Source organism: Populus trichocarpa, chromosome 18 (assembly GCF_000002775.5).
Source record: "Populus trichocarpa isolate Nisqually-1 chromosome 18, P.trichocarpa_v4.1, whole genome shotgun sequence".
NCBI lineage: Eukaryota > Viridiplantae > Streptophyta > Magnoliopsida > Malpighiales > Salicaceae > Populus > Populus trichocarpa.
Window position 1 is genome coordinate 8,745,011 of NC_037302.2, and position 72,089 is coordinate 8,817,099.

At 32.8% G+C, this 72,089-nt stretch overlaps 5 protein-coding genes across 6 annotated transcripts in view; 4 read left to right on the forward strand and 1 right to left on the reverse strand.

Moving 5' to 3' along the window:
• Nucleotides 1–31,564: 31,564 nt before the first annotated feature.
• On the forward strand, nucleotides 31,565–36,191 carry LOC18107642 (uncharacterized). Its single transcript, XM_006371872.3, has 8 exons — nucleotides 31,565–32,007; nucleotides 33,273–33,410; nucleotides 33,501–33,569; nucleotides 33,649–33,720; nucleotides 34,138–34,220; nucleotides 34,300–34,431; nucleotides 34,617–34,830; nucleotides 35,877–36,191. The coding sequence occupies exons 1-8, from the start codon at nucleotides 31,618–31,620 to the stop codon at nucleotides 35,919–35,921; spliced, it is 1,143 nt and encodes a 380-aa protein (XP_006371934.3). The 5' UTR covers nucleotides 31,565–31,617; the 3' UTR covers nucleotides 35,922–36,191.
• A 2,073-nt stretch (nucleotides 36,192–38,264) lies between these two features.
• On the forward strand, nucleotides 38,265–39,848 carry LOC112325071 (GDP-fucose transporter 1). The gene is made up of 2 exons (XM_024590556.2): nucleotides 38,265–38,431; nucleotides 38,582–39,848. The coding sequence occupies exon 2, from the start codon at nucleotides 38,615–38,617 to the stop codon at nucleotides 39,650–39,652; it is 1,038 nt and encodes a 345-aa protein (XP_024446324.1). The 5' UTR covers nucleotides 38,265–38,431; nucleotides 38,582–38,614; the 3' UTR covers nucleotides 39,653–39,848.
• A 1,170-nt stretch (nucleotides 39,849–41,018) lies between these two features.
• On the reverse strand, nucleotides 41,019–43,398 carry LOC18107640 (pentatricopeptide repeat-containing protein At1g08070, chloroplastic). The gene has a single exon (XM_006371870.3). The coding sequence runs from the start codon at nucleotides 43,262–43,264 to the stop codon at nucleotides 41,111–41,113; it is 2,154 nt and encodes a 717-aa protein (XP_006371932.2). The 5' UTR covers nucleotides 43,265–43,398; the 3' UTR covers nucleotides 41,019–41,110.
• A 9,259-nt stretch (nucleotides 43,399–52,657) lies between these two features.
• On the forward strand, nucleotides 52,658–54,212 carry LOC112325015 (uncharacterized). The gene has a single exon (XM_024590170.2). The coding sequence runs from the start codon at nucleotides 52,805–52,807 to the stop codon at nucleotides 53,993–53,995; it is 1,191 nt and encodes a 396-aa protein (XP_024445938.1). The 5' UTR covers nucleotides 52,658–52,804; the 3' UTR covers nucleotides 53,996–54,212.
• A 15,632-nt stretch (nucleotides 54,213–69,844) lies between these two features.
• The window catches only part of LOC112325085 (zinc finger CCCH domain-containing protein 25), an 8,848-nt gene continuing 6,603 nt past the window's right edge, over nucleotides 69,845–72,089 (forward strand). The window contains exons 1-4 of one of the 2 annotated variants that reach the window (XM_024590752.2): nucleotides 69,845–70,037; nucleotides 71,553–71,695; nucleotides 71,898–71,996; nucleotides 72,085–72,089. The exon at nucleotides 72,085–72,089 is cut by the window's right edge and continues 438 nt beyond it. In XM_024590752.2, the coding sequence (XP_024446520.2) occupies nucleotides 71,585–71,695; nucleotides 71,898–71,996; nucleotides 72,085–72,089 (215 nt within the window). In that variant the 5' untranslated portion in view covers nucleotides 69,845–70,037; nucleotides 71,553–71,584. The remainder of the gene's footprint in view (nucleotides 70,038–71,552; nucleotides 71,696–71,897; nucleotides 71,997–72,084) is intronic. The other variant, XM_024590751.2, reaches the window with a different exon arrangement.

Genomic DNA, 72,089 nt, shown 5'->3' on the forward strand with positions numbered 1-72,089 from the left:
TGATTGCTCCTAAATATGAATCTTATTATTAGCATATAAACCTTCTAATGTTGATATGAGGACTCTCTAAACAAAAAGTAGAGAATATAGCTAACACAACCTAACCCATCTTATTATCCAAATTACTACAACTTCACCTTTCAATTCTCTTCCTAATCTTGACCCCCCCTAAAATATTTTCATCAAACCTTTTCAGTAACTTGGCATTTCTCCTTTGTAAATCGATTAGCTAAGTGAAATTATATATATATATATATATATATATATATATATATATAAAGTAAAAGAAAATATTACAATGACTTATTTGAGCAACCTTAATGAAAAGGGCTTTAAAAGAACTTTATTAGAATCAACGTCCTTCATTTACTTTTTTTTAATGGAGCCAGAATAAAATAGTTTCTTTTGCGATTTATTTCAATAATGTGGAGTGCATGGATTTTGTTGGTACCATAAATGATCCTTTTTGTGGTAGAAAGATGCATATAATTTGAATTTTATAAGTAAAATAGCCATAATTATGTTCACGTGCAATTGTTGTGGGTTCTTTTGTTTTTATCTATATTAAGAGAACTTTGAAAAAAGATTCAAAAGATAATTGAGTACGAGACTCCAGGGTATACTAATTACTAGGATTTTAGTGTTTTGTGGTAGAAAGATGCATATAATTTGAATTTTATAAGTAAAATAACCATAATTATGTTCCGTGCAATTATTGTGGGTTCTTTTGTTTTTATCTAAATTAAGAGAACTTTGAAAAAAGATTCAGAAGATAATTGAGTACGAGGCTCCAGGGTATATTAATTACTAGGATTTTAGTGCTTTTATGTTCAAAACTATTTTATGTACTATATGCAATTACTTTTATTTATTTTTTGTGATTTTACTCACTATTAACTACATTAGAGTTACTAAAATCTAGCTAGCTTGCACACTTTAACTTGAACACGACTAAACTATACAATATGCTAAGATTGATTAGAAAGTAGGTTGTTAAGTCACTAAACTCGTAGTTTTTATTGTTTTAGCCTACCAATTTCTATTTTTTTAATCTAACTAGAATTAATGAGTATGTTGGTATTGCTTAAACACAAAATTAACAAAAATTTAAATGGTTAAAATAAGTTTGCAAACTCTAACTAAATCATAAAATAGAAACTTGAAAGAGTGCACATAATATTAAAACTATGAAATTACATTCATCGGTTCAATATTTACAAATAAGGGAGATTTTTTATAGTTCTAACCATTATCCTTAGAAGAATTACAATAAGGAAATGATATTTGGAAATATGAACTTAGACAAGAACACATATACTTTCAAGTTATTTACACTCTTGTTTTTAAACCTTACAAAATAAAAATAAAAGTATGAAAAGTTTGCTAAAAAGAAAGCACATGATGATAACTCTTAGCTTTCTAAGGTTAATACACGAATTATAATACAAGGTTTTCCTATGTATAGGACAACATTATTTGCTTGGAATTTGTTACACATGTGTAGTGTCACAACGATCATTCTTTAAAATCGGGATCCTCAAGTATGGGCAAAAAGACCAAGGAATGCATGTTCTTTATCAGTTAAAAAAGGTTTGGAGTTGTCATCTAGTATTTTGGTCACTAGGAACTCTAATTGATCTTCAAAATCTGGATAAGGAGACTAGTTGTGTATAAGAAAGACTGTATCACCCCTAATACACCCTGCCTAAGATAAATTGCATTGTTTATTTGTCTGATTACTAAATCACTTTTGTATTTTCTAATCGTTGGTCTATCTAATAGTTAAAAGTCAGTTCACCCTAGTAAAATGAATCATGACTTGTGGATCAAGCCTAGCAATTCTAGAATCTAAACATATTTTTGCATTTGTTTCTTTTAATACCGTAAATACGTCTTACGTATAAATTTATAATTCTTAATATTAAAATAAAAAAATTTGATGTTTTTAAAATATAGACCAAGTTCTTGTGGATTTAATAAACTTGTTATCAAATCCAAAAATGCAAGCAAATATATAAACATTTTTTCTTGAATTTTGGAATAAAAAAAAGTTAAATCATGCCATGTATTTTTATTTTTATTATTATATATTTTTTTGTAAAATATGATTTTTATTTGAGATACTTGACCATATGCAATTTAAAAATATTTAAATGTATTCTTTAAAGAAAACTTTTTGTTGTTTCTTTTTGTATGTTTTTTTTTTTAAAAAAAACTAGTTTATTCAATGTTAAAAAAGCTTCTCGCTTGTAGGTCACAATCCCAAATATTAAATATAAGAGGGTAAAAATATGTGAGAGACTAAAAAAATGCAAAATGTTCCTTAAAAAAAATATAAATTAAATTAAAAAACTAAAGCTTTTTTTTGACAAAACAAGAAAAATTTAGTAAAGAAAATTGTCAAGAATTTGTTAGGGCGTGTTTGGCAGTGTGTTTGCCAAACACACCCTAAGAAACATAAAAAAATGTATTTTTCCCTTTGTAAAAACAATGACAAGCCAAACACTACCTTAGGTCCGGAATGGGTTCAACCAAACCACGTGGTTTGGGCTTCTTAGCATGGCCCAGACCCAAGAACAGGGTCCAAGAACAAAAACTTAAAAACAAAGATCAAACTGGAAGTTTCATTGGAAACACCAAAAACACGAAGAACACCTTTGATGAACCCAGCAACGTGAATGAAATAATAGACCAGATTTTGTTAAACAAAAAGAATAGAAAGATGCAACATCAAGATCTAATGCATAATCATCCATCAAACAATAACAATAAACTCTGATCTTCACCAAAATAACCCCACAGTGAAGAATCCTGACCTAGACATTCAAGGGTTCTAAGGATTGAGTGATCCAAAACAAGTTATAAAAGAAAAAAAAATGAAACAAAATGATCAAACATGGGTAATAACTTCGACCAAAGCTAATCAGAGAGGCTAAAATGCTAAAACATAAGAAAACCTAAATCTAGGTTCAATGACACCAAGAAAAAAAAAAGCTAGAAATAGGCAACAACAAACCAAACCCAAATAAATAGATCAAAACATAGAAATAAGGTATAAACATGGTAAACCTGACTTCAGCATGCTTATGGCAACCCCAAAAACATCAAAACATTAACAATAAACAACAAAATCAATATAAAAATACCTCTGCTCATGCTTTCCAATAAACACACTTTAAACTCTAACAACTTATTGCACCAATCTATCATATACTTCTAACAATAGTTATATAAACTCAGCTTGTTGTAGCCCACAAACATTACATAATAACAAATTGTAGTCCCAGAATTAAACCTCTTAATGGACATACATAAAACCAAACAAAATCAAATGATCAATCTAAACATAAAACTTGTTAAATCATCTTCTAAACTAACTTTTATCATTATATTAACAATCATAACACATCAACTTATGCATTAACAAAACATGAATATACATATACATGTTAAATCATGGCATAAAGAGATATTTAAACACAAACCGCTATTGCATTTTAAATTAACAATAAAAATAGCAGGTATACAATAAACAATCTAAAAAGGCTAAGTGAAGGGGGGGTGTGCTTATTGAGCTACATCCCCATCAAAGTTTAAGGTATACCTTGTAGGGAAAATGTTGATTCCTTATCTGGGTTATTTGTTTATCTCCTCTTGATTTTTAGCTTATTTTCAATCTAAGATTGGTAAGAATACCAATAATTGATTAAAAAAAAGCTATAAGGATTGTGTGTTAAGAAGGAAGGACTTTTCTCCGTGTAGTTTTCATCTTTAATCAACCCTCTCTACTCAAAAGCACCTTCCATTTTATAAGCAAACCAAAACTAGAAGTTGTAAAACCATGGTGGTTTATAGAAGATTCTTCCTCATCCTCTTCTCTAACCTCCCTGGAAAGGTGAATTCCTGTTCATTTTATCCTTTTATGAGCTCAAACCTATCAATAGAAGGCAACCACGAAGTCTACTCAAACATGAAAATTTTTTTCTTCAGTCATAGCTCACTAAAAGGGTTACTTTAGTGAGATCATCGTGACAAATAAGATATAAACATGTCATAGGTTAACATGAATCATGTAAAGGGGAATCATGTAAAGGGGATGTACATATACCATTAGGAACAAAACCTTATCTGATTTGGAAGTCTAGAACTCTATATTCATTTATAGAAAGATTGATCTTCAATTAGTCTACATATATCAATGCAGGGGAGGTTGACTAGGAACAAGATGTTGTCAATATCATTGAAACAAATGGGATGTAAGAGTTTGATGAAAGTAGTTGATCCCTGTAAAGGATATATTTTTTAGTGAGTGATGGTGATTGGAGCCCCTGCGATAGTCGAAGAAGCCACATTCATTCACCTGAAAGTAACATCTCAATCAGCTTTTGTCCATTGAAAAAGTTGATAAACAGGGATGGGATGACATGTCATTTAGTCTCTTCACTAAAAGCGAATGATATGTCGTTTGTTTAAACCCTAGAAATTAGAGTTTTTAATTGGAATTTTTGAAACTTTCAATATAGTCCCTGTCTTTCTAATTTCAACATATGATCTTCAATCGACCCTGAAACTTTTTAATTTTTGCAATTGCACCCCTGGAAATCTTGATTTAAATTCCTTAATTTGAGCACCTTTTACAAATTAGTCATTGGTTTTCAAATTATATAATTTGACCCCTATCAACCATTAAAATTTTAGTTTATTTCAAATTTACCCTTGATATGATTAATTTGAGTCCCCATACTCACATGTCTTTTGCATTTTGGTTCTTGGTTTTGAAATTCTTTATTTTAACCCTCAATCAGCCTTCAATCTTTAAATTTCTTTCAATTAACCCCATGATTGCACCAATTTATCATTTCAAAGTTTTAATTGTGTCCTTAATCTTATAATCTTTATGAATTAACCTAAATTTAGCCTCCAAACTTTATTTTTCTTCAATTAAGTCCTTGGTTGAATCCAAAAAACCCATTAGAAGTTTAATTAAGTCCTTAAACTTAATTAATTTTTCTAATTTTTGTCCAGTTGACTTTCAAACTTAACTTTTCTTTAATTAAGTTCTTAATTGAATCCATAAAACTCATTAGAAGTTTAATTAAGTATTTAAACTTAATTAATTCTTCTAATTTTTACCCAATTAGCTTTCAAGCTTAATTTTTCAATTAAGTCCTTAAATAAGTCAAATAAATATGTTAAAAGTTTAATTAAGTCCTTTAATTAATTTTTCCAATTTTAATCAAGTTTGGATTTCAACCTCAATTTTCTTTATATTAAGTCTTTCTTCATCCTATCTTGTTAAAATATCTCATTTGGTTATTCTTCTATAATTTTGGTAAGTTGCAGCTCAAAGACTTATTTCCTCATGTCCTGAAAATATTTTTGGATTTTAAATTTCTGATTTTTTTGGATTAAAAATATGTATGTTTTATAAAACAATTTCGGGATATCCAAATTGAGTTATGACAATCGCCCTCCTTTTTATAATACTTATAGTATAAAGTCTTGTAAAGAACATTAAAAGGTAAGTTTGTAAAGAAAAGAAAATGATGTTGGGTATTTGAGCGTCAACCTTTTATGAAAAAGATCTAGGATTTTTAACAAATGTTCTGTTTTCAAGTGACCTACCTGTGGTTCATGATCGAATAACCTGTTCATGGTCTCTGTTCGGGTAACCTACCCATGGTTCGTGATCGAGTAACTTGCCCATTGTGTGAAAAATATCTAGAATTTTTCATAAATGATGGCATCCTGGATTTTCCATGAGATGTTTTTACCTCCTTTCTTTTAGGAAGATATGTCTTTTGATTTTCTTTGTCCATGCACTTTTAGTTATCTCTATAATGGAGTTCTGATGGTTCACATTTGTTGAACCTTTCTAGTTGCTTTAGAGGAAAATTCCCTAAAAAAATATCCTTCTAATGTTTATGCATGCATTTACCTGTTTTTGAAATATAAGACCCTTTTTTTTATGTTCCTGAAATCCTTTTGATTGTTTGGCTTTTAATCTACTTGAGCGAGTATGTAGGGTTTTACATGGTTTTTATGATGCCTTTAGTGACTTATTTAAGAGCTTTTGACCTTCTAGATTTGAGGAAATTATTCCATACTTAAAAAATAATTGCCTGAAAGAGTTTGAAATAAAATTGCCCTTTGCCTTCTTGATTGTCATGGGAAGAACTTTAGACTTCTTTTTAAACTGTCCATCATTGTATCCTTTTAAATGTGCTTATGTCAGTGACAAGTAAATGATACTTTTCAAACATTGATTTTATCTTATTGGTTTATTTTGAAACAAACCCTATTTGTAATGGTTGTGAGACTCTTGAGCTTTTTATAATTTTAAAAACTCAAGTGATTTTGATGTGAGCTTAAAATGTATCTATAAATTATGCAATTATTAACCATCACTCGTTGATACATGGCTCTAACATTTTTCAAAATAAAAGGCATTATTTTATAACAAAATGTCCCTCATGGAGTAACAACGATAGTCTTTTTCTTGTCTTCTTCAGCCATCTTGATCTAATTATAACCTGATAAACCATCCATTAAGGAGTAAGTAGAGCTCTTTACGGAATTGTCTACAAGCATGTCAATGTAAATGAGAGGAAAATCGTGTTTTTAGCTAGCTCTATCCATGTCTCTAAAATCCACGTATACTAATATTTTATTACAGTTCTTAGATACTACCACTGTGTTGGATAGCAAGTGCTATACTCATCCGGTGAACAGACCGAGAAAAATAGATGATAATAAAAAATGTGTTTTTCCTTTCTAAAAAAACTAATTCAAATCTTTGCGAATTTATTCACTGGCGCCAGAGTCAGGAATATCGTACTTTTTAGGTTACACAATATTTACCAACGCCAGAGTTGGAAATATTCGTAGGCAAATATTCATTGACGCCAGAGTCGGGAATATTACAGGATGACCAATAAAAATGGAACACAAACAAACCTTTAGCAATTTAAGACAAAACCAGCAATGCAGCTTGCCTTAGGTAGGACGCTTAAGGGGTGATAGTATCTTCCCTTTCGCGTAACTAGTCCCGTACCATAGAATCTCTGTTGACCAGTTAGGGTTCCTAGTGACCATAATACTAGGTGACGACTCCTTGAATAAGACATTTTCTCCTAAAAGAACAAGATGCCAGATATCTGTTCTTTTTTCCAATCGAGTGATAATTTTTAATCGGTCGCCGCGATGTCCAGATGTGACAGAATGGTGACTCCACTGGGATTTTAGGACTAAGCTTTGTTATTTATCTTTTTTATTGCTAAACTATATTTGTCGTACTATTTTTTTTCTCCTTGTTGTGACTATGTTGAGTTTATCATGTTTTATTTATTTATTTATTTTTGCTCTTTTTACTGTTTTAACATGCATTGTTTTTCATGTTTATCATGCATATATATTGGATATGGATCTAAGGTCTTCACGCATCACTTATCTCATTTTTAAATACGTGTGGTATCAACTTTAAGATAAGTGGAGGAGTAACGACACCCCAATAGCTTTAGCCTGGGTAAGGCTCGCGAAACTATCCAACTCTCACATGATTGTTTGCTCGACAATGGTCGATATGCCGAACTGATATTACTCAGGGGCTTTATCTTCACGCTACTTGTAAACCTCATATCAACCTTTCGAGGGCGATCACTGAGTATGCGAAAGACCGTTGACACTAGATAGCAAAACTACCCTGATGCATTTAATGACTAGAACCTATCCTTTAGGTTAATCCCTGTGTAAATTCACTGAGATAAGCTTAAACATGCTTATCTCAGTGAATTTAATGACTAGAACCTATCCTTTAGGTGACGTAATGACCGTTATTCCTAAGATAACAATTGTTGAGTATGGACTCGAGTCTGAATCTTTGCAAATGATCGAGGGAGACTGCCTTAGACTGGATGTCGGTGAGATACCGATACTCAAAAACATTATATACATAATGAAAGACATCAAGAATGTGGCTGAAAGCTCAGATGACAAAATGTTAAACAGATCTCCTCTCGGTATTGCAATGAATATCGGATTCGGATCTGACCACACATTTAAAGAATAGTGATCGTTATGTCACCCCCAAAAAGGCGAATCCATACCCAATATATTGTATTCATCTTCATGCATGTTTGAACATACAATTATGACATGTCATAATACCACACACCAGGTGAAATATAGGTCCCCTATACCTATAACACTCGACTGTAAAAAAGACAAATGGGAAACGAAGAAAAAAGCTCAGTTGGAAGCCCAACACCGGAAAGAGATGGAAAGTCTTAGAAGAAGTGTAAGGCTTACTAGCCTACTCAAACAGGCATTGAGATCTAAACCTGAAGAAGCAAAATTTAAGCTCAGCCTGAACCTATGCTCACAAATCCACAGAATTTGAGTGCACATGAGGTGTCTCAAACAAGCTATGTAGTCCTAATTTGTCAACCAGCATATCCCATAAGAATGTCATCTACCATTGGCCTTACAAAGAAGGAATCTCAAAAGAACAAGATGGTAAAAGAAGATGGCCTGGACAAATGGGTTGCCCTGGAATAAAGGCTGATGGCATTCGAGGGATCTAACCTATATGACTATATAAAGGTTGTTGAGATGTGTTTGGTACCTAACGTAGTCATTCCTAAGAAGTTTAGGGTGCCGGAGTTTGTCAAATATATAGGAACTTAATACCCTGTAACTCATCTCAAGGGATAATACAACAAAATGACTGAGGTGGTCCATGACAAGAAACTGTTGATTCACTTCTTTCAAAACAGTTTGAGTGACGTTGCCCTTACTTGGTATATGCGGTTGGACAATACCAAGATAAAAAAAAATTGTAAGGACTTAGTTGATGCCTTCATTAGGCAGTATAAGTTCAATATGGATGAGGGCCATGATAGGTCAAACTTGCAAGTTATGGAAAAAGACAACAAGGAGTCCATAAGAGGATATACTCAAAGGTGCCGTGAGACTGCTGTACAAGTTAATCCTCCTTTATTGGAAAAGGAGATGATCAATTTGTTTGTCAACATTTTCAAGGCCCCGTACTTTTAATACCTGGTTGGAAGCTCTACACAATATTTTTCTGACCTAGTCGCTATAGCTGAGAGGATCGAACAAGCTATCCATTTAGGAAGGGTTGCTGACTCGACTGAGAAGAAAATGTTTCACTAGGTGGTTACAAAAATGAGAAAAAGAGCTACCAAAACAAAGACATCTAGAGGTCACTCGTCCTGAAGACGAAGCTACAGTGTCACTAAGCCAAGACTGGTCTATGTGTGACCTTAACTGACTATTGGAAAGGTGCCCCTGTCAAGGAATTCAAAGGAGAGGGATGGTTGGAAGATTCCAGAAATTCCAATCGATGATTACTAAGTGTTTAGCCCTTTTATGTGTCACATTGCTAGTATAAGGTCTTTGTTTTTTTCCTTCAATTGTGTCTTTTCCTTTGATTTCCAACCAAAATATCCTAAAAGGGGTTCCCTCTAAGAACTCATAAATACACTTTTGAAGCCTCGCGTGACCTCATAGACACAATTCATCTCTTTTACCAAAATCAGTTTCCCTACTGGAGTTTTGAAAAATTAAACTTGCATTTTGATTTCAAAAATAATTTGGTGTTTATTTAAAACAATATTTATGACATTCTAGAATGACACATGAATCAAGCAACTCCTTCATTGAGGTGACTAAACTCTGAACCAAAATACACGAATAGAAAATGAATTGTCATCCTCACACCATGACTCTTGAGACATGTTGTTTTAAATGTATGAATAATGGTATATAGTGAACTCATTGCTCATGGACTCACGAAATGCATCTCTTTGCAAAGACCAAACCATCACATTGGACGATGCTAAAGTTTATTAATCTTAACTGCTTGCGTTTGAAATGAAGAAAGGCTATCTTTGTTATTCCTTTCACATTCTAAAAAGTATATCCCTTGCAGTCCTTTTTTAAGCCTGAATAATTTTTCTTTCATGAAAAAACCCGAGTAGGATCACACCCCACACTGGGGGCAAGTGAAAATTTCAAGAAGAAAAGATGAAAAAACCGTGAGAAAGCCAAAAATGCAAAAGAGCCCAAGAAACTCAATGACTAGGGGGCATGCCCAAATCATAAGAAAGAGTGATAACCAAGATAAAATGAGTATGCCCTAATAAAGCAATGAAAAAGCAAATAAAAGAAGAGCGACAAAAGAAAATATGAAAGACACAAAGAGTCAAACTGCTGATAGTGATCCTCAGTCTTTGAAACCCTGAAACACTCTTTGAGCCTTATGAATCCTTTTCTTTCATAGCAAAAAACCACAACCTACATTACATGCCTGTAAAAGTCCTTTCTAATCAAGCAAGCAAACAACCTAGATTAATAAGCAATGCTCTCAAAATGCAAAGACTACTTCTTTATTAGAGTCGTGACATTGAGAACAAGCTATTCATTATTACTCATGCTGATAACATAAGTGTTCAAAAAGAGATAAGTTTTTCTCAAACAAAACCTCGAGCTTTTTCTCGAGCCCTTCACTTTGAAAACCCATAAGAAACAAAAGGTCACCTCATGATGTACTTTCACCAAATACAATATCGCCAAATAAAAGAGCAAATAATCTCTTTTCCAAGAAAAAAACCAAGGAGTTGCAAGATTTCAAAAGGAAATGTTTTTAAACTTACATCAAAACAATTTTCGTTTTCAAAATGCAAGATCAAGATTTCAAGATTCATTCTTAACAAATATTCCTTCACCAAACTAAAAATGGGAGAAATGAGAAAATGGTCGCTTAAAAAACCATTATTTGGCAGAGTTTGTTGACAAAGCACACCTAAGGGCAATGACCAGTACAGGGGGCAACATTATGTTTAGAAGAAAAAAATCGATCCGATCTAGAAAAAAAGATGAACATTTCCTACAACAAGACAAGGGGGCATCTTGGTTTATAAAAGGCAGCTTAATCCTTTCAGCAAGTGACAACAAATGTTTTTAAAAGTGAGACGGGGATTAATGAATGATCCTCTCAAATTATTTGGTGAGACAAAATCTCTATCAAGCAAGTGGGTCATAATGAGCAACATGAAGGCTGAGTTGTGTAAACAAATCTAGGAAGAGACTTACATGGGCCAACTCGAGTAGGCTAGAAGCTAAATGACGAAGATGACCCAAATCAGAGATAGCAAGTCCTCATCAATCAAGCAAATAAGAAGATTAAGAAGAAATTGGGGCCTATATTTCAAATCAGGTAAAGATGCATGCATATCATCTAAACTTTGAGACATTGGACAGCGGGTTTTGCAAACTTCATAAGAGAAATCTCTGACGAGATCCATCAAATGGAAGGCCACCTTGAAATGACCAAGTTTGAAATTGCTTTTGAAAATTTTTCACCTTTGAAAAATTTTAACTTGGGCAGGCTGCCCACGAGAATTAGGCCGCAAAAAAAAAATCTCTTTGTATTTTCCCACCACCTTTGAGGGTATTTGACCACTTCTAGGAAACCAACATCTCATTGCTTTTTCAGCTCCTCTTTCACTTTAATTAAGATATCTAGCCTCATTCTTTTAAGTTTTTCCTTTATGAGTTTCCACCCATCTATCAGAGGCAATCTATGTACCACAATACTGGTATCTAGTCCAGGCATATCGAAGTATGTCCAAGCGAACACATCAGAGAATTCTTTCAACAAAGCTACTAAACCAATCCCCTTTTTGGTAGTAATTTATACTCCAATCTTCAATTCTTTTTTCTTGTGCTTAATGCCCAGATCCACCATTTCTAATTTCTTTTCAACTAGTTCTAAGGCTTTCTCAGACTGTTCAAATATCTCAGTGAATCTGGTTATATCTTTTTCTTCAAACTTTTTCTCATCTATAAAAATTGTGTTTTTATCAACATTTGACCAATTATTCTCAATGCAATGGGTTTTCATATTTATTGAAACTTTGTTTTTAGGTTGCCTAAAAGCATAAAGTATTTTTATATAAGCAAATAAAATTAAGTAAGCAAAGGCAAAAGATGAAAGAAAATGCATGATCTTATTAAAATTGAAAGAGTGGCTTAAACACATATAAAGCCCTCAAACTGATATCTTGAGTTGTGATTATCAGTTGGGTGAACATGTATATACATAAAAAAAAAGAATAGATTTATGAAAAGCATATATAAACTAAGCACATCAAACACAAGCACTATTGGATGAAATTACTTTTTGAGGACAATTAGGACATTTTGAATTTTCTAATTATTTAGTTCTTCTCATTTGAAAAAATTTCTCATGAAACCTTTTATAGGAGCGTTTTTTAGTATATCGATCATTAGCTAGGGCAAGAATAGCTTGAGATAGCTTTCTTCAATTTTCTCAACTTTTTCCAAAAAAATTCATTATGATACTAGAAAAATCTTTATCCAAAACTTTCAGCTTTTGTCCTACTCTCATCATGTATACTAGTCATGGAAAAGTTTATTGGATAAGTGGGATCTCTATTTCATCCTCATCAGGCTCCCTCCCCTCAATCTGGGTCATTCTTTTATCTCTTTTAATTTCAGCTACTCTTGCGTAGTCCTTTTTTATATGTTTAAACGCCAACCCAAACCTTTGGTTAACTGTTTTTAACTTTTTTTATATATTTATCCTCTCATGCATACCGTGATTGGATTATACTGAAAATATAACTTCACGAAGCATTTTGTTGATGAGTGTTTTTAGGCACTTATTCAACATTTACGACTTCAAATGCATGTAGGTTACAATTTATATTGTTTTAGCCTCAATGTACGGGACTGTTATATTTTTCATAATTGTCATAGCCTCTTCAGACATCACAACCACTAATTTTCCATTGATGATAAACTTGATCCTTTGATGTAGGGAGGATGTTACCACACCAACTGCGTGTATCCATAGCTTTCCTAATAACATGTTGTAAGAAAGGTGGATGCCTATAACTTACAAGGTTACTTAGAACCGTTATAAGTTGCTAACTATTTCAATGTCAATGCTATCAATCATATGTTTTGGTAACACATTCAAAGTGAACCCATTGTCCATAAGCACCTTGGCGACAACATAACATTTACATTTCATTGTGATGTATAATGGCTTATTATAACCAGTTCCTTCATGATCATGTTCGTCTTTAGTGAAATACTAGTTGGCATATTGAGTTATTCCTATTACATGCTTCATGGAATATCATGTCATATCTTGAGGGACATAAGCTTCGTTGGGGACTCTTTGGAGTGCATTTTGATGTAATTCTAAGCTTAGGGTTAAACATATTAGGGAAATTTTCGCTAGTGTCTTCTTCAATTGATCAACCACATTGTATTCACTATGCTTCATCAATTTCATAAACTCGATAGCTTTCTCCTCATTCATTGGTTTATTGACATCATAAGTCTTGGTTAGATCTGTCATTTTACTTATTTTGCCACTATCTCAATGTTGGGCAATGCCCCTACTAAATGGTCAAAGAAAGGTGTTTTGAACATATTGGAAAATAAATTAATCATTTTTTTCAATAGTGGGTGATCGACCTGAGCAGCCTTCTCTTGCCATTTCTAAGCATACTCTCAAATTATATTTTTTCCTTCCCCATTATTAAAAGACTATATCTGTCTGGAATGAAATCCATATTAAACTTGTATTGTTTTACAAATTCTCCTATCAAGTCTTTACACCCTCGGATCTTAGTATTATTGAGCCTCATATACCAAGCCAGTGCAACATCGCTGAGGTTTTCTGGGAAAAAGTTGGATAAGTAATTTCTTGTTGTGGACCACTTGATTCATTTTATTGTAGTAAACCTTGAGGTGAGTTAGCAGGCATTGCATTCTCATTTACTTGACAAATTCAGGCACTCAAAATTCTTTTGGAACTATGAGATTTGGTACTAAGCATATTTCAGTTTCTTTCACTAATTCATAGAGATTAGACCCCTCAATCACCTTCATTTTTTCTTTCAATTATATCCATTTGTCATAAAGCCTTATCCATAAGATTCTTTTGAACTTTTTTATTTAGTTAAACCAACCACGACGGGTAGCTTTATAGGGTAAACAAACAGGATATATGAAAGGCCCATGAATTGGTTTTTCAAAAATGTTCTACTGGGGCCCAAATTCTATTGTGGAAAGGGAGTCATAGTTGATTGATGAAGGGTTACTGTTGTTTGAGTAACTGGAGCTTCCACAAACCTCATTCTTAATGCTTGCTCAAGTGGGCTAGTTAGCCTTGCTACATCTCCCTTAAAGCTCTTCATTTCCTTATGATGTTCAACTTCTAAACATGCATGCTTTTTGTTCTTCATTAGCTTAATTTTGGATCTTGTGTGATAAATTCATTTAAAAGGGGGACCTATATTTCACTCTTGCAAATGAATACATGACATGTAAAACTCTAAAATGTTTACATGTTGATGCTTATGTTAGATATGAATTTGCTTCTTTGAACTTGATTCTCAACTTCCATTTTCTTGATTTTAGGCAAGTGACACGACCAAAAGATTGATGTCTTCTCCCAAGTGCAGGAGTGTCGAAGTAATAAATAACCCGGCAAGACCGGGGTCGAACCACAGAGAGGTTAATTGTATAAATTATAGTTAACAGCAACACAATAACAACAACAATAATAGTAATAATAATAATAATAATAATAATAATAATAAAGAAGAAGAAGAAGTTGATGAGAACTTTGAGATGGAAGATTAACGTAAGGATTAAACAATGATAACAACAAATGTCAAGGTTAGAGGATCCACTAATGGTATTTCAAACAAGTATAGTATAAACCTTTTTTATTCAATTGGAAACCACACACAAAGGAGGTTCCAATCAGATTATAAATTGTTAACATGATTACATTAGTTATCTTATTCGAATAATGCTAATACTTGTAAATGTTGTCAGGCATTCATGATTATAACTTATGTTAACAACAAATCAAGTTCCTTTCATAGCTCAGGTGTCGGTTATACCATACAGTATGGGCTATGAAAGTGCCAAGTATTTGTTGTACCAAGTGTTATACAACATAAATCTAGATTAACCATTTAACAAGCAAAGTATTAAAAGTGAACAAGATAACAAATATAAAGCATGTTAGTATCCAACATTAAGGTCCATGTTAAGTTTATATTATACTTATTCTTACACCATTAGTGTACCCTTTTCACCTTGACATAATTAACTTAGTTAAACATAATCAAAGAAAGAAACATAAAGAAACAAGGAAAGGAAATGAAAAGCATAAGCAAGAAATTAATATAAACAAAACTTAAGCATTACAAAATATAAAGAGAGAGCAAGAGCATGATCTTGATCTGAAAACCAAGATGCCTCAATACATGGCAAATGCCTCCTTTTATAGGCCAAAATTCGGAACTATTGATTTGTTGACTAATTGATGAGTGAGTGGCCACATCTTGACTTGGTGACAATCCTTATCTTCTTGTCTGCCAAAAACGTCATTGATGACGTCATAATTTGAACAAACTTAAATCATGAAAGTTCTAGATAATTGTCTCATATTTCCAGGGTAAAAATTTGAGATCATTTGGACTTCTAGAACTCGAGATATGGGCTGAACACTAAACAGTGTCTGGGCTGCAGGACAGATTCGGACTTCTTTGTTGTTGCTGCAATTTGGACTTGAAAACGGCCTTTTTAAATCTTGGGCTTCACATGAAAGTTGTAGGCCTATGTCTTATCTTTCCATCCATATAAAATGGACCTAAATCCAAGATCTACCGCTCCAGATATGACGCAATTACCGAACAGTGTTCCAGTTTGGACTGCACCAGCATCTCTTTTCTAAGTTTGGCCATCTCTTTGTCCTTTCAATTTCAGTACTTCAACTCATCAATCAATTCTTTCATCTATGTGATAGGCCTGCATTTAAGATGAACATTTACCATAAATTAAAGGTATCTTATATTATTAGATATGTTATTATAAAACATGCTTTAGTTAAGGAGTTATTGATACTTCAAGTGCAAAATGATGATATAAAACCTTGATAAAAATGGACTTTTAAGTACTAATCACACCCCCCAACCAGCTTATTACTAGTCCCTAGTAATCAAAGCGTTAAAATAGAAAAACTATTTGCAAATTCCATAAAGCAAGGCATTCATCATTCAACTTCCATTAATCTATCCAGATAAACAAACTCTCATTAAATTTATATATCTGCTCAATACCTCTTAAACAAGATATTAATAAACCTTCCTTTTTATGTGTTCAATGTATGAAAACATAGATGATGGGGCTTTTATTGGAAGAAAACAATATTATGTTCTAATGTTTAAGGTTAACTTCCTTGGGTTGGGATTATTATCTTCTTTTTTTTTTTCTTCTTTTTTTTTTTTAATATATATATATACACAATGCATCTTTAACCCATGTAACGAGCTTTCGGCTAATGACTCCCAGACCAGTTGGTCTTAGGGCATTAGGTGTTGAGACACCCCTACGAGCTTAGTAACTCGGGTTGCAGATACTGATACGTAGATAGTGCAATGTTTGATTCCCTTAAGCTTTTCTCCTTAACCCATGTAACAAGCTTTGGGCCAATAGCTCCCAAGTCAGTTGACTTTAGGGTATTAGGTGTTAAAACACCCCTTCGGGCTTAATTGCTTAGGTTAGGGAGGCTACGAAATCAAACTTATCTACGTTTTTATTATCATCATTTTCTTTTTTTCTTTTTTTTTTCTTTTTTTTTGTTTTTTTGTTTTTTTTGTTTTTGTTTTTTTTTTTTGGAAATTATAGACTATCCCTATCCCTTAGTTGTTACCTTTAACAAAAGAACATAAATAATGTAATAATCCAATGTGCAACCCACAATCATATGTTAAAGTGTGTGTGTGAAAATGAAGGTTTAAGAATACTTGTTAAATGACTATATGAGCAGAATCAAGTGATAATAATGCGAGAGTTTGTAAACCTGAATATTTCAAGAAGTATTCTAATAGGCCTTGTTATGAATATTGCAAATAACCATTGGAAAATGTTTACTAAGATGCGTCTCAAGAGTCACTAAAATTCCCCCTTACTCTGCCATCCTAGTAAGAACAGTTTAGCCAAATGGGTTTTTTTTTTAATTACTACTACCCTCTCCCCCCAACCAAAACGAGACATTGTCCTCAATGTCCTAAGGTAGAAAGATAGAGTATAGAAGACATCACCTGAAACAACGAACACTGACAAACCTGAAACACACTTAAACAAATATAAGAAATAACAAAACAAAATAATATGCTAATAATAAAACCAAAAGACACAAGGATTCACAAACGAAGGCTCAAATCCAATCTAAGCTTTTTACGGCTTTCTGTAGTTGACCAATTTATGCGACTCATGGAAGGATCAATTACAGGGGTGAAAGATTGTAGTTTGTCGATCAATTGTTCAGCAGTAGCAGCAGAGATTATGATTTGTCGTGCCGAAGATGTTAGAAATTCCTGTTCCACAGCTTGATCAAGAAAAGACAACAAATTATCATAAAAACCATTAACATTGAGCAAACCTATAGGTTTATGGTGAATGTGAAGTTGGGCCCAAGAGGAAATATGAAAGATCTCTTCCAATGTGCCCAAACCACCTGGTAAGGCAATGAAGGCATCAGCATGGTTAAACATTGCATTCAATCGATCAGACATTGTGGAGACCTGTAGTTCCTCTCCAATTGTTCTTCCAATGATGTCCCCTTTTGTTAAAGCTTCGGGGACGACCCCCAAAACTTGACTACCTCCTAAAAATGCAGCTATTGCCACACCCCCCATTAACCCAAGGCTGCCTCCTCCATACACTAAATGAATCTTTTTCTCAGCTAGTACCTGACCAAGATGATTTGCTGCTTCCAAAAAAGCTATTTCCTTCCCAGGACTGGATCCACCGAAAACACAAATATTTTTTATGTGATAACTTGAGGGACCTGCCATTTCTACACACTTCTATATCTGTCTAATGTAAGGGTTGAGTAGAAATGAGGGGAAGGAAGAGAAGATTTTATAGATGAGGATTTGAAAATGCAATCATATCACCTAGATATAGGCCAGCTGGAGTCTCACACTCTCTCTCTCTCTTTATGTATTTATTTATTTATTTTGAAAAGCATGTGTATGTACAGGTAGTTGTGATTGTGGCTCACATCTTCCCTTGGTTTTACGTCCAAGAACGGCTTAAACGCCCTCTATGGGTCGGGGATAGGCTTCCCATCCAGTTTTCTTAAAAACTGGCAAACAGGGTCTTTTTTAGTCAGATTCCCAAGACTAAGTCGATCATGTTCTTTATGGAATTGTGGCCATAAATCATGAATAGCACGATGCACATCTCCACTAGGATGCGTCTCAAGGGTTAATAGAAGATTATCTAAAGACCCCTTACTCAGGCCATCCTTAATGAATTGTATTTTATCTTCACGATTTATAGATACCATTCCTAAAGAACGACATGTTGCATTACAAGTCCATCTGGCACATCGGTGACAGACTTTCAGTCGTTTTGCACGACGTTTCTTTGCAAAAGTGCTTTTACCTGTTCCAGGCATGTGTGAAACGAAAGAATTGGAGGACTCACCTGATAATCGGACCTTTGCTTCAATCAGCCAGCGAATATCCTCAGGAATTGCATGATTCATTAACAACCTCAATCTTGCACACCTAGCATGGTAAATTTTTGTAATCGCATTCTGAGGCAAAGCGGGAAAGTACTTTTTCAATTTTTCAAGAGTGGTGTCCATTTTCAAATGAGAATTGGAGAAGAGATTCAAAGAAGAGAGAAAGAGCAAGGAATTGCACAAATATATACAGATATCAGTTATTATGGGAAACTGAAAGAACCGACTGAAATCACGGAGTACCGTTATCCGCCATTTGACCGGGGTGAGAGAGACTAACAAAACAAAATTCACACCAAAAAGAAAACACAAAAACAATGTGAGAAAAACAAAATAATCAACCTTTATCTACAGGATCATTCAAACCAATGGATTCATTTTCACTAGGAAAATTATCAAAGTAAGCTTTCAAACGATGTCCATTTCCCTTATAAACATTGTCATTCTTTGGATTCTCAATATCAAAGGCCCCATAAGGATACACATGTTTCTCAATAAATGGACCGCTCCATCTTGATCTTAGCTTTCCAGGAAATAAATGGAGTCGAGAATTATAAAGCAAAACTTTTTGACCAGTATCAACTTTTTGACAATTTTCACAAGTTTTGCAGAATGCATGTGTGTCCTTGAACATGGTGGGCCAATAAAATCCATTTTGTAAAATTTTCGCAGCTGTCTTTTTTGACGAGAAATGACTCCCACATGCTTCAGAATGACAAAGTTTAATGACATTACTTACCTCATTGTCAGGAATGCATCTTTGAAATATTTGATCAGGACAATATTCGAATAAGTAAGGGTCATCCCAATAAAATTTCTTCACTTCGTTCAAAAACTTACCTTTGTCTTCGGTACTCCAGTGAGTTGGCAAATCTCCTGTAGCAAGAAAATTGATATTTTTAGCAAACAAAGGCATTGAACTAAGAGAAAGTAAGGATTCATCAGGAAAGTAATCATCGATTGTTGTGATGTCGGATGTCGAATCTGTTGTCACTCTTGACAAAAGATCCGCATTAATATTTTCGGTGCCTTTTTCATCCGTGATTTCTTCCTGAGAATACATCATTTGCAAATCTTCAGATTCATCCAATTTAATTTTACTCAAAGTAGATTCAAGTTGATCATAAACTAATTCTTCAATAGAATCTACTTCTTGTAAATCATTATCATCTCCAGGTTGTTTGCAAATGTTGAAAATATTCATCTCCAATGTCATGTTTCCAAATGATAGCTTCATCAATCCATTCCTACAATTAATCAATGCATTAGAAGTTGCAAGAAATGGACGTCCTAAAATAACAGGAAATGAATTACATGCTTCAACAGGTTGTGTGTCCAAGACAATAAAATCCACAGGATAAATGAACTTATCGACTTGTACTAACACATCTTCAACTATTCCTCTAGGCACTTTTACAGATCTATCGGCAAGTAAAAGAGTCACAGAAGTTGGTTTTAACTCACCTAGATTGAGACTTTGAAAAACTGAATATGGAAGTAAATTCACACTAGCTCCAAGATCAAGTAAGGCTCTTTCAATTTTATGTTCTCCAATAAAGCAAGAAATTGTAGGACAACCAGGGTCTTTATATTTCAAAGCATTATTGTTTTGAAGAATAGCACTTACTTGTTCGGCTAAAAAGGCTTTCTTTTTCACATTCAGTTTTCTCTTCACAGTGCATAGATCTTTCAAAAATTTAGCATAAGAAGGAACCTGTTTAATAGCATCCAGCAAAGGTATATTGATCCTTACCTGTTTGAAAGTTTCAAAGATTTCAGAGTTGTGATTAACTTTCCTTTGTTTGGTCATGGCATGAGGAAATGGAAGTGCTGGCGGAGAATCAGTCTTTTCTTTGCAATGATCAGATTCAACCCCTTCCTTACCCTTAGAGATTGACTCATCATCATTCTCACAAGGTTCAAGAATGGGTTTTTCAATAACCTTACCACTGCGAAGAGTGATGACTGATTTTACGTGATCCAAGTGTTGGCTTCCAGAACTACTTGCATTTGCATTGTATTGCCCCTTTGGATTTTGCTGAGGTTGAGATGGAAACTTACCTTTCTCTTGGAAACTGAGAGCAGATGTCAATTTTGCAAGAGTATCTTTAAAATCTGTCATGCTTTGAGCAAGTTGAGTGTTAATTGTCTCTTGCTTTTCAATGAATGCATGCAATGTTTCCTCAAGGTTTCTTCTAGAAGGTGGAGCATAAGGAGGTGCATATCCATGAGAATTTTGGAAATTATGGTGTGCTTGAAACGGTGGCTGTGAAGTTTGAGCATTATTGTTCTCACTCTTCCAATTGAAATTTGGGTGATTTCTCCAACCAGGGTTGTATGTTTGCGAGTATGGGTTATGATTGGGCCTTTGGAAACTGTTTAATGCGTGGGCTTGTTCATGGAGACATTCTTTAAAAGAAGGCAAGGTTGGACAGTCATTGGTTGAATGTTCGTTGGTTTCACAGATTTGACACGCAATGTCTTGAACAGATTTTAATTGACCACTCTTTTTCAATTCTAGTGCCTCGACTTTTCTAGCTAAGGATGCAAACTTGGCTTGGAGGTCATGATCTTCCCTAAGGTTGTACATACCCCCACTAGATGTATGAGGTTGGGTTTTACCTGGTGCCTCATAAGTACCTGTGGTGTCCCAATTTTGTGCATTTTCAGCTAGCAAATCTAAGTACTCCATTGCTTTATTAGGGTCTTTATCTTCAAAAGTTCCATTGCACATCAATTCAACCATTTGCCTATCTCTAGGTGTTAATCCTTCATAGAAATGTGAAACTAATCTCCATGTTTCAAAACCATGATGGGGACAAGTATTAAGCAAGTCTCGATATCTATCCCAACATTGATAAAATGTTTCTCCTGGTTTTTGAGAGAAAGTAATGATTTGTCTTTTGAAAGAGTTTGTTCTGTGAGATGGAAAAAACTTCTTTAAAAATTGTTGTTGTATTTCATCCCAAGCACGAATGGATCCAGGTCTCAAATTTTGTAGCCATGTTTTAGCTTTATCTTTTAATGAAAAAGGAAAAAGCTTCAATCTAATGGTGTTCATGCTACAATTTGAGTCATTATATGTGTTGCAAACCTCCTCAAATTCCCTTAAATGCAAGTATGGATTTTCTAAATCTAAGCCATGAAAATATGGTAAAAGTTGAATAATGCCTGTCTTAAAATTAAAATGAGATGCATCAGGAGGAAAAACTATGCATGAGGGTGCACTTGTTCTTGTGGGATTCATGTGGTCTCTAAGTGTTCTAACCCGAATATTCTCATTATTCTCATTGTGAAGCGATTGGTTATCTTCTTCGGCCATATTTTCTGAAAATGATGAGGATACCCTACAAAGTCTACCACTTAATGTACGTGACCACACTCTCATGCACGTGCAGGAAGAGAATAAAAGAAAGAAAAGAAAAACAATAGAAAAAGAAACAACACAAAAGAAACAAAGTTAAATACAAGAAAAGTAAAAAGAGAAAATAAAATAAACACTATAATTTGTACAAGAATTTACCTCCCCGGCAACGGCGCCAAAAACTTGACACGACCAAAAGATTGATGTCTTCTCCCAAGTGCAGGAGTGTCGAAGTAATAAATAACCCGGCAAGACCGGGGTCGAACCACAGAGAGGTTAATTGTATAAATTATAGTTAACAGCAACACAATAACAACAACAATAATAGTAATAATAATAATAATAATAATAATAATAATAAAGAAGAAGAAGAAGTTGATGAGAACTTTGAGATGGAAGATTAACGTAAGGATTAAACAATGATAACAACAAATGTCAAGGTTAGAGGATCCACTAATGGTATTTCAAACAAGTATAGTATAAACCTTTTTTATTCAATTGGAAACCACACACAAAGGAGGTTCCAATCAGATTATAAATTGTTAACATGATTACATTAGTTATCTTATTCGAATAATGCTAATACTTGTAAATGTTGTCAGGCATTCATGATTATAACTTATGTTAACAACAAATCAAGTTCCTTTCATAGCTCAGGTGTCGGTTATACCATACAGTATGGGCTATGAAAGTGCCAAGTATTTGTTGTACCAAGTGTTATACAATATAAATCTAGATTAACCATTTAACAAGCAAAGTATTAAAAGTGAACAAGATAACAAATATAAAGCATGTTAGTATCCAACATTAAGGTCCATGTTAAGTTTATATTATACTTATTCTTACACCATTAGTGTACCCTTTTCACCTTGACATAATTAACTTAGTTAAACATAATCAAAGAAAGAAACATAAAGAAACAAGGAAAGGAAATGAAAAGCATAAGCAAGAAATTAATATAAACAAAACTTAAGCATTACAAAATATAAAGAGAGAGCAAGAGCATGATCTTGATCTGAAAACCAAGATGCCTCAATACATGGCAAATGCCTCCTTTTATAGGCCAAAATTCGGAACTATTGATTTGTTGACTAATTGATGAGTGAGTGGCCACATCTTGACTTGGTGACAATCCTTATCTTCTTGTCTGCCAAAAACGTCATTGATGACGTCATAATTTGAACAAACTTAAATCATGAAAGTTCTAGATAATTGTCTCATATTTCCAGGGTAAAAATTTGAGATCATTTGGACTTCTAAAACTCGAGATATGGGCTGAACACTAAACAGTGTCTGGGCTGCAGGACAGATTCGGACTTCTTTGTTGTTGCTGCAATTTGGACTTGAAAACGGCCTTTTTAAATCTTGGGCTTCACATGAAAGTTGTAGGCCTATGTCTTATCTTTCCATCCATATAAAATGGACCTAAATCCAAGATCTACCGCTCCAGATATGACGCAATTACCGAACAGTGTTCCAGTTTGGACTGCACCAGCATCTCTTTTCTAAGTTTGACCATCTCTTTGTCCTTTCAATTTCAGTACTTCAACTCATCAATCAATTCTTTCATCTATGTGATAGGCCTGCATTTAAGATGAACATTTACCATAAATTAAAGGTATCTTATATTATTAGATATGTTATTATAAAACATGCTTTAGTTAAGGAGTTATTGATACTTCAAGTGCAAAATGATGATATAAAACCTTGATAAAAATGCACTTTTAAGTACTAATCAGCAAGATTTTTTATTCTAGTTGATTGTTATAAGGAAATACTTCGCCAAGTTCTTATCATGATTAAATTCCAAACACATTAAATAAGAGATAATCCTAGCTGCAACCCTTCCATTACATATAATAAAAAGAGTTTGTACTTTTTTAATAAATCAAAATTGGAAAAGCAAGAAAAACCTTTACATCACTACTTATAGAAAGCATTGCCTCTATTAGCTATATTTCTAATAAAAACGGTGGTTGCATCCAAGTGCTCTCGGTACTTTATTACATCATTTCCAACCTAGGTAGCCTACTACTACAATCTCTCAGCCTGACATGCTACTTGCTCAACCTACCTTATCATTTATATTATCTTGTCATGGAATAAAATGTTATCAGTGACTAGGACACCCTTATTGAAAGTTAAAGCCTCATTGTTTCTTTCAAGCATTCATATTATTTTTTCTAGATATGTTACTATTTTTTAGAAAGATATTATTTTTTCTAGATATGTTACTATTTTTTAGAAAGATGCTAGTAGTAACAAGAGATAGAGATATGAAAGAGTTTAACTAGCTATAATTTTTAAAGATAGTAGGTTAATCATCATTATTATGTAGTTGGTTTATTAAGATATGTTTTAAGTGCATCTCTAAGCTATTTTAGAGTTTTTCTTAAATAGGGGGTGCTATTGATACATGTGTCAGTAAGCTCAAAGTTATTCAATTATACATATGCCTAAAAGCAAAAACTTTGATAGTAATTTTTTATAATGGCTTTAACATGTTAGATAAAATAGAAAAGCAACAAAATGACTACTCCGATAAAAAAGAAAAATATGAAAGCACTATTATACACACCTAAAATAGCCAATCTTTATAACACATGTGCCGTGATTGACGTTTAAAAAAGATCAAAGTTATCAAATCTGGTTGGGTCATAACCTAATTAAAGGCTCAAGTCACAAGTTATTTTGGTTGACTTGGATCAATAAAACAATATCGTTTTATTTTAAAAAAATTCAAAATAATATCATTTTAAAATAAAATCAAACATGATTTTAACTGGATTAACTCCAATATGATTTTTTTTTTCAAACTCTAAGTCTAGATTGACTCGCTGAACCGATTCATATTTTATAACTATGGAAAAAAGTGTCTTAAATAGAAAAACCTTACGTAATTGGCCAAAATATCAAGAGGATATTAAGAAGTCAACCATTCAAACGTGATCAATGCATTTCATGATTTTCATTATGAACTTATGATTTTCTACCATATTCTTTGAAACACCAACATATGCATGACTGATTTGTTTGCAACCTATATTGGAAAATGGTTTTATGCCCTAATTAGTATAGAATTTTGTTTACTTCTTTCAATTGGATTAGTTGTAAATAGTTTTAATTAAGGATTTTTTTTTTTTAGAATTGATTTTAGAGTTCTTTGTTAGTTTAAATAGATTCCTTGTTGAACAAATAGTTTTTGAATTATAAATTAGTTTTAAATTATATATTAATATTTAAAAAGAGCTATATTTATTAATTTTTATTTGTCTCATATCACACAAAATTCAATATCTCTTTAATAAAAAGTTTTCATAAACTCAATACTTTGCAAATTATTCTTTTGTCTTTAACTCTAATTGTTTTCTAGTAATATACATATTTAAGTTTATTGCTTATAATTATTTATCTCTTTCATTATATATTTTGTTTTTTTTCTTTACAAGTTTTAGTTATTGTTTTATTTAATGTTTTTCGTAACATACAACTTATCTGTCTTTTAGTCTTTAATTAGCTATTGTTTTATACAAATATCTTGGTTTATCTACAGTTTTTTCGTGCAACCTATAATGTTTACTTGAACTATTTTGGTCCTAGATATCGTGGAATTTATATCTGGTTTGATTGTGAGGTAGTTGTCACCTCTTCAAAAATTAAAATTTAAGTTCTAATAAGAAGGGGTTTTATTATTTATTTCATTATTTATGCAGACAAAGGTAAATTATGGACAACTATCGTGCACATGATTGGTTCTTTTTTTGTGCTTTGACAATTATTCATTTTGATCACTTATTTTTTTTTTAATTTTATCATTCTATATTATTGTCACGTGATTTAATTCCTGGTCATTCCTTTTATACCATGTTATACATCGTGTTTGTAGTGTTAAGAAATGCTTCGATTTTGAATTGATGCTTGATTTTGCAGAGAAGGATTTAGATTTAATATTTAAAAGAATTGAAACTTAAAAACAAAAAAACGACCTTTTTTTTCTTTGTTGCTCATGAGGCGTAGTAAATCACACTTTGAAAGAAGTCGCTAGAAAATAAAGAAAATGAGAGAGTTATCGTTTGGCAACATTCTAGCAACAACAAAAAAATATTTTGGTGCCGATTGGTTTCTTTTGATGAGAAAAGTGTCATTGGGGTATTTTTAAGCTTTCATTTCATTGAAAAACATAGATTGGGGTTAATGGAGATTTTTTTTCATTTTAATGTTGTGTTTTTGACAAAGTTAGTGGTGTTTTAGGGTTAGAAATTGGTTTATTAAACTTCATATGGTATTTATTAGGTGTTTTAAGTGAAAATAGATTGTAAAGTTCTTTTTTTTAATATAAAAAACCTAGCTTGAATTTCTGACCAACTCTTCAATGGTCGAAAACTGAACCAGTAGATAAAGCATTGTTTTTCTTTTAAAAAAAAAAGTAAAAGAATTCAAGATGTGTTGTCTTCCCTCAAACAAAATAATAATAATAATAATAAAGGAGGCTAAATGCACAAGCCTAACCTTGTAGGCCCACACAAGATAGACCTTTATTTTATAGGCAAACGCACATGCCCGATATTTTTAGGTCTCGGTGTGTGACCTTTTCTATGCTTTTTTTTCTTTTATTTTTATTAAAATACACTATAAATAAAATACCCAACAAGATATTTAAATTAGTGTTCAATTTTGGCATAGTTCTTAAATAATTTTATGGGTTTTTATAGGAATATTAACAATTTCCTTTTCAGTTATTACTAGTACATTAGCATGTACTCCGCAGTGGGTCAATATGAATTTTTTTAAAATATAAAAAAAATATTAAGAGTTTAGAGAATGTTTTAAGCACCCCAAGAACCTTGGGTCTGGCAGCCATGTTGCACCTATGCAACTTGGATCTGACAGTCATGCCGAACCAAGAGCCTTGGGTCTAGCATGAAAGATAGTGGTTGCCAAACCCAAGAAGCTTGGGCCTAAGGCACTTGAGCTTGGCATGGGTGTCAAACCCAAGGTGTTAGACCGAAGGCTCTTGGGCCTAGAATGGTTATCAGACCAAAGTACCTTGGGCCTGACATGTTTCTCAGCCCCAAATAGCGCGGGTCTAGCATGGTTGTCAGACCCAAGTGGCTTGGGTCTGGCAAAAACGTCAGACGCAAGCTATTTTTTAGGCTAAAAACGGTATTATACTGTACATGAAAATTAAAAAAACCTAAAATACCCTTTTTGGTAGCCTATCCTTTTTTGATCTTGGGGGCAAAGAAATATTTTTACTATTATGAATATTGTGAAAAGACAAGAAAGCCCTTGGTCAATAGTTCTAATTTTTGTTGATTTTAGGGATAAAAGAGTACTTTAACTATGTTAGAAATTAGAAAAGACGCATACACCCCCAAATAAGTTTCTAATGACCGCTGAGCCAAATGAAAAGACTCAAATACTCTTAAACCAAAGGATTAAATTTAAGTCAATAAAGGGTAAAGGGATAGGTCTGACAGTCATGCCAGATCCAAGATTCTTGGGTCTGGCAACCATGCTGACCCAAACGACTTAGGTCTGGAAGTCATGTTAGACCCAAATGCTTTAAGTGTAGCAGTCATGCCGAACCAAGTGACTTTGGTCTAAAAGTCATGTCAGACTCAAACAAACAATAAACAATGAGAGGATAATTATGCACTTTAGTTGTTAGGAGAGAGAAAAGAAAGAAAAAATATAACACAATCGATCACTGGCTGCAATCCAACCATGACATGTATACACGCGTCACACCATGTGGAAAAATGATGGTTGTGCATCTAATGAGACGACATATGACTAAATTTGGCCACCGAAAAGCATCTCACGCACCACCTTAATGACACGGCCATCGACCACTTGCTACGGCATGTGGAACATGCGCCAGTAGCTTTTTGATTAAAAAAATACAACGTGAAAAATACAAAAAACCCCCTATGGTCCTCTTAATTACACAATATACCCATGTAATTTCATTGTCGTGATCCATAGTAATCTGTGTTTAGAGCTATAGTGAAATCCACACGCCATTTAGCTTTCTTTATAATATGCCTAGTATGCAAAAAATAAAAAATAAAAAATTGTTCTTCAATATTCAATGACAATAAAATTCATATTTCTTTTATTTTTAATAGATTTTTTACATGGTTTTATCTTTAATTATTATTTTTTGCTTTTGAGATCATGATAATATTTTATTTAAAAAAAACAATGTTTCCAATTAAAAAACATACTTTCAGTGAAATAATAAATAAATTTATTGACAAAAAAATAGAGTTTAGATTTGATAAATATATTTTTCCTTCTTATTTCAAATAATTGAAAATTTTGGCAAATCTTTATTTTAATTGTTGCTGCTTTTTACATTTATTTAAAAATTATGATGCTAATAAAATGTTATGTCGTTGTTTTTAAGAAGATTAGGGTTTTTTTATGATGATATTATCTGTTGTTTTATGGATAATCATGTAACAACCATATGTATAGAATATTTTTAAACAATTTGCTCATTAATATTGAATAAGAATAAAATATTTATTTTCTTAAATTTATTTATTGTAAATTTTTCTATATTTGTTTTCAAGTTTAATACTTTCATATTTTTTCATATAGATACGTAAAAATAATTAATTCATAATTTTTTATTTGAATTTTTCTTTCACAATCTTAATAAGTTTTTCTCTTAAAAAACATGTTTTTATCAAAATATATATATATATATATATATATATATATATATATATGTTAATAATAAAATTAGGTTTATTATTAAAGATATATGTTTATTCCTTTTTATTTCAAGTGTTATAGTTTTTTAAATATTTTTTATGTTTGATTTTGCCTTTTATTCAATAAACGTGAATATATAACAAAAACATTTTGTTGTCAAAACAAAAAAGTTACATTAGTAAAAAAAAACAATTTTGATTAAAAAAATATATTTCTCCATAATTTTATTCGTGTACAAATGTTAATGTTTTATTTTTAATTGGTTTATTTTTAATTTTTCAGTTAATTTACTAATTTTGTTTTATTCCCGAAACTTTATTGATAATTATTAATTAACTTAAAGAATCCTATTAAAATGTAAATGGACTACAACGAATCCTACTGAATTTTAATTTGACTACAACTAATTACTTTCATTGATAATTATTATAATTGTTAGTTAACCTACTACGTTAAGGAATTCGATTAGAATTTAAATTGAAAGTAATCCTATTGGAATTTAAATTGACTACATCTAATTTACTAAGAAATCCTATTAAATTTAAATTAACTTCAACTAATCATTTTCATTGATAATTATAATAATTATTAGTTAACATACTAAGTTAAGTAATTTTATTGAAATTTAATTTGACTACAACTAATTATCTTAATTAATAATTATTATAATTATTAACTAACCTAATAATTAAGGAGTTCTATTAAAATTTAAATGGACTGTTATTCAGAATAAAATGACATCATTAAAATCAATTGTTTTGATTTGTATAGGATAAATATTATTTAAAATTTTAAATTGAATTGAAAAACAAAAACAAATTATATTTCAATAGAATATGTTATTCCCAACAACATAACATATTGAATTGTGCTATATGATACAATGCAATTTATGTGGTAATGTTGTTTCCAACAGCATAACCCATTAAATATGTTATTTTCAGAGGAAAAAAAATCAGAATGTAGTACAAGCAATTGGCTATAACTTTAACTTTATATTAGGTTTCTCTTTGTACAAAATTGACTTAGAAAGAAGCAAATATAGCTTGAAAATACTAGCCTAATGTGAATTGCTATAGTAAAATTGTTTTTTTACTCTTGATGAAAAAATGAAAACCTTGGTTGTGTGGGTAGTTTAGTTTTTTTTTAGAGATTCATTATTGGCCATTAAACAATTATCCAGAGTTATTTTAGTTTTTTTCATATTTTTTACGCATTGAAATAACAAATATACCTCCAAGTTCAACAACATCCAAAACTATTGACTAATGATTATTTGATCTTTTAAAAAAATTTAAAGCAGTAAAATTGCTTATTTATCCCTAAAATAATAATAATAAAAAAAAACAGAGTTGTTGACCTAGAATTGTTTTGATTTTCCATTTCTTAGAATACATTAAAAATATGTTTTTACCCTTAGAAAAGACAAAAAAAAAAAAGGCTCGCCTCTAGGGACATTTGTGTCATTTCACACATTGTTTTTGTAATTCTCGGGCTCATGGAGGGCTTTCTAATATTTTTAACTTGGAATGATATTTTTTTATTCAAAAAGGTTGTTGGCGTGTACTCATGACGTGCCAACGCGTGGGTAGCGTCCATGTCCTCTAAGTAGCACTTGCAACACCATCAGATGGTCAAACTAGCCCTTCTTGATGATGTCGCACGTGGCGGCGAATAATGGGTGATTTGTTACTAGTGATCATTTTTTTTTCTTCTTTTTTTTTATCTCTTCTAGAAAAAGTACATCTTTATCCTCTTTTCTTTTCATTTTTCAATTTCATTTTTTATATTTTTTATTGCTTATTTTTGTCCTTGGCACTTTTATATATTTTTTTTTTGTGTTTTCAATTTAATACTTAAATTACAATTTATCATATATTATTTTTTTAAAAAATTTGTTCATTATTCTTTTGATTTTTGATTTTTTTCTGTGGTTTTTTTATTAAAATTTTATTGTTTTTCAATTTTATCTTTCAATCAAAATTTATGTTGTTTTTTGTTTTTCAATTTAGTCCTCATTCTTTTTATTCCTCTTTTCTTTTGTTAAAGTTCCTTTTATTTTCAATTTAACCCTCCAATATAATTTTCTTTATGTCCTCTAATTTATTTTTTATTTTAATTTTCACCCTCATTCTTTTAATTATAATTTTTTGTGATTGATTTTTTTTAGTTTCATCTTTCAGTGTTTGATTTGTTGAAAATTAGGCTTCGTGATTTTTTCATTTATGGTGCTTCTAATCTAATAACAGGGGTAACAAGTTTTTAATAAAAAAATATTGGTTCGTGGTTATCTTTAATTTCTTCTTTTTTATCGGTATATCTCAGTCTCATGATCTAGGTAACGATTTATGCAAACTTTTTTTTGAATAAAGGTTTTTTTAAATAAATTGTTTTATTTGTATTGAATTTTTGAAGATTTGTTTTATTTTATATTAATGAGCTTTATTTAAAAAAATATTTAATTTGAAATAATATTTCTAATATGTTCGACCTTGCATAATATTTTATTTAGTTAGTTTTATATTTTTTATATTTATATTATTTTTTATTAATTTTAATAAATAAATTCAGTAGATATAAACGAGTAAATATTTTATTTTACAGGTTTAAATATCTTGATTTGCATCAATTTTATAATTTTTTCAGTTTTGTTTAGTATTATTACCAACTTTCTTTTATTTATTTATATAAATAATTATTGATATATTTAATTAGATTCTTGCATAAACTTTTTAATTTATATTTAAAATTTTTTATATAGAAAAACATATTAAAATAGCTTCTATATTCCATTTCTTATTTTTTTAAATTATTATCCAAGACGAAGCATGGATATAGAATATAATAAGTCACAAGTGTATCAAGCCTCAAACCAAGCCACGTATATCCAAGAAGCTCACAAGGAGAGCAACAAATGGCCACCACTCAACTTTCCCTCCAAATCCTCCGCCCTCTACCGGCCGCCAGTCAAACCTGTGGGCGACAGAGCTATGGTTTCCAATCAAGAAATTCAGCCATCAGAACTCGGAAAAACTTGAAATGGGCCCTCAGGCTAAGCCTGGTTGACCAGAACCAGCCACAGTCACAATCAAGAGGCGTGGACGTGAAACAGCTGGTGGACTTCTTGTATGATGATCTTCCACATCTCTTCGATGATCAGGGAATTGACCGGACGGCGTATGATGAGCGTGTGAAATTCAGGGACCCCATCACTAAGCATGATAGTATAAGTGGGTATCTTTTTAACATTGCTCTTTTGAAGAATCTCTTCAGGCCTCAGTTCTTCTTGCATTGGGTCAAACAGGTTTGTAGCTCTAATAATAATAATTGCTTACTGGAATTTTTGTTGTTCGTTATTTTTTTTTTTTGCAAAGCCATACAATGAAAACTGCACTTTGGAATGCTCAAAGGACCCCAAAACTTGCTTCAGCCGTTCTACTTTAGTGCTTTTAAGTCTGATCAACTACCAAGCACTTTTTTGTAGAAAAACCACACATTAGGAGAAGACTGCTAGCTCACACCACTGTCTTTAGTGTCAGTACTTAGAAGCATACCTCCACCAACACATTGCACTTTGCACTTCTACCATCATATCAGTTCTAGAGTGAAGCTGGTTCCAATTGCCATTTTTTGTGACAGTAGAAACTTCAGCATTTGTTAGAAGAATTATTCAAATTTTAGCCTCTGGCCTTGTTTGTTAAATAATACACAATAGGGATGCTGCCAACAGTTCCACCATACGAAAGTGAGCTTGCAATTGCCAATATTTGTAGTGTTCAATTTGATCCCAAACGGATTTTCTCATCTTTCAATCATTATAAATTCTCAAACTTCACAGGCTTTTGTATACACCAGGCTACTCAAAGAGATCCTGACTATAAAACAAGGGCTCCAAATATTTGTAGCCAAGCAGACTGCTTTGCAATCCTTAGTCTTCTTGATACCAATAATCCTTACTGTTTAAATTTAACTTGTCATAAGAGACTTTGATCACCTTAAAGCTGAATCTTCCTCTCTTGACGTAGAAAACTTCTGTACTGTATGGGATGGATTTAGGGATGGAAAAGATACGCAATGGAAGAACTAAAAAATGACCATCTTTGCATGTTCCATTATGCCGCCCTATATATTGCATTACATGCTACTAATTGTATCATAGTGATAAGCCAATCTAATAATAAGACATTTGTTTGATGCTTATGGCTGTGAAAACAAAGTAATGTCTGGCCAACTGATGACTCCATCAAAAATTCGTAGTATAGGTAAAACAATTTTGCTTTTCTTCAAATAACTAGAAGTCTCTAATGATGACTGATTTAGCTGCTGGGTTTTAGTAGCTACATTTCTTACTTTCTACAATTTTTATGAGGTTTGGTTTCTGTTTCAAGCTCTTAATTAGAATACTAACAAGCATTTAGCGTATTTTGAAATCAGTAGAAAACAATATTAATTTTAATAATAAGATGGAAAGACAACTTCATCTTATTGAGAATTCTGAATATTGCAAAGGTTCGTCTGGCTCTGGCCAGGCTCTGGATTTTGCTTGGTTAATGGATCCAGTTGCTATAGACAGGAACTTATGAGATAACTACAAGGTGGACTATGGTGATGAAGTTCATGCTTTTGCCATGGAAACCAGAATTAGTGTTCACAGGGACCTCTATCATGGGCATCAATCCACAGACAGGAAAGTTTAACAGCCATCTGGTAAAGTCCACCTCTCTTGCTAGTGTAAAAATGATAAATTATGAGACACCCACAAAAATACCAGTGATTTTTTTCCTATTTAATTCGCAGGACTTCTGGGATTCCATAGAGAATAATAACTATTTTTCTCTTGAAGGTTTGCGGAATGTAGTTAAGCAGGTACATGTTCTTTACTTCTTTAAATTTCCATTAGAGTCATACTTAGGTTCCAATTCTTATTGAGGTCTTACTTTTACAGTTGAGAATTTACAAGACTCCTGACTTAGAAACACCCAGATATCAGATACTGAAAAGGACTGCAAACTATGAGGTCAGTCTGCCTTTTTTGTGAGAAACCATTTCTTTGATTATGGATTATGCTTTTAGTAATAATTTGCATCAAGTAAAATTTTGAGGGAATTATGGATACCCGATGAAAAGAAAATGCAATGGGATGCTATTAAGTTCCAAAAAGAATAGTTACAACATCATCTCAAGAGGACAGCCAGATACATCCTCAGCAAGTCATAATTTAATGTCAAGGCAGTAAGATGTGCATCAAGATTACTTGGCCTGTGAGGAGCAACTAAATGAAAGATTGATGTGGTAATACAATAGGAAAATCGGAATATTTAAGCAGGAAAATGTTAAATTGGCAATTCTGGCACTGAATTCTGTTACTTTTATTTTTCAGCAATTTGCATACCCTGTTAAGTTAGCACTGGTTATCATCAAAATAATTCTGCAGGTACGGAAGTACAGCCCATTCATAGTGGTAGAAGCGAATGGAGATAAGTTGTCTGGGTCAAATGGATTTAACGATGTTACTGGGTGGGTATCTATCATGATCCAATTCAATTCCATAATATATCATTTTTTCATGACTATTCTAATATGGATATCATTGTAGGTATATTTTTGGAAAGAATTCCACGATGGAGAAAATACCAATGACTACTCCCGTGTTCACTCAAGCAAATGACACCGGATTGTCCAAAGTATCCATCCAAATAGTTCTTCCTCTGGAGAAAGATTTAAGCAGGCGAGTCTCATCAGCTCTTCTGGGCTTTAAAATTCAAAACTAAAACTTTTAGAAATGGATTCAGATGATGGCAAGCATTAATTATCGGTGATTTTTATTACATGTTTTCAGATTGAAGGGGATACATTTGAGGATAATATTATATTCAATAGTGATCAATACTAAATTTTTGTCTTTTTGAACAGCTTACCAAATCCTAATCAAGAGACAATTAGCATAAGAAAGGTGGAAGGAGGCATTGCTGCAGTAGATAAATTCAGTGGGAAACCAACTGAGGCTATTGTTTGTCAGAAAGAGAAAGCACTGCGATCATGTCTTCTTAAAGATGGTCTTAAGCCAAAGATGGGTTGTTTGCTCGCTCGCTATAATGATCCAGGCCGAACATGGGAATTCATAATGGTACGGCATAGTTCACAATTGTTCTGAGTTTGTTTCAACTATTTCTTTAGTTCCCCTCAATCCTACTTTTTTTCTTGGAATCTGAGGTCAGACATCACAAAGTTAATAACTACCTAATGCTTCTTCTGAGTGAATAGAAAAAATGGAATAACATTAATGGCAGGGGTTGTATACCCTGACATATTTACTTGAAGCAGATGAATATGAAATAACAACAACAGCAGCAACAATAATAATAATAGGACCAGCAACAACAAGAATTCTAGTAGCTGCACCCTGGAACTGTTTTATACTCTAGATGTTATCTCTCAAAAGCTGTGTGTAACCAGTAAATCTACATTTGACAGAACCTCCACTTAGAATTTATCGGTGTTTCTTTTCTGAGAATACCACTCTTTGTTTCCTGATTTCTTGTCAACTTCAAATCTATGAGTGGAAGTCACCCCTTCCCAGCCCCCCTTCCCTCATTGGGACTTGCGTAGTTGCCTTCATGTTAGTGGTCAAAATCAACCAGATAGTTAAAGTGCAGTTTTCAACATTTAAGCCAGTTATTACGATGTTCTGTTAGCAATATTTTAGTGCAAGTGTGGAGACATAAACTTGAAACTAAGGTTTTCTTTCAGTCTTAACTTTATGGCCTATCACCATGGATGCCGGACAAACAATGTCTTATATCCTTGAAGTAGTTGGAATTACGAAATCTTTGCTACAGAATTACTTTTGCCTGCTACTTTCTTGCCTTTTCCTTTCCTTTTCTTTATTATTACACTTCCTTTTTGCTCTCCAGCTAAATAAACTTGCGTATCTCTTTTACACTTCGTATTCTTTCATTTTTCTGCTATATATGTTCTGCAATGTGCCCAGCTCTCGTATTGTTGCTTAATTTGATCAACCGCGTTAGATCTAACTGCATCTTCCTTGGCAATGGTGGATGCGACTTTCTTATGCTAATGTTGCAGACTATTATAATATGAGCGAGTGACATGTTTTCCACTTTCACCCAAACCACTGACACAGTCTCTCTTTTGATATTGGTTGCATTGAAGAGGAATGAAGTGCTAATATGGCTTGAAGAATTCTCGCTGGAATAGAGTTATAACCATGGCTGCCATTTACTCTCTGTTGGTCATCCTCCCCCATCAGAGTGTGTTAGTTTTGCGAAGTTGTGGACAAATATCATTGTAGGCATACAAAAGCTATGATAGAAAGCTTTAAAAAGATGAATTCTTGTATCTAAACAGGTTTCCTGCTGTAATAGACAGCAGAATGGTGCAAAAGAATTCTGCAATTAATTCCACTTGGTTGGAAATAGGAGTTCTCTTGTTCATTTTCAGTCGCTGTCAATAAATTCTTTTCTCAAATAGTTGGAACTAGTTAGTTGCCAACGTTTCGCCACGGAAAATAAATGTTTCGGCAATGCTATTAAATCTAGTCCAGGTGTGGACTCGCTTGCATGGCCTATATTTGGAATTAATTGGATTAAATATCACATAGTTGACTTGATGGATGCATATGTAACTTGGTCAAAATCTACATTGATTTTTTTATATAAAAAAATAATTAAATCCACTTTATCTGTCATTTAAGTTATGAATTTGACTAAATTTAATAATATATATATATATATATATATATGTTGTTCATGATAGAGGATAGAGTAACCTATTGAATTGCATTGCTGGGGAATGTTGCTGTGTTGTTCCCCAACATGATAACCAACGAATGTACTATTTTTGAAGTTATTTTTTCGATTAAGCTACAAGGTTTCACATTTTGTGAATTAGTATGATACTAATTTAAATGCCCGCATTACATAAATTTTTATTTTAACTTAACAAAAAATATTTAAATTATAAAGAATTATTTGATATTGTTATTAAACTTAATTTGACGGAATAACATTGAATCTCTTTATTCAACTCTTTGTCTAGCCTGGATTAAAAATTAAATCGGGTAAGAGTTGGATCGACATAACCCAGTCAACTTGACCGGTGTAATGCCAACCCAACTAATCGGTAAAAACAAATCCGATGATAAAAATGAGAAAAAAAATGAAATTAATAAAAAAAAACCTTTCAACCCGACATCTTTTCTAATTTAGATTTGATATTAAATCATGTGAGAGTTGGCTCGACATAACCCAGTCAACTTGACCGGTGTAATGCCAACCCAACTAATCGGTAAAAACAAATCCGATGATAAAAATGAGAAACAAAATGAAATTGATAAAAAAAAACCTTTCAACCCGACATCTTTTCTAATTTAGATTTGATATTAATTCATGTGAGAGTTGTCTCGACATGATCTAGTTAACTCGACTAGTTTAAAGGTAACTTGATCGGTTAGTAAAAAAAAATAAGAATGGAATTTATAAAAACAAAAGATGAAATTGATATTGAAAAATCTCTCAACTTGATCCCTTATCTACCTTGAATTAAAAATTAAATTATATTATAATTTATCTAATGTAATGTTATTGACTTGATTAATTTAAAGGCAACCTAGAAAATTATTTAAAGAATACGGCGATGAAGAAAATGGAAAAACAAAAAGAACGCTGAATTAAATAGAAAAAAAGTAACTTCATTGTTCATAAACTTTCCCAAATTTCTTAGTATAGTAGGTAATGAAAGAATCCTCTTTCCACATTATTGTTATGTTTGCCATTCCTTAAGTTTTAAAAACTTACAATGAACTGAGTGTTTAATTTATAGTTTTAAAATCCGGTCTGGCCGGTCAATTCGAAACCCAGCCGATCTGAGTCTGGAACCGGACCGAGTTAAAAAAAACAGGGGAAGAAAAAACCCAATGTGACCCGGTGACCTGATTGACCCTGCAAGACTCAGAAAATAACTCAGTTGCAACCCGTTGACTTTTATTTTTTTACTAAAATGAAGTCCTTTTAATTTTTTTTAAAAAAATTAACTCGAATAATTCAATGACACGATCAAAACCAAAAATCTGAGTCTTAAACCGAGCCGAGTGACTTAACTACTTTTTTAAATCTCATTTTTGTATTTGATTTGTTCAAGTACAAATCTAACAATTTATATTATCATCTTAAACCCCTCCTTTTCTTCTAATAATACTTTACATACTACATGATATTATTATTGAACAAAAAGGTTACCCTAAAGTATAATATCAACTAATTAATAGTAAAACATCTATTAATTAAATTCCGATGAAAATTAAAAAATATATCAATGGACTCTCAGTAAAATATTACTTTCAAATATCAGAGAATATTAAACGACAAAGAGGGACTAACATGTAAGAGTAAGAAAGGTCAAGTTAGAAATTGTAAACAATTAAGAGGTTGGTGACTTATTTATGAAAACCTATATAGTTCGGGGGTTGATTTGTAATATCAGTATTTGTTTTTCCTTGGGCGGCGCGCACACGCGCACAGAGAAATACATAGGAACGTGAAGGAAACAGGATGGTACGGTGTTTGTCTGCTCAGCTGACTGTCAAATTACACACCCATCCATTGTACCAAATTACTTGTTTCATAATCATCCCTTATTAAATTTGCAAATCCCGCGTTCTCTCTCCCTCCCTCCCTCCCTCCCCATCATCCGCCTTGCTGTTTTTGTCGGTGATTCCTAATCTCTTTTCTTTTCTTTGTATAATCAGAAACTTGGAATCAATTAGTTATAACATCGGTTTCCATTATGAAGACTTTTTCTCTGTAATTTTCTTAACATCATATCGCTTCGATCTGTGTTTGTCGAAAATAATTTGTCAGACAGAAAGGGGGAGGAGGAGGAGGAGGATCAGAATGTCTTCGATTCGAGTGGATTCCAGTAAGCAATTGGCGACGAGTAGTCTTGTGGTGGGTTATGCACTTTGTTCAAGTTTGCTTGCTGTAATTAACAAGTTTGCAATTACCAAATTTAACTACCCTGGCCTTTTAACTGCATTGCAGTACCTAACCTCTGCATTGGGTGTTTGGGTTTTAGGCAAATTGGGGCTTTTATATCATGATTCCTTCTCTTATGAAACTGCCAAGAAGTTCTTACCTGCTGCTCTTGTTTTCTATCTGGCGATCTTTACGAATACCAATCTTTTGCGTCATGCCAATGTCGACACTTTTATTGTGTTCAGATCCTTAACACCCCTTTTGGTGGCTATAGCTGACACTCTGTTTAGAAAACAACCCATCCCATCCAAGCTCACCTTTGTTTCCTTGTTTGTTATTTTGGGTGGTGCTGTTGGCTATGTGGCCACTGATTCTGCTTTTACTTTGACTGCTTACTCTTGGGCACTTGCATATTTAGTCACTATTACTTCAGAGATGGTTTATATCAAACACATTGTCTCCAATATTGGACTCAACACCTGGGGTCTTGTGTTCTACAATAATTTGTTGTCATTGATGATGGCGCCGCTCTTCTGGATTCTTACGGGGGAGTATAGTGAGGTGTTTGCTTCCTGGGGATCAAAAACTGGGAATTGGTTTGAATTCGATGCATTTTTTGCTGTGTCTTTGTCGTGCATTTTTGGTTTTCTTATTAGTTTCTTCGGATTTGCTGCAAGGAAGGCAATATCGGCCACCGCGTTTACTGTCACCGGGGTTGTCAATAAGTTTCTTACTGTTGTCATCAATGTGTTTATTTGGGATAAACATGCTAGCCCGGTTGGTTTATTTTGTCTTGTATTCACGCTTGCTGGAGGTGTTCTTTATCAGCAGTCAGTTACTGGAGCTGGCAGTGCTCCATTGCAGCGTGAGACTGTTTCTAATCAGACAGGTGATGAAAATGATGGCGATGAAGAGAGTCAACTGATCAAAAAGACCGATGGTGATGAAGAGAATTAGAGAGGGACTAAAACTGGTAAACTTGGTTCTGTGTGATTGCTCTTATTTTCATATGTTTTTAGTCTATTTCGCATTGACTATGATTTGAATAAAATTATTGGGATTTATGAAGGTTTTATTTTTATTAGTAGCAATTCTGTTAGTTGTATGAGATATTCAAAAGATATTGCCCTTTTAAGTTACATGTGATCTCTAATCTCTGTCTTATCTACGTTGGAATTGATTGGTTACTTTATTGATCATTTTTTGGTGTTTTGGCATCATTCATTTCATGAAGAGGTGCTTTTTAATCCCAAGGTTGAGCTTTAAGTCCTTAGTATAAATTTACTTCGCTTCAGCTCCACTTAGAATTGGGTTATGGCTCAAGAATGATAACATTAGACATTTATTTATTTATTTATTTTTCACTTTTAGGGTGACATTAATCTTTTCCTTGGCTCACATTTAGACTTGGGACCTTTCACATGCCTTTTATTGAACAAATCACCAGATACATGTGAAATGTAGCCAGATTGAGTGTAGAGCAATTGAGGAATCAACTGCTGGTCTGGACTCTTATGAGCTGCTGATATTTGGCTTATCATAATTGATGATGAACCTACTCTTCTCGTTTTTTGACTCCAGAAAAAAGAGTTTCTTTGTCACATTACTTTAGGTTTGAGCATCTGTTAGTGCGATCAACAAAATATCCGGTAGTTCAGACAATAAGAAATACACGAGAGCCTGATCAGTGACTCTTTTTTCTATGTTTAAATTTTCTCTTCATTTTGTGTATTTCCAATGATTTCCTCCAATTATTTAATCTGATTGAATTGCTTTGTCGTTGGCATGCATTACAAAGACTGCCAGTTGACACGGGGCATTGTGGTCTGTTTTATGATGGGGTTTTAGGTGTGATGCAAACCTGTACAGGTTGAACTTTATTTTGTGTTTCTTTAACCTTGGTTAGGCATACAAGCTTTTGTAGTTTGATTTCTCATATCTGATAAATTCAGAACACCCATTGATATGTGTGGAAACCATTGGCCTGTCGTACTTTGTTGCTTACCATGGGTAATGAAAATCCCGGCATCAGTTAAACTAGTTCCTAACATTTCTTATCTTTGTCTGTGAATAATTTCAATCCAGAAATGTGCCCAGTCTTTGTATGGAAGAGTGCATGAGGATTAGTTCTTCCATCTACTCTAAATAAGCACAACTTGCCTTCTGCTGCAGCATATGCATCTTTTGTAACCATGCACGTGCAATTTTATTTGGAGCTTAAGACAATTGCTATAATTGGGTTCTCTGCATTTTAGCCCCCAAAGCATCATTTTGTGTTTTTGGGGCCTGAACTGCACTTTGAAATCTTCAAGGAGATTGGATCTAGTAATGAAAGAGCTATTCATTTGTGTGGACATAGTGCTCCATAGCGAAAATTATTAGAACTCTATAGAATGCTTGATGCTTACCATGACATCACCAGAAACCCCTGCACGAACAGGTTCCGTCCTTAAAATGGTGAAACCGGTTCCTGTCCCTCACTATTATTTCCCTATTGTATAGTTTGGAGATAAGCTTAGTTGCACTGTGGCAATCACTGCATATACGCAGGTTTTTCACAACTCGAATTGGAGTCCCGACGCTTGTACTTAAGAGGCCGAAGGCAATTGCCAACTTCTCACTATGGAGGCTAAGCTCGGTCTCCTTTTCCTCTTCAGCCATGTCAAATAACACCTCTGATTTGTCAGGAACATAACCAGCGTTCTTTAGTTTGCTAATCATGTCCTCCAACATTTCGTTTATCTCCGAGGATTGGCGGTGTGATGAATCCCCCTTCACGAATTCATGGACTACTCCGTGAACCTCGATTTGGCTGCAACCTGGAGGCTTTCTCATGCCTCTTTCTGCCATCAATTCCCTGGTTCTCTTTGCTTCCTCCCATTTCTTCGAAGATTTATAAATATTTGACAGAAGTACATACGTTCCCGAATGATATGGGTCAATCTCCAAGAGTTGTTTAGCTGCTCTTTCTGCAGCCTCGAGGTTTCCATGGATTCTGCAGGCACCAAGAAGACCGCCCAAAACAAATTGATCAGGTGCCATTGGCATGCTCTTTATCAATTCCTCTGCTTCAGCTATGCGACCAGCTCGGCCTAGTATATCAACTAAGCCACCATAGTGTTCGATGGTAGGCTGAATGCCATAGGTATCAGACATAGAGTTAAAATGTGAAATGCCTTCATCAACAAACCCAGCATGGCTGCACGCAGCCAAAACCCCGACAAATGTGATTGCATCCGGCTTGACTCCCTTGATATGCATCTCATCAAAATATTGTAAAGCGTTCTCCGCTTGCCCGCACATTGCAAGACCTAGAATCAAAGCTGTCCAAGTCATTACATCTTTCTCAGGCATCTCATGAAACACTTGTATCGCAGTTTCTATGCTTCCACACTTGGCATACATGTCCACAAGAGCTGTTCCTAAAGCAACATCAACGTCAATCCTCTGCTTCTTAATGTAGGCATGTAACCACTTTCCCAGCTCTAGAGCACCCAGATGAGTGCAAGCGAGCAGCAGGCTCGCCATGGTCACCTTATCACCTTTTATACCCTTGGTTTGCATCTCACGAAACAGCAGTAAAGCCTCCTCATAATTACTATCTTCAACATGCCCGTTTATCATGATATTCCAAGAAAACAAGTTTTTTTCCTGGGCCTTGTCAAATAAATCTCTTGCTAGTTGTACACATCCACACTTGCAGTAAACGTCCATAAGAACCGTGTTGAGAACAACGTGGCGCCCAAAACCATGCTCATCAATGTACTCATGAATCCTTTTCACCATAGCCAAATCTCTCGCCCTTGCGCATGCAGTTAAGACATTAACCAAGGTAACCTCATTAGGCTTCACATTTTCACTCTTCATCATTCTATCGAAAAGCCTCACAGCTTCATTGGGTTGATCCCACTGTGCATGGACCCCGATCATGGTTGCCCAAGAAACTACAGTCTTATCCTCCATTTTATCAAACACCTTTCTAGCTGACACCAAACAACCGCAATTCGAATACATATTCATCAAGGTGTTTTGGGCATATGTATCTGAAGCAAAACCAAGCTTCGTAGAGTGACAATGTATCTGTTTTCCCTCGGATGAATTCCTGCAAGACTTGAACAATGAGGGAAAGGTGTATCTATCCGGTATCAAGCCTTGAACCATCATTTCTTGATAGAAAAGAAGTGCCTCTTGATGCAAGTTCTTATCGGTGCAGCCTCGAATTATAGAGTTGCAAGTGTAGGAAGTGGGATTTGGGATTTGAGAGAAGACAAGACGAGCATACTGGAGACTTCCTGAGTCTTGAAGAGAGCAAAAGGCCACAATTTTGCTGGCGGTGAAGGGGTCGAAGAAGAGGCCTGTCCTGAGCATTTGAGCATGGATTTGCTTGAGCTGGGACATGTTGGAGCATTTTTCTATCGAAACAATACATGGATGTGGTTGATTTGGGTCATCAATGCTGCTTGCGATCATACCAATAGTAGAGGCGGAGGTGGGGTTTCTCGTGAGGAGGGGATTTTCTGAAGATAAGGGAGGTTTAATATGGTGGTGGAGAGTGAGAGGAGCAGCCATTGCTCCTTGTTTGCTCGTTATTTCCGATTAGAAATATCTGAAGTTCTCTCTTTTAGATAAGTTTTGAGACTTCTTTGCCATCAATGCAGGAGGTGTGTTGCTCCATGGCCAGTCCATTCTCCCAATTCTCATGTAAATCCAAATGTATATGGGCCACTCGTCCACTATTCATAACGAGCTCTTTCCGATCAACGTTTTGTTTTCTTTGGTCGGATTAGAAAATTACTCTAACAATCCTAACAATCATGTAGTTTGGTTTTTATTTTATTTTGCAGTTATTTTTTTAATTATAATTTATGTTTTGAATTTTGAAGATTGATAACACTTTATATTCTCACGAGTTGACACAAAAAAAATCAACAAAAAAAAATTATATTTATTTATAACTCTCATTATATTTTAAATAATAATTAAAAAGTCTCTGAATTTCAAAAATAGAAGAAAAATACCACTAAGAGCTGCTGCTTTGTTTTTATAATAAAAGAGTTGTTGCTCAATATTGTAGTATTTAAAAAAATTCAATTTTTAACAACCACATCCAGCTACAATCAACCATTCTTTACCTAACAAAAAAAATCCAGCAACCTCCTCATCATTAACCCCAACACATCCTTCTCTTTTCATTGTAATTTCATCAAATAAACCTATCAAAATCCCACAAGACACAACAAACCAATGAAGTTACAAAAAAAATTATATATCATACCGAATTTTTTTCTTGACGTATGATGAACTTCTACGATGTACATATATATCTGAAATTTTGTATATGCATGGTTTATAGAAGTTATAAAAAGGTTGCATATAAATAATAGCAAAGAATAAAAAACAATGACTAATAAAAAAACATTATAATTAAAGACACAACCAATCTTCACCATAACTCATCGTCAACATTTCCTTTCCCCTTTACACCATAATTCCATAAAAAATAAAAACAATCGAAAAAATTATAAAAATAAGTTATATATTAGAGCCATAATTTGTTTCGACATATGATGAACTCCCATGATATGATGTACAAATATATCTAGCATTTTATGTTATACATGGTTTATAGAAGTTATAGAAAGGTTGCAGATAAATAATAACAAGGAATAAAAACATTGACTAATAAAAGATATTATAATTAAAGAAACAATCAAAGCACTTTGGAGGAAAGGGAACAATGATAATTAACTAATAAAAACCAGAATGATTAAAAAGTTTGCAACCAGGCTTCAAGGTCATTAAAATAAATTGCAACCTAAAATAAACCTATTATATTTAGGAAATTATTCACATTGAGAGTCGGAATAGATTATTTAGTAACTAGCCAAGATAATCACGTATCCACTATTATGATAGAAAAGCATTGATACTAAGTGTTCAAAATTATGGCGTAGAGTGATATTCAAAATAGTTTTTTACTTGAAAATACATCAAAATAATTTTTTTTAGATTTTTTTATATTTTTGACATCAACATTGTCATGTGTGTTGTGTCGCAGTGACCATCCTCTTGGATCAGGATTTTGGTGTAGGTGGAAATAACAAAGAATTATTGTCTTTTATTAATTAAAAATGTTTGGAGTCGCCATCTAATATTTTAACCACTAGAAACCTAACTGGTTTTTAAAGTCTGGATGAGGGGACTGATTGTGTACAAAGAGGACAATATCATCCCTAATACACATATGCAGGTGGAAGCAAAAGACAACAATAATTGAAGAACACATAATTTTTTATGATCAAACAAGGTTGCAGATGTGAACCTCATGTTCACAAGTTTATTTTCCTTGAAATAATAATATTGAAGTTTGTCTCCTTAAAAGGTTTGCAAAGCCTTTAATAGGCAAGAAACTCTATCTCAACTAGAAAAAAATAATAATATGAAATTACAAAGGAAAGAAGCATAAAATCCAAAATAAATAGGAAATCCAATAATAACAAGGAAATCACAAAAACTGCCAAAATCAGGGCCTTAACGAGATTTTTGATATCTAAATATTCGACAGTTCGCGTAGTGACATAATAAAAATTGGAGCACAATCCAATGGTTGGATAAAAATTTATAGTCATTTTGAGCTGTTATTCTGGTATAGCATGACTAGACTTCCTTTTGGGCCTAGACTTATCCTATTGGTCCATAAATGCATATGCTAGGCCATCTACATATTTTGTCTGGGATAGATTCTTATCTAATTGTGGATCCATACCTGATTGCTTAGAATCACCCGTTATTGTAGGCCTGATTGCATCATTCTCCTCGGGTTGGAAAGAACTCGTCTTCGAGTTATGTTCCTTATCTAAATAAGAAGTCAAATGCTAGGCATTGAAGACATCAAAAGTCTTCATATGATGAGGAAGACAAATCCTGTAAGCATTGTCATTTATCTTCTGTAACACCTTATAATGACATATCTTCTTTTCTTTCAACCTATTATACTCACCCACTGGAAACCTGTTAAGTGTAAGGACTGCCCATACCAAATCACCAACCTCAAACACCACTCTCCTATGATGAGCATCAACCAAGGCTTTATACTTAACATTGTTGTCACTGATCGCCTGTTTGACCTACTTATGAATGTCAAATATATATATATATATATATATATATATATATATATATATATATATATATATATATATATATATAGCTTAGATGCTCAATCATCTGATGCAAAGAACATAAATTAACTCCAATACTCTAGAAGGAGTATGCCCATAGACAATCTCAAAGGGGGTGGTTTGATTCTGAGACTTGCTATAAGCAAGTTTTGTCTGTGAAAATGCCATATCCTACTATTTTGGTTTATCTCCAACTAGGTTTTGCAGTAAATTATCAAGGTTGTAATTTGCCACATATGTTTGCCCATCTACTTGAGGATGATAATCACTGTTAAAGTTTAGTTGTGTTCTCATCCTTCCCATAAACTCTTTCAGAAATTACTCATGACCTTGACATCTCAATCCAAAGTGATGGACTTGGAAATGTCATGCATTAAAGTAAAGTTGGGCTACCCGAGATGTATCCATGGTCTTTTGACAGGCTATAAAATGGGTTATTTTCAAGAACCTGTCAATAACAACAAAAATAGAATCCATGCCCATTATATGCAGGGTAAGGAGGCGTATAACCCATCATTTGATAAGGCCTCCTTGGACCTCTAACAAATAACACTCCTCTTGATAAAAGCTGGAAACCTGACATGGCAACTTAGGTTAGTGATAATCTACGAACATTAGAGCTAGTGTCTTATCTAGTCCAAAATGCCTCTCATAATGTAATTCATGAATGATATGCTCTTGCAAAGAACAAACTGGAAAATAAAGCTACAAACCACGAAAAAGATAACTATTTAAAAGCACAAAGTTATCTTATTTACCTCATTTCGATAACTCAACATAAATTTAACTGAACAAGGGATCACCTAAATACAGCTCACAGAAAGTATCAAACCCTAGCACATGGGTATGTATAGTACTGAGCAAGGTTACCCGCCAACTGAGAGCCTCAATAACCTTGTTTAGGTTACCCGATTGATGTCTTAATGACAAGGTGAACTCCTAAGAAAACGACACCCACTTCACATGTCGACGACTCAACATATGCTTCCCATTTATATACTTTAGAGCTTTATAACCTGTAATTAAAATAAGTTCCTTCTGCACGAGGTAGTGCCTCTAATGCTTTAGAGAATGAACAACTGCGTAAAACTCTAGATCATATGTGGAATGGTTATTCTTTGAGCTGGATAGTTTCTCACTAAAGAAGGCGATTGGACACCCATCTTAGCTAAGAATTCCTCCAATGCCTACCTTGGAAGCATCACAATTTATTTCAAATAACTTCTCAAAATATGGTAATGCCAATACTAGAGCTTTTATCATCATCTACTTCACTAATTGAAAATTGGTTTTAGCCTTGTCTGGCCACTGAAAAGCACACCCATTTAGGCACTCTATAATGGGTGCGATAAGGGAATTGAAATTCCTAATGATTTTTTTTTATATAAAAAGATGCAAGACCATAAAAGCTACGAACATTGTGGATGTTTTTCGATGTTGGCCACTCAACAATAGCAGAAATCTTACTTTGATAAGCCTGAACACCATCAACAAACATAATAAAGCCCAAGTATCGATGAAGAACTTACACTTCTTTTGGTTGACATATAGTTTTTCCTTCCTTAAAGTATTAAAATAGCTCGCAGGTGCTCCAAATGAGATTCTAGAGTGGAACTATAAATTATAATGTCATTAAAATAGACTATGACAAATCTGTTTATGAATGACCTCAATACCTGATGCATGAACCACATGAATATGCTGGGAGCATTAGACAGTACAAATGGTATGATCATCCACTCATATAACCCATGATGAGTTTTAAATGTTGTCTTCCATTCATCCCCTAGACTGATTATGATATGATGATACTCACTCTTGAGATTAATCTTGAAGAATATTTTAGACCTTGCTAATTGGTCTAACATGTCATCTAGACACAATATAAGGTACCTATATTTTATTGTGTTCCGGTTGATGGCCCAACTATCTACACATATACGCCATGACTCATTCTTTTTTAGGACTAAAAGGGTTGACATAACACAAGGACTCATACTTTTCTTGATATACGTTTTTTTAGCAACTCCACCACATGTGTCTGCAACTCTTCGACTTCTTTAGGGCTAATCTATAAGCTACTTTGTTTGGTAGGCTAGAATAGAACACCAGGTCAATTTGGTGTTGTATCTCCTTTATGAAAGGTAAATCTTGAGGTAACTCATTCAACATTAAATTTGAAAATTCTGCCAACACACCTTGTGGCTCCTCGGAACTATCTTTCTCTTCTTTCTCTTTATTGATTGTTCTCCTAAACATTAGAGAAAACACCACTTGCTCACCCTTTATTTCCATTAGGGCATTTTTTTTGTGGGCCAGGCATATGAGGCTTGGCTTATCAAGCTCTCAACGCTTGACCTTATTTATTTTTTTTTTATAATTTTTTTTTGTAAATTATTTCTTTTTATATGTATTTTAAGAAATATTTTTTTTATTTATATTTTAGTTAATACCCCTTCTCTTTAAATTTTTAGGCTTATTTAGCCTTTTTGAAATAATGATTATTTTATTATTATATTGTGTGTTTTTAATTTTTTTTATAAGGTTAGTGTGATTCATCTATAATTTTTTTTATATTTTATATAGATTAAATTTATTTTTAAAATAAAAAAATTATTTTTTGCAATATTTTTAATATATGCAGCCTTACATAATTTTGTTTTTTGATTTATTTTATTCAATAAATTTTATGTGTGTGTTGATTTCTGTTACAGATTGTTTTATAAATAAATTCATTAAACACAACCAATAAATAACTCATATTGCGATATTAAATATTTTGACCTGTATTCATCTCTCAATTTTTCTAGGTTTTTTTTTTATTGTTAACGATTTTTTTTATTTCCATAAATGATTATCGGTTTATTTAATTACATATTTACATGAGTTTTTTTTATATATACTTTGAATTTGTTTTAGAAAATAATTTGCATAACTTGATTTTTTTAAAAAGATAAATTTATGACCGGTGGCGGTGTACAAACAAAATAGATTCAGTGTAAAGTGATTAAAAAAACCAAGTGTATGAAAATGTTTATAAAAAAAAAAAGTTGCATAATGTTACAGACTTGTCATGGCTACAATGACCAACACAGTGAAAAGATTGGTAAAAAAATTACAATCTGTGAATTAATACGATGAAAGTGAGTTTTTTTTTATATTATTTTTAATATAGTATATAGTATAATACTGCCATAAGTTACACGAACCTTGATTTTACTAATTTTTATGACTTTTCCAGAAGCTGAGTCCACTAAAATGAGTGTGGAACTCGAAACGGCCTCCAGAGAAAATCCATACAGAAAAAGCTTTAGCCGAAAAACTCATAAAGGTCCAATCCAATACATGACTCCTCACTGTGTTTAATTAATATGCATCATGTATGTGCTTTGTGTAGACATGTCAACCATGCATATATATATATATATATATATATATATATATATATATATGTATATATATAGATAGATACTCTAAAACGCGTGGATATTCACTATAGCAGCATTTTTTTTTTTTTGCTTTTGTTTTTTTTTTACATGTTTTTTTTTACCCAAAATTGATTTCTTCTTCTTTTTTTTGTTTCTTTTTTTTAAAATTTTTTTTGTTTCAAAATTATCTTTGCTAATTTTTTTAAATATTGAGCTGGTTGAAAATTTAACTATGTAGTTTTTTTCTTTAAAACATTGTGGATTGCTATAATATTCTCATACATTGTTTTTTTTTAATGATTTATTTATTTTTTTTTTTCAAAATGGTCTTTGTAGATTTTATTTTTTTATATTAAGTTGGTTGAGCATTTAGCTTTGTAGTTTTTTTTTTAAAAAAAAAACAATATGGATTGCTACAGTGTTTCCTCTACATAGTTTTTGTTTTACTGCAGTGTTTCCCCATATATTTTTTTAAAAAATTATCTTTATCGAATTTATTTTTTCAATATTGAGCTGGCTGATAATCTAGCTTTAGCTTTCCCCATAAGTTTTTTTTTTATTTTTTTTTATTTTTATTTTTTTCAGAATTATTTTTGTTGATTTTATTTTTTTACTATTGAGCTGGTTGAAAATTTAGTTTTTTTGTCTTTTTCTTTAAAACACTGTAGCTTTCCCCACGTGGTTTTTTTTTCGCTTTTGTTTCTTTTTTTGTACATTTGTTTTTCATTTCTTTTACCCAAAATTGACTTCTTTTTTTTTTTAGATAGCCTTTGTCGGTTTTTTTTATATATTGAGCTGGTTGAGAGATTAGCTTTGTAGCTTTTTTTAAAAAAAAATACTATGGATTACTACAGTGTTTCCCTTACATGGTTTTTGTTTGGCTACAGTGTTTCCCCCACATGTTTTTTCTTTAAAATTATCTTTGTGAAATTTATTTTTTCAATATTGAGTTGGTTGAGAATTTAGCTTTAGCTTTAACTTTCCCCACTTTTTTTTTTTCATTTTTTTAAATTTTCCCCACGTTTTTTCATTATAATTATAATTATAATTATTATTATATTGTATTATATTATATAACTGTTTTTTTCTTTTGTTTTTTCTTTTTATTTTTTTAATTAATTTTTTTTGTTTGATTTAGTTTGTTAATGTTAAAAAAATTTTATTTAGTTATCAGACTTTCATGATACGAATCTCGGGTTTGATGGGTTAACCTGATTTGACGAGTTATTTTTTTTCATTTAGTTTAGTTTGTTAAAGTTAATTTTCTTTCTATTTAATTATTAGACTTTCATACTTTCATGACACGTATCCTGAGCTTGACGGGTTAACTTGGTTTGATGGGTTAACCCGGTTAATTCTAGGTAAACCCGTCATTTTTTTTCTATTTAGTTATTAAACTTTCATGACGCAAATCCCAGGTTTTACGGGATAACCTGGTTTAAAAGGTTGACCCAATTAATTCAATGTTTTTTTTTTCTTTTTCTTCATTAGTTTTTTCCTTCCTCTTGATTTTTTTTCTTTGTTTTTTTTAATTAATCTATTTAATTATCACACTTTTATGACACGACCTTATAGCCAGACCCACATCCAGTATTCGTGGGTCCGATGTTACAGCCAGACTCACTTAAACTTGGGTCATGTAAGTTTAATTTTATTATTAATATTATAAATATTACTCTTAGGTCAGGCGTTGCAGCCAAACCCAAGATTATTGGGTATAACTTTGCAGAAAAACCCAAGATTTTTATTTTTTTATTTTTTTTAATATGTTTTATGCAAAAAAAAATGACCCGCGGCATCGCGCGGGTATCAAAGCTAGTATATATATATAAAGGTGAGGGGGGAAACACTGTTCCCAAACCCATTAGGTTATTAGCACTGTAGTGTTGGTTTTTTTTTTTCCTGTATTTTGACTTTTTGTTATTATTTTTTTAGTTCTTTTATATTGTGTTTGAGGGAATTTAGAGTAGATAATTTATTTTTATATGATTATTGCAGTATAAAAAAATATCTTAGTATCAAGTTAGTATCAGAAAAATATTTCAGCATCGCGGTATGGTTTGTTTTTTTAAAAATTTTAGTTGAATAAAAATTAATTTTGAAAAAAACTAAGTTATTAAACTTTGTGGAGTCAATAACTCGCTTTACGAGTTTAACAAGATAACTCTGGTTGCTCCTATTTGCGAGTTTAAAGAGGTAGTTCTTCTTCTTGTTTTTTTTTTTCTAATTGAACTCGATTATGTGATCGTCTATTTTTCTTTTTATTATATAGTTAAAAAAATAGTTTCGTAAAAAAAAATGTTATTAAATTTTAGAAAGTCCATGGGAACCGTTGACGTGTATGATAAATTTAATTTTTTTTTATAATTTTATCCTTTGATATTAGACTGATTGAGAATTAAGTTTCATAATTTATTTCGTTTTATTTTCTATAAGGTTATTATAGTCTTAAAAAAGTCTCATTATTAGTTTGACGCTCGATTTTGCGATCTTCTATATTTGTTATCATATAATTAAATAAATGATAGTTTAGAAAAAAAAAAAAAAACAAGTTGTTAATCTCAATAGAGTCTATTACCCGGTTTGCGGGTTTGATATGTTAACCCGGGTTACCCAATTCACGAGTTTAGTGGGTTTACCCATCAAACCTGATTTTTTTTTAAATTTCTGGTCCTTTGATTTTTCTAATTTTTTTCTTTCACTGTTATTCAATATTGGATTAGTTGAGAAATAAGATTTATGGTTTATTTTTTTTTCTACTTTCTATAGGGTTATCACGATTTCAAATAAATGTCTTTTTTGAGGTTGATGCTCGATTTTGAAAGCATATAATGTTATTATAAAATTAAATAAAACTAATTTACAAAAATAATAAAGTTATTAAAGCTATTGAAGTCCATGAATCAGATCGCAAGGTGACCAGGGTCGATCTAATCCGACATTGTCTCAATATAAAAAAAAAATTGTCATCTTAAAGTTTTTTTAAAAGTTATGTCATGTTTTTACCGGTCATTCAAGTTATCTTTAAACCCATTAAATTTAATGATACTATAAAAAAAAAAATTCTTCATACTTAATTTTTAAATTTTTTTAAAAAAATTTAATTCAATCCTCACCAAGTGCCAACAAACATGCTAGTGTGTGTGTCTATATAACAGTATGATCTGACCTTCATTTATTTTATATATCGCACCTCTCCACAAGACAGATATATTATATACAATGTGTCCCACTTCACTCACCGTCCATATATGGCTATCGATCCGCATGCGATGCTCTGTCATCTATGCTTGCATCGCTTGCTTATATCATTCGTATACTCACACGCTACAATCTTATTAACTAATAACGAAAGCATCACTAACTTCCAAGTAGCTTGTAGGTCGAGCCCTCGCAAGAGACCAGCTACACCGTCTCTATACAAGAGCAATCCATCAACACTGGAATTATAGAAATCACCGCTAGAGTTTCAGGAGCTGGTAGCAAATAGCCTCTGGCTCATGATGGAAACTAATCATGACAGTTCTTCAACAAATACCATTGGATTTTGCCTCCTTCCTTCAGAGATCATCCAGAACATACTCCTCCATCTAGCCTTGCCCGAAATCATTTGTCTAAAGTCACTCAACAGATTCGTTGCCGATGTAATCTCCGATAAGTATTTTGTACGTGCGTATAACTCTCAGGCAAGGTCCACCGCATGGCTCTTCGTCTACAAGAAGAGGTGGAACCGTGACGCCTTGCTTCATGGCTTCAACGACCAGTCTAATCGCTGGTTCAGCTTTCAGATTGACAGTTTATTGAACCCCATAATCCGTCCAGGTGATGATATCTATTTTCTGACGGCTAGTTGCAACGTCTTTCTTTTTGTTTCCAACACTCGCGGGGAAGTTATTGCCCTTAATTTGGTTACTAAAGCTGTGAAAACAATCCCTCCAAGCCCACTTGGTCCACGTGGCACGTCTTCCTGGCGAAGATCCGGAATGAAATTGGTTATCACCGGGTCCGATCAATTTCAGTTTCTTTTTGTGGATTTGGTGCGCAACTCCCCGGTTTTGTTTGTGTACTCCTCGCAAACTGACACCTGGCAGTCAACTGAAGCCAGGGAGGGTCTAGCCGGAATGCCACGTGTCTGTCCGAAAGAGGATGACCACGTATTTCTCAATGTGATCGACGGACCCTATGAAAGCATGGTGACAGCCGTTGGATTGGAGCGTGATGCTCATAATAATTATGCACCAATTGTTCTACGGCCGAGATTCAATCGGAGACCGAGTGATGGACTGAACCTGTTACAGGTGTACGGTGACGGGAGCATGCTGGTCATAAAATCCAGCGGCTGTGGTGATGATGACGGGAATACAGGAGTGAGGATGCTAAATGACATAGAATTATGGGGGGGCTTGCGCTTGAATGGAAGCTGGCATAACTGGGAGTATATCTCAAAGGTTCCCTGCAAGATAAAGGAGCAGATTCGGAAACCATATCGAGCTATGAGAGGATGCTTAGAAAGACGAGATGGGATTATTAGGGCTGTTTTGCTGTCTAACTATGATGGCTTATGGGACATAATTTGGCTATCTTATGATATGGGGAGGAGTCTTTGGGCTTGGCTCCCTCTGCCTGATTGCAAGATGAAGGGTCTGAATATGGCCGGCATTGCCTTCTCCTCCGGCCTTACCTTGTCATGATCATCTTCAAGACTTGATGACACAGTTCTCAGGCGGCATGCGTTAGTTCTATGCCTTGTGTTGCAAGTTCATATGATAGTGAATATCAGTCTTCTCCAGTCATGCGTTGCCCTTTAATTTGTATTTCAACTCTTCATAATATAGATAATAATTTATGAAGTTTAATTCTTTTATTTAAATATATGTCATCAAATGGAATTGAATTTAAATCTGAAAATTGATGAACTCGTGTATTTCTTTCATCTATTTTACATATTTCGTTATTAACGCATAAGCTCTTGTACCTAATTCAAGAATTAAAGATGATAATTCTTATTCCTTATATCATAATTAATTATTGTAGTTAACTAATATTAATGCTCGCAGTTGAGAATGAACCGTCTACCATAAAACTTAAATATTTAAGATGGAACCTATAGTTAATTATCTAATTTAACTAGTCGCGGGGTCCACACCTATTAGCTAGATTTAATATAAATCTCATTTATTAGCTACTTAGTTAAATAACAAATTTAGATAGTTATGACTTACTTTAGGTGGCTAAAGTATTCACTAATTTGATAAAATTAATTTGAGTAGATTTTATCTTTAACTTCTCTAATAAACTTTCATATAATTGTATATATTATTATACTAAACATGTTTTCATGAAAACTTAATAGTTATGAAAACATAACAAATAAGCATTTATTACAACATTGTAAATATTAATGAAATATAAATGCTAATACTTTGTAAGTAAAATAAACACTTCAAACCATTGTTGGGATGTGAATTTATCAATGAAACGAAGGACTTGGAAGGTGGTTTTATTACACTAACAAAACCAAGTTTATCCCTTAGAGAATGATCATACTGAAACATGGAAAGTATATGACATTCCCATGATAGCATGGGGTATGAAAGCCCTTTACTAAAAAGTGATCAAAGGAGTGTGGGAGGTATATGATATCCCTTGGATGACATAAGACATGAGAGGCCCTCATTGAAGAGTGATTGTTTTCTAATAGTGGGAGATCTAAGATCATCCATAACGAATGGGTGAGAGGAACTTAGGCATCACCTGGATAATGCGTTAGTCCGAGACTATATTAGAGAATAGAAGATCTGAGATCAATTATTGGTGAGAGGCCCTTCGAAATCACCTGAAGAATGTACTAATCTGAAACTGCATTGGAGAATAGGGGATCTGAGATCAACCCTTAATGAATTTATGAGAGGCCATTAGGTATCACCTAGAGAATGTGTCATTGCAATATGGAGACCTCATACCCATCCCTTAGAGATTGTGGGGCTATTGTCGTAAGGAGACCAAGTCAATCCCCTTGAATGAGAGTGTCTAGAAGCCCCCATTAAATATCTGTAGTTAAGAAATGTATGTTAGATATACATTATTTTTATTTTGAAAATAAACTTACATTTTTATTGAGGATTATGCATCACGAGGTGATTCAAGTGATAAGAATGAAGAAAGTTCTTCGGAGGAATATGTATTGGAAGTGGCACCAAGATGTTTGCTTTAACTGCCCTCATAACTTTGAATGAGTGATCCTATTTTAACTCAAGAGAGATATAAATCCTTAGGATACACCAAATGATCATGGGTTGATCCCTCATGGTTATTTCTCGAGCATCCATTTCTACTAGGAGAATGATTTCACTTGGAAGGTCCTTCATATTGCTTGTCCTTGTAAAAACAAAGAGGCCCAAGTCATAATAAACTAGCACCTCTTTCATCCATATGTGATTTTTTATGGATTGCTTCATATTGAGCAAGCTTTTTTTTTTTTTTTGGTAAAGCATAAAGTTTTCTCCAAATGGCATGTTCATTTACCCCTCTTATCAAAGTTTCTAAGGTTAATGACTCAATCAATTCTTCCACTTTGAGCATCTCCTCATTAAACCTTTTCAAATATGCCCGTAAAGACTCACCCTCTTTTTAGATAAATACAAATAGCTTAATGAAGCTTTTCTTGGCGAGTATGTTGGTGATGAAGCGTACCACTAGCTTGGTGCAGAGGTCACTGAACCTTTCAATGGAGCTTGGTTTTAAATTATTGTACCATGCATGTGTAGAACCCTAAAAGGTTATGGGGAAGGTTTTGCACATTGAGTCATTATCTTGGATGACCAACTCTAAGCTACCGCACATATTTTGTACATGCTCCCTCGGGTCGGTCGGGCCATCATAGTTGTTCAGATTTATTTTTATGGAAATGTAATTCTTAGGGAGTTAAAGGTTCAATACTCGTTGGAATAAGAGAGAACTCCTCCATTAATGGTGGTTATATAGTCATTCTTCTAAGTAAGCCCATATATAGACTGTTTCTTAGTCATTTGTCTATTAGGCTCTTGGCAACCCAGGGAGTTTGTCTTGGAACTATGATTATAGTAACAGGTTTCTATCTTATGGTAGCTAAGAGGAATACTTTTGGAGTATCGGCTTTGTACATTGATATCACATTGGTACGAGCGACCCTTTGAGGGACTCTTATGAATGTCATCTTGTCTGGTCTCTCCTAGGTAGTGTAATCGTCTACAGACACTTGGTACAACCGGTGGTCATAACGCTAAAATGTTGTGTGTTGTTGAGGATGTCAAGACTTGTTGGGGTGGTAAGGTTTTATTTTTCCCTTGGGTTGTCAACACGACCTGAGTGAGGAGTTGTACCCGACTGGTGAGTTATGAAAGGTCCGGTTGGGTATAAGTGTTCGTGGTAACAAATAGATTTGTCTTATGTCTTGACACAAGTGTGTCTTGGTCGAGTGTCATAGAATTGCCTAGAAATGTCAAAAACAAGCTTTAGAAATTGATGGCTTTTTTATCAGTTCCTTATAGACGGTGCCCATTGATAAGTCTCAAAATCCAAGATGCTTAGGAACAAGGATGATATGTTGGATAATCGATTAATCTCTTAGTTAAAGCAATTTGATCCATTCTCTCTAGTCAAGGTATCTGGTAGCTTGATATGGAAAGCCCAGGTGGTTGGTATTTGGTGGTGTCTAGTAAGCTAAAGTGGCTGGTAGTTGGGTACTCTTTATTTATTTCATCCTTCAATATTAAATTGGATATTGGGCTATGTTATTTTTATTTGTTTGTTTTCTATATAATTTTTCACTTGGGTTATCTCTATTTTTTTTATTTGTCATTCTTAGTTGGATTTTATCATTCTTAGTTGGATTTACTTTGATAAAAAATTTAAATTGATATTTTTTTTCAATTTTATCTTTCAAAGGTAGATTTGTTGAGAATTAATTTTCTTTTTTAATTCCATCATTCAAGGTTAGGGTTTTTGATATTGGACTTCTTGATCTTCTTTAATTTCCTGTCTATTCATTTTTTTCGGTCCTATCAATTAGACCATGAGTTTGGTCGGTTAGCCTAGGCTAACTCAAATATTTTCTAGGATTGTTTTTTTTTTTAATTTAATATTTGTTACATTTCATTCTTTAAAATTGAGTTGTTTTGGAATTGAGTTTCGTAATCTTTTTCGGTTTGCCTTCTATTAGGTTATCTTATTTTTATGATCCGAATCGTAGAGTTTGGTTGGCTTACCTGGTTTATTGGATTTTTTGTTTTTTTGCCTTATTTCTTAATTGACTCTTTTTTTCCAATTTCATCCATTTACTTTTGATTTATTTGGAGTTGGACATAAGCTCTTTTTTTATTTGCTTTCTGTTGACTTATTCTGATATCATGATTTGGCTTATATATATAGCATCTTCACTTAAGTTGGCTCAAGTTAGTTTTTTTTTTCCTTTTCTTTTTTTCCAGTTTCTTTTTCTTTTTTTCTTCATTTGCTTGGCTTGAATCCTAGCTTCGTCACCTTTTATGTTTTGGTGATTGTTCTTTTTATGCGAGGCTGTTACTTGCATCCATTCAAGATTAAGTTTATAGGTGTAGTTTCTCCTTGTTGATGAAAGAACAAAAAACATATAAGATATTGATCAAAGAATATATTGATAGATTTGCGAGGTTGTTGCTTGCCTCTATTAGAGATTAAATTTATAAGTGTAGTTTCTCCTTGTTGAAGAAAGGACCGAATAACGAAGACATTAGGATATTAAGTATCAATATTTATACATAATGATTGTGCTTATCCAAAATAATTTAATGATGATTAAATTTAATTAAGATTTTAATTTTACCATGTGATCAATGTTTAAACATACAAAGTGGCTTTACATGAATAATTCTTAAACATATACGTGACTAAAAATATCCATCAATCTTTAACGTCTTTCATTTTCATTTATATAAAGATATGATAGTGGAGACATTAAGACATAATGGTTCGAAGAAGATCTTGTAGCCAAAGCTACTTGATAAATCTTAAAAGATATATGACAATTAATATGTAAGGTAACAATATAAAAATAATAGATAACATTAAGAATAGACCAACTACTATAAGGTTTAAATCCTTTTGGTGAAATCCAAACTTAATGATTAGATTTAATATTGAGTATGCTTTTTTTCTTGATTAATAAGATATTTTACATTTTAAGTTTTAATAACTAAAAAGTGAAAACTTTTTTATAAGTAACACAATTAAATTTTTAAATATTGGTTTTTGTAGTTTTAGTCATTTAATATCATACATCAAGCTCAAAGGAATATTTCTATCAAATAAAGAATATTAGGCATTTGCTAGCAAAAAATTTCAAGTCATAGAAATTGTTTATAACTAAATTAAAAAAAGAAGATAGTGTTAGTAAATATATCATGTAGCTAATCGGTTGGTTAAATGTAGCACTGATTCTATTAATGTAAAACATATTTATTATTAATAAGGGATTTTTTATTTTTAATATTCATTTATATTTGATTAATTAATCTAATGTTCAATTAATGAATCTAGAGTAAAGATAAAGTCCATGAGATAAAAATGATTTGCAAAAGAAATTATAAAGTTGTTATAGTTACGAGATTTCTATTACATCAAAGCATTGTTCATAAATGTTCCTTGTTAATATTTTATTAAGACTAGAAATTAATTAGAGCTATTAAGACTGATACATATTATATTTATTCATTTATGAAAAGAAGTAGTTTGATACAAATAAAGTTAGGTCTGAATTTTGCCTTAAAATGCCTACTAACTAGTTTTACGAGATTATACATATCTCTTAAACTATAGATCAAATTGAGCTGAAATTTTATAAGGAGATACTATAAACAAGAAAATATATTGTGGTAAAATTACATATCAATAAGAGATTGGAAAAATATTATTTAAACTGGTCGAAGTTGTTGTTATTGTTTTGCAGATTCGTCAACAAAGTGTTTTTTCTTGGCTATTTTTGGTCTAATTAGTCCAAACCTATAATGGGTTAATTTAAAAAAGCAAAGAGAGAATAAATAAGGCTTGTTTTGGCTTTAAGCTTGTGCATGAGCTTGAGCTACAAGGGTTCTTAATTTGGTTTGGATTCATTAAAGAATTGGAGTCAATAATTTGCAAGGATTCTGAGTCCCACATGGACTTAATATGGCAGCATCTAAGGGGATCTTTCTCTCGGGTTTTTTTTTATATATTATTTTACAAGTATTTCTAGCATATCAAGGATACTAAGAGGATGCAATATAAAGAAGGAAATTATAGCAATCAAAACAAAGTTTCCTAGTTGAGTTCATACACAATAAGTTTTGGTCATAACACCACTCAAGAGAGCTTGGAGATTTCAGCTACATGGAAGAATTCTAGCATGAAGACTTTGTTTTCATTGTCCTATTTTATTTATTTGATGTTGAACAATTATTTTTAATTTGGGTTTGTTTTGGCCCATTAGATATTGTAGGGGTTTATTTCATTATTGAAGTTATGTTAGTTGATCTCTAGTTTGGATCCATTGGCTTACAACCCAAAATGGGTCTATTAGGTTTATTTAAAAGAGACTATATAATATTTTTGGAGCTGAAAGTTTCGGCAACTTGGTGATAATAAACACAAGTTTCTTTCTTTTAATTATTTATGGTAAAATACCATTTATTTGCAAGGACAAAGATTATACATATGACTTATCGAAGATTAATTGATTTTATGGTGTCATTCATATATTTCAGGTTCTTAGATATAGGGTTATTTTTGGGTCTAAGTTTGTTCTAATAACTTTGGTTCTTAGGTATAAGGTTATCTTCTATCAAACCTGATTTTTGGATTTTCGGGTTATATTTCAACTTTGTTAGGGGTTGCTTAATCACGTGATTAAGAGATTTGCATCAGTGATGATACAAATCAAGTTAGGTCCAAATTTTTCCTTAAAATACCTATTGATCAGTTTTACGAGATCAGATATATCTCTTAAGTTGTATATCAAATCAAGCCAAAATTTTACAGGGAGGTACTAGACACATAGAGCTATATTATGGTCAAAGTTGTTACTATTTTGGTAGATTTGTTGACAAAGTGTTCTTTCTTGGCTATTTTCAGCCCAATTAGTCTAAACTTATAAATTAGTTAATTTTGGACAGCTTAGGGAGATTAAATTAGGCTTATTTAAGCCCTAAACTTGTGCATGAGCTTAGGCTACAAGAGTTCTTAATGCGGCTTTCCAGGTTGTATTTCAACTTTGTTAGGGGTTCCTTGATCATGTGATCAAGAGGTTTGTATTAGTTGATATTAGAGCTAAACTTTGAAATTAGGTTATATCCCTTTATTTTCCTTATTTTTTGTTTTGGTTCTTCCTAGAATTTGAATCTTTGTTTTCGGTGTTTATTTTCTTTGTGTCTAGCACTAAGGTTTGCATTAATTAGGGTTTTTGATAAATAAAAAAAACTTACTGTCCAGAAAAGTTTTGTTATTGCATCAGGATTAAAAAAATATTTAAATCAGTTTGGTTTAAAAGTGGTTCAATCGATTTGGTTCAAACAAATTTTGGGTAGTTTCAGGTTTTCCTACTAGTTTCTAGTTTCGGTCAGATAATTTCTATAATTTAGAGATAATTTTTCTTTGTTAATTTTAGTATCCAATATAGTTAATTAATTTTATTGTGTCTTCATCTTGTTGTAAAGTATATTGCAAATCGCTATGGATCCTTGAGTGTAAACATGTGAGAGAGTGGGCGAGAAATATATATTTCTTATTAACTAACCAACTTTTCAAATTTAAAGATGTTTGAGTCAAACAATCATGGCACTACAAAAAAGGAAAATAAAATTGTAACTCAGTTGCAAATTATGAATCAAAGGATGGATCAGATGACCAATGAATTTCATGATATGTTGGAGAGGTAACATGCTAATGATCATGGTAGGGTTCAAAATTGGTATAAGTAAAGAGAATTTAATGTTAGGAGGGTTGTTAGGCAAGTTAACACCAATATAAATGAGTTTGTGGCTGATAATGCGGACATAAATGATGTTGATTTTGATAATGTGTCCATGGGCCATCAGGAAGGGTTTGGATAATAGCAGAATTGTTAGTAAGAAGGGGATAAATATGATGATAATTTCAACCATAGAGGTAATTACAGGTACCGTGATCATAATGTTGAGTTTGGTGAAGATTTGGGTACAATTAAGTTGAAAATACTAGCTTTCCAAGGGAAAAATGACCTGAAAGTTTATTTAGAGTGAGAGAAGAATGTGAAGTGTATTTTTTAGTGTCATAATTATCTAAAGCTCAAGAAAGTCAAGCCTGTTGTGATTGCTTTTACTGATTATACCATTGTGTGGTAGGATAAGTTAGTGACAAACCACAAGAGGAATTATGATAGACAAGTTAATACCTGGGATGGGATGAAATCCATTATGAGGATGATATTTATGCCTAGACACTATTATAAAGAGTTGTATCAAATGTTTCAGAGTTTGAGCCAAGGTGTAAAAAGTGTTTGTGAGTACTTCAATGAGATGGAACTTACTATGATTCAGACTAATGTTGAGGAGGATAAAGAGGTTACTATAACTAGATTCATAAAAGACCTTAATCGTGATATCACTCATATTATGGATTTGAATCATTATGTGGAGTTAGATGAGATGGTGCATTTGGTTATGAAGGTGGGAAGACAACTTAAATGAAAGGGTACCATTAGACAAAGCCAACCATTAGGCCCTTTAACACTTTGGAAAACTAATTGAAAGGATAACACCAGGGTTGGTCCATCATAACCAAATGAAAAGGGTAAGGACAAATACCTTAGAGAGAAGACAAACATCTTGTCGCTGGTAAAAGTAACAATGATACTCCTACCTCTCGTAACCGTGACATTAAATGCTTTTATTGTATGGATTTTGGTCATATTGCTTCATAGTATCCAAATAAAAAATTTATGGTTATGAAAGTCAATAATGAGGTAGACACTGATGGGAAGGATGAAAACAGAAAGATGCCACAATTGAAGGATGTTGATGATGTTTGTGTTGAGTATCTAGTTGAGGAAGAGACACTTGTGATGAGGATATCACTGAATATACATGTCAATGTGGATAATTTGAAAGATCAGAGGGAGAATATATTCCACACAAGATGTCATGTCCAGAATAAGATATGTAACTTAATTATAAATGATGGTAGTTACACTAATATAGCTAATACTGAATTGGTGGAAAAGTTAAACTTCCACACTACCAAATATTTTATACCTTATAAATTACAGTGGTTGAATGATACTCGTGAGGTGAAAGTGAATAAGCAGGTTTTAGTTGTTTTTTCTATTGGTAAATATTATGATGAGGTGTTATATGACATTGTGCCAATGCAAGTTATTCATTTGTTTCTTGGTAGACTATGACGGTATGATAAAATAACTATGCATGATAGGTTGACAAATATGTATTCCTTTGAGGTGGATGGAAGGCTTATAATTCTTGTACCTTTGTCATCTATGCAAATATATGATGAACAACTAAATTTGAAGATGGGGAAAATGGCTAAAAAAGAGAGCTTGTATATCAAGAAAACCTTCTTTGTTAACAAAGTTCTTTTAGGCTTTGATGATGATGCTATTTTTTAGCTTGGTACTGATTTTTATTTTTTAAGAGATGATCTTCATGTTATAGATTCGAGAATGAATCCTTTCAAAGAGAGAGGAAATGATACGAACCAAGTTTGGTCCAAATTTTATCTTGAAATACCTACTGATTATTTTTGCAAAATTGAGCATATCTCTTAAACCATATATTGTATCGAACTGTAATGTTATCAGGAAATACTAGATACATGTAACTATAATTTGGTAAAATTATAGGTCAATCAGAGTTTGTGAACATAATAACTAAATTAGTCGAAGTTGCTATTACTGTTTTGGCAGATTCGTTGACAAAGTATTATTTCTTGGTTATTTTTGGCCCAAATAGTCCAGACTTGTAATGAGTTAATTTTGGATAGAAAATGAAGATTAAATGAGGCTTATTTAGACCTTAAACTTGTTCATAGCCTTTGGCTACAAAGTTTTCTAATGTGGCTTGGATTCATTAAAGAATTGGAGTCTATACTTTACAAGAATTCCAAGTCCCACATGGACTTGATGTGACAACATCTAAGTGGATCTTTCTTGCAGTTCATGAAGTTTAGGTTCATTTTTACTTTTATAATTTTAGTTTATTTTTTATATTTGAGTATATAAACTTTACATTTTTTTTCTATTTTAACATATTTTTAGTGTATAAACCTTATAATTCTTTCTATTTAAGTGTACAGATTTTCAAGTTTTTTCTAATCAATTTTTTTTTTGTTACATTCTTTTAAGTACACATTGATATGTCAAACCACATTTGCATGGACATTCACTTTATTTTCAATAAAATTACTTACACCTAATTGCAAATAAATGGAGAGGTTCACTTTGTTTTCAATAAAATTACTTACATCTAATTGCAAATAAATGGAGAGATTCATTGCATATGTAGTTGACTCGTCATTTTGTTGACATATCAATTTAATGGTCACATCATGATATATTTAATAGAATCTAATTGAAATAATTATTTAAATTCTTTTGAAAGTTCATACACTGAAATAGAAAAAATAAAAATTAATACATTCTATCTAAAATTTAAAAAGTTCACACATAAAAAATATCAAACTCCCCTTGATTTCGATTAACATTTTAGGCTTTCAATTCCTTTTTTATCCATTTTCTTTTATTTTCTCACCTTTAAAATTTTTCATTAAGCTTTTGTCTTTTATTTTTTAAAACATGTAAGAGAAATATAAGATTTTCTTATTCAAAAGGTTCAAATTTAAAATTTAGGTTTGAAAGTTACAAAAACTTCTTAAGAGTTTATAGAAACTAGAAAGATTTCAAGATTTTCAATCACCCAAATTGTTAAATAAGAACTTGATTTTTTGTACACTAATTATATCTTGTCATTATATTTCAATCAGGGACTAAAAACCCATTTTATTAAAAATTATAATTTTGCCATCAAATTAAAAAAAAACATAGCCACTATCCTCATCTTTCTATCCTCCATTTTATTTTAAACTGCCTTGAGAATTGATGTGATTTCTTTTCTCAAAATTTTCTTGCACATGGTTTAGTTATTAGGAACAACCATTAAGACCCTACAACCAAGGTTGTTAAAATCGCGATTTTAACACGGCACGGAAAGCTGCACACAAACTCGGATCGTAAAAACGGATCGTAAAATCGTAAAATCGTAAGGAATTTTAAAATACATTAAAAAAAATTCATGCTTCAAATAAAAATTTATACATAGTTCAAGCACCTTAAAAAACATGTTTCAAATAAAAATTCATACATATTTCAAGCCTTCAAATAAAAATTCATACATAGTTCAAACATCTTAAAATACATGGTTCAAATAAAAGTCATACATAATTTAAAATAACTTTTCATTAACTAATAATTAACAAACTTAAAACAAACAATCTGCTGGTGTGTCATGTAAACTAAAACCAGCTTCATTCCCTTCATCTTCCTTATCATTCCTCAAGCATTCATCAATATCATTAGCATCAAAAGGATTATTAGTATCACTACTAGTACCAACACCAATATTATAAACATTAGTGCTACTACTAGTACCAACACCAATATCATCAATTTGAATATCCAAATCATCTTCAATACCATGACTCTCCATTTCAACATCATTAGGAATTTCTTCTTCATCACTTTCATCTTCATCACTATTTTATCTTCGTGTTGCACTGTCAATAGCACCAAGCAAATCAAAGTTTGGATGTTTTTCTCCCTCGGTTATCCAATCATCATCAGATGAAAGATCATCTTCTATACCAAAATCACCAGCTTGCTTTTTGACTTGGTTATCATTCAATTTCAGATTGCACATTACAAATACCAAGTCATTCATTTTTTTCTGGTGCAAACGATTTCTTCGTTTTGTATGAACCTAAATAAACAATTCAAATTTATAAGATTTTTATCAAATATTTCAATATTTAAAATAAAAAACAAAAAAAAATTATCATTTCAAATGCACTCCAATTACGCTCACATCCAGATGAAGTACAAGTCAAGCTTAGAACTCGGATTGCAAATCTTTGTAATTCTGGACATTCATCCCCATAAGAATCCCACCATTGAGCTGAAGTTTTTTTTATCTCTTGCTGTCTTGGCAACGTCAATGCCAAACAACCCTTTTGCATCTTTGAATGATTCAAGTTGTAAGTCAATTTTGCACCTTTCATTTGCATTAGGCACCATCCTTTCTAAGCATTGATATAATCCAATTTTAATGTTGGCATTAACCTTAAAATTAGGATTATAATGATAATGGGGATTCAAATAATAAGCTACTGCATGTAAAGGTCTATGGAGTTGAAGTTCCTATCTTGCATCAACAATATTCCATATAGGTATATAACTATAAAAAAAAAACAATAAAAATATCATTACAATATAGGAATACCTCAATTGAAAAACATTCATATTAATAGATGACAACATTTGAAATAAAAATTAGCAAGATATATACCTTTTTTTCACATAACCAAAATTCACTTGTATCTTCTCTTTTGTTTCATCCATTGCTTTATATATAAAACCCATAGCTGATTTCTCATCTGAATCAACTAATCGAAGCATTTTAATTAGAGGATATGCTGCCTTAATACATATAGTGACATCATGCCAAAACCTGCTGTCCAAAACACAATTTTGAATTCGTTTCCCTTCTTCTATTCTTGCAAACCTACATGAACTTCACTGGTTGGAAGTAAACATAGTCATCAGCTGCATTTTATGATCATTCAAACATCCTAGAGTCAAATATGCAGTAGCAAACCGAGTGGCAGCAGGCCTTATCAAATCCCTTCCTTTCGTAAAGTGCCTTAGCATGGAAATAAGAATGGTTCTTGAATAAATATATGAGGTGATTCTCCTCCCCTTAGCAATAGTTACTTGATGAACCTCTAACTTCTTCTCAAAATCTTCTAATATCAAGTCAATACAATGGGCAGCACATGGTGTCCAAAACAAACTCTTTCTTTTTTCCATTAATAATTGTCCCGCTACCTTATAATTTGCAGCATTATCGGTGACTACTTGGACAACATTTTCCTCCCCAATCCTCTCCACAATGGCATCTAACATCTCAAATACCTTATCAGCAGTCTTGGACATATTAGAAGTATCCACCGATGATAAAAAAAACTGTCCCTTTAGGACTATTAACCAAAAAGTTACAAATACAACGTCTTTTTTTATCTGTCCATCCATCAGACATTATTGAACAACCTGTTTTTTTCCATTCTAGCTTGTACTCCTCAAGCAATTTCATTGTTTGATCCACTTCTTGCTTCAAATACTTCTCTCTAATATCATAGTAGGATGGAGGCTTGAAACCTGGCCCATGCTTTGCAACCATTTCAAGTGCCTTAATAAACTCAGGGTTTTTTACACAATTAAATGGAATTGCACTAGTGTAGAAAAACCTAGCAATTTGTCGACATGCTTCTTCTCTAATATCCTTTTTTAGCAATTGATTTAGAGTTGTTTGTGTGCTTCCACTCCCACTAGCTACTCTCTTTCCTTTGTCCTTGGAGCTAATTTCTTTTATTTCATCATCATCATCATCATTTCCACTATATTGAAGGGCCTTTCTTTTCTTTTCAGCTGCCTATAGATTTTTCACTAAAACACCCAAAATCATCTGCTTAACATTTTCTGGCACTTGTTGACATGACTCAACATCCTTACGAGTGCAAGCCAAATGCTGTTTGAAACGAAATATACCTCCACTAATAATTTTTTGACAATACTTGCACAAAACTTTTCTAGAATTTTTATCAACATCTATATCATGCTGCCATCCCACATCAAGCCTATTACCAGAAGCATTTTTTCTAGATGCCATAAGTTTAAGAATTCAAAGATCAACTCAATCAACCATGTAATCAATCCAAACATTTTATGATTATAATTAATTTTAATATTAAACATCCAGCTATAAAAAAAAAAAAAACTAATACTGCATTCAGAAACTAATACTGAGTTCATAAACATTTTAGATACTAAACATCCAGCTATCAAAAAAGACTTACATTTTTCTTCTCCAAATAATTTATTTGTTGTTCACAAACTTTATAGTGTTTTCCTCTCTGTCCCGTAAACTCTGAAAAATAAACAAACCATGTTCAAAATCAGAACCCAGTTTTCTCTCAAACCATTCACAATCACAGACTTACAGACTTTGTTTTCGAAATCCAAACAGCAGTATTAGCAGCATTCAATAAAATCCATTCATCACAAATTCATAATTCACAACTCAGCATCCAAATCCAGTGCAAGAAAAAACAGAGTCACACTTACACACACGCTACCTCTGTTCTGAAATCCTCACTGTAAAGAAACTGTAAAGATATGAAGCTTACCTCTGTTCTGAGCAGTTACCACCGAGGCTGAGCAGATGCAGCTCAATATTGCAGTCAAAGTTGGAGCCTGCGAATCCAATCAAACTAATATTAACATCACTACATCAGAGTAAGAAACGGAGAAACGGAAAAAAAGCACCCCTGGCACTGGAAAAAGAAGCACCCACGAACAGGGAAAAAGAACCAGTGGCTGTGGTGAAGACTTACCTGGTGAAGACTGGAGAGACGCCGTTGTTGTTGTGTGGACTCTGGTTCTCACGGTGGCTGCTGAAATGGACGACGTTGGTCGTCGATTATGGAAAAATAAAAAAGATCAGGGGCGACTGGCGAGGGCTGTTGTGGAGGTGGACGGTGGTTGATTGTTGGCTGAGAGAAAGAGATTAAGAGACCGAAAGTCCGAGACACCGAGTCACTGAGGAATCCTCAGTGAGGATTTCGAATTTTGGGTTTTCAATTTAGGGATTTCTGAACTTGAACAATGAATGTGAAGAGAAGAGAGAAGACTGATTGATTCGGTGAAGAGAGATTAATGAATTGCATTTGATCTGGTATAGCCAATAGGCGGTCGACACGTGGCTCATGAATTGTATTTAATTTCCTGCGGGCAAAATCGTTGAATCGGCAGTGAAATCGCGATTTTAAGCGATTTCACCCGATTTTAACGATTTTACCCGATTTTGACCCGATTTTACCCGGTTCTGAGTTTCGTAAATGATTTAGCACGTAAAGCCTGATTCAACTCGTAAAAACATACGATTTTACGAGTTGAATCACGATTTTAACAACCTTGCCTACAACACCTTTTCTCCACACTATCCAAAACACTACCATAACCATAACCACCCTTATTGCCCAAAACATCACCACCGCCTCAAATGGGAGCAACAAAGCTGCAACCCTTCTTTATCATCCCAACCTGAACTACTGCAATAACCATCCTACTAGCAAAATCCAAAACATTGACTAAATCCTAAGGCATCACCAAGTTTGCAATGCAAATCAGTAACTTATAATCAATCACAACTCCAACACAATATTCATCCCATATATGGTTAACCCAAGTTGTCATATGAGGCCCTTACTTAAAAGTAAAAGAGCTTCAGCCCCAACTAATCCACTATCTTCGTGGACGCTATCTTATGAATTCCTAGCATCAATGATCATCTTTGCGCTGGCCAATTCCAACACAGATTTGAAATACAGTCTTCTGTATCCTTTTTCTTTTTGCTGACGTTGGATGATTAGCAAGATCAACTCAGTATTCATCGATTCAAAATCAACCTCAATTTTTTATACTAAAATTGAAACTAACACAAACTTGGTATTCATCTATTCAAAAGAGAAGGAATAATGCAAAAATAAAAGCTAAATAAAGTCTTTCACCACTTACAATCAAATCTTCAGATAAAAAAGTGTAAAAAACCCAAATCCAACCCGTGGAATTTGGAGAGAGAATGCATTGAATTTTTCACCTATTTTGTAATTGAAGAGAGAATGCATTGAATTTGACGGGAAGCTAATGATGGTTGATGAGAAGTCTGTGAAGTTGGAGGGAGAGAAGAACTAGGCTCCTATTTTTTATTCGAGAGCAAAGCCAATTAATTATTCGATTATGATGCAAATGAGCGACAATCAAGCGAAGCCAATTATCATTTGCTTTTCTTAAATATTATATATAAGAATAATTTAGTTATTTTATTCCATTTAAAAATTTTAGTTAACATATAATGATGTAAAGTGTTTTGTTTTGAAGAAAATAAGCATACTATATAAGTTTTTTTTTTTTTTTGTAAATGACATAGTTGTACCCAAGTAGTATATGATTTTTCAAATGGGATCCAAATAATAATAATAAAAATTATTATTTTATAGCAGTATTTTTTTTTTTTACAGTAAGTAATAGGTAGTGAGTCAGCTACGTATGACCTTGTTTTTTTTTTTTTTTTTGGCACATGAGATATCACCTTCCTTTTATTTTTTTTAAAAAAACCCGACTTTCCTTGAAAGGGAAAATAGAAAAGAAACAAGAATAAAAAGGGTATACACAAAGAAATAAAAAAGAAATTTGGTTGGAGAGGTGAGAAAGAGCGAGGGCGCAGAGAGTGATAATAAATAGAAGATACTCAAGATAGAGAGATAGAGGAAGTGGGTTCAGGTTATTATTTATATTTTTAAGAAGACTTGTTGTTTTTTAGCTTTCAGGGGAGGCAACGAACGGCTTCTGTTTCCTGCAGTCAGGTATGATTCCTTTTCTTGTTCATGTTCGTTTTTGCTTTCTTGATGCGCATAGCAGTGTTGTTTCTTCAATGATTTGGAAAATAATCTGTCTCTATTTGCTTCTTCTTCTATTGAGATGTTGGGTTCTTTGATTGCACACCATCAGTTGCTTTAAAGGAAGATATATACGTGAGCCAGCCATTATAACAGGGTTAAGGAATTGTTTCAGCATAAACAATTGTTAGGAAACAGGATTCCTCTTTAAGCTAAACCTGCAATGTGTTAATTCCCACTAATCTCCATATCAAGTAATGCATAAATGGTTTGTTATTAATGATATTGTGCTTCTTAATGATTAAATTATAATCCACACCCTGAGGAGTAAATATTCATGGGTTTTTGTTAGTAGTGGATCAAGTACGTTGTTTAGTACTCCCTATAATGCATGGTCATTCTTTAAGATCTGATGTTCCATAGTTTGGCTGTCTATACTTGGTTTTTTCCCCCTTTCGATGGTTTTACAGATTTTGTTGTACCTTTTAGTCCAGCAGTCAAAGGAACCGAGTTGTGCTATGTGCTCTTCAGGATTCCTTTCTATAGGATTCTTGAGTAGATCTTGTCCTTGAACAGATGTAATATTGCATAACTGGACTTTATTTCCTTGTGAAGTAATTCCATATACACAGTGTATTAAGACATGAGGTCCTGCAGAATTTGATTCCTACAATTGGATGATAGAGATCAACTTAAGAAACGAAACCAAGGAGATGCGATTAGATATCCAATAATCTGTCTCGCAGCAGATGTGGCTATCCTATAATTTAAAAGGAGCATGAATGAAATGGTGTTGAGACTAGTACTGTTCTGTTTTGGGCCAGCATTTGATAGGGTGAAGGACCATGGGTATAGACTTTTAGCAACTTGACTTCATGACACTTTAAATGATGAAAGTCAAGAAGGGTTTTTAGATTGTAATTTAGGTTTTAATTACAGGTACTGTATTAATGAATTTGATAGCAGTTGAGTGGTTTGGTAGTTGGGCATGATATTCTCCCATCATGATACAACCACGAGTAGTTTTTGTTTTTGTTCATAAATTAAATTATGTTCGTGATTCATTAGAGGAGAATGAGTTCCATGAAGATACTTGACAAAATATTATAACAATTACCATAATCTATATCAGGTTTAGCGTGTAGTTCTTTGTTATGCTGTTTGATCTTTTATGCCCCTAATCTCATGCCTTCTGTTTTAAAAACAAAGTTGGGTTTAGATAAAAAGATTGGTTTTTGATGTTAGTGTATCATAATATCAAACCAAATTCATTCTGCAATACCATGTATGGTGTTGAACCAGTTTGAGGCAAGTCAGGTTTTTTGTTGAAAAAAAAGAAGCTTTGTTTGGCTATTCCTGTTGAGAACTTATTGCAAGCTCTCTATCTTATAAACTTTCTGCGAGAAATTCTATAGCATTCTAAAATTTAAACTAGCAAACAAGAGTGGGTTAAAGTAATGGATTGATAGTACATACCTGCAGGTGCAGCTACAGCTACAGGGAGAAGGAAGACAATGACAATAGATGATGATAGGTCAATTTATATAGGAGGACTCCCTTACAATGCCTCTGAGGATACTCTTCGCAGAGTCTTCAATCTCTATGGCTCCATTGTCGCTGTTAAGGTAATTAATTCATCCTATCAATCTCTATGGCTCCATTGTCGCTGTTAAGGTAATTAATTCATCCTATCTTACTTCAAATTCAACAATAAATAAAGCAAAAAAAATAAAAATAAAAGTTAATTTCTCCTTTGCAACAAAAATTACAAGTGAAGTAGATGGTTTAGAACTTTAGAGAGTTGAGTTCGTTGATAATGCTTTCCAGATTATTAATAACCATGGGACAAGTGGAAAATGCTATGGCTTTGTCACTTTCAGAAATCCTAGATCTGTAATTGATGCCATCAATGACATGAATGGCAAGGTAGAATCTCTCTCTCTGCAATTCTTCCTTTTTTTAATGGATTTTCTTAGATTTTTTTAGCTTATGCCACTGTGAGGATTGTTTATAGACTAT

Excerpts from the sequence above, each read along its gene's own strand:
- LOC18107642 (XM_006371872.3), top strand. The coding sequence starts at position 31,618 with ATGGCCACCACTCAACTTTCCCTCCAAATCCTCCGCCCTCTACCGGCC. Across the intron at positions 34,221-34,299 it reads GGATTTAACGATGTTACTGG|GTATATTTTTGGAAAGAATT; the intron begins GTGGGTATCTAT and ends ATATCATTGTAG. Across the intron at positions 34,831-35,876 it reads GAACATGGGAATTCATAATG|AGGAATGAAGTGCTAATATG; the intron begins GTACGGCATAGT and ends GTTGCATTGAAG.
- LOC18107640 (XM_006371870.3), bottom strand. The coding sequence starts at position 43,264 with ATGGCTGCTCCTCTCACTCTCCACCACCATATTAAACCTCCCTTATCT.
- LOC112325071 (XM_024590556.2), top strand. The coding sequence starts at position 38,615 with ATGTCTTCGATTCGAGTGGATTCCAGTAAGCAATTGGCGACGAGTAGT.
- LOC112325015 (XM_024590170.2), top strand. The coding sequence starts at position 52,805 with ATGATGGAAACTAATCATGACAGTTCTTCAACAAATACCATTGGATTT.